General features: G+C 34.8%; 3 protein-coding genes across 6 annotated transcripts in view; 2 read left to right on the forward strand and 1 right to left on the reverse strand.

Annotated features, from left to right (window-relative positions):
* Window positions 1-18,561: 18,561 nt before the first annotated feature.
* On the forward strand, window positions 18,562-31,164 carry LOC134855483 (uncharacterized). 3 transcript variants are annotated; one of them, XM_063872016.1, is made up of 5 exons: window positions 18,562-18,637; window positions 22,775-22,977; window positions 29,508-29,586; window positions 29,808-30,015; window positions 30,788-31,164. In XM_063872016.1, exons 1-5 carry the CDS (start codon window positions 18,617-18,619, stop codon window positions 30,883-30,885), a joined length of 609 nt encoding a protein of 202 aa, XP_063728086.1. In that variant the 5' UTR covers window positions 18,562-18,616; the 3' UTR covers window positions 30,886-31,164. The 3 variants fall into 3 exon arrangements, with proteins under 3 accessions (XP_063728086.1, XP_063728088.1, XP_063728087.1); XM_063872018.1 differs by lacking the exon at window positions 18,562-18,637 and adding an exon at window positions 19,278-19,427 and having other exon boundaries at window positions 22,780-22,977; XM_063872017.1 differs by lacking the exon at window positions 18,562-18,637 and adding an exon at window positions 19,278-19,427 and having other exon boundaries at window positions 30,788-31,156.
* Window positions 31,165-49,512: 18,348 nt separating this feature from the next.
* On the forward strand, window positions 49,513-52,153 carry LOC134855403 (uncharacterized). Its single transcript, XM_063871914.1, has 2 exons — window positions 49,513-49,571; window positions 49,857-52,153. Exon 2 carries the CDS (start codon window positions 49,880-49,882, stop codon window positions 51,965-51,967), a length of 2,088 nt encoding a protein of 695 aa, XP_063727984.1. The 5' UTR covers window positions 49,513-49,571; window positions 49,857-49,879; the 3' UTR covers window positions 51,968-52,153.
* Window positions 52,154-63,262: 11,109 nt separating this feature from the next.
* Window positions 63,263-72,089, reverse strand: part of LOC134855224 (uncharacterized) — a 48,559-nt gene continuing 39,732 nt past the window's right edge. The window contains exons 6-11 of one of the 2 annotated variants that reach the window (XM_063871681.1): window positions 70,240-70,376; window positions 69,633-69,714; window positions 68,932-69,077; window positions 65,896-66,068; window positions 65,193-65,290; window positions 63,263-64,069 (exon numbers count right to left, since the gene is read on the reverse strand). In XM_063871681.1, coding sequence (XP_063727751.1) covers window positions 64,026-64,069; window positions 65,193-65,290; window positions 65,896-66,068; window positions 68,932-69,077; window positions 69,633-69,714; window positions 70,240-70,376 — 680 coding nt within the window. In that variant the 3' untranslated portion in view covers window positions 63,263-64,025. The remainder of the gene's footprint in view (window positions 64,070-65,192; window positions 65,291-65,895; window positions 66,069-68,931; window positions 69,078-69,632; window positions 69,715-70,239; window positions 70,377-72,089) is intronic. The other variant, XM_063871682.1, reaches the window with a different exon arrangement.

Below are 72,089 nucleotides of genomic sequence, written 5' to 3' on the forward strand. Positions count from 1 at the left end.
CATCATAATTTTTATGGTTTCATAAGGTGAAATTCGAAAGTGAAATGTGTCTGTAATATCTGAAATTCCTGCGTGTTATATCTCAAATGAAAAAAAAACAATGTAGGCAAACGTTTTAATAGAAAATAGTTGCCGGTGGGGGAAAAGAAAAAAGACGAGACGTTTTTAGATTTTATCGTCATCAAATGCCCAGATAAATCATTTTGAAATTGCTTTCCAATTACACTCCTTAACTTTACCGCCAATCGTATTTTTCAACACGCTCAACTCTGCCAGCCAAAAATCATTTCCAATTTCAATTTTAATTCTTCGAAAAAACAGTAAGTTCTTAAATAAATGCTTGCCAAAATTGATTTTTTTGTTTGTCTTAGATAAAAATATTTGTCTTACCCCTTTTGGATAAAAATATAATAAAACGGCTCTTTTCCAATTCCCCCCCCCTTTCAAAATACCGATATTTATGTTTGTTTTACGTGTTATTACGGCTAAACGCGTAATGTTACGCTGTAAAATATGAAGAACAAATCTGTTCACAGTTGTCAATTTATTCACCATGCCAAATTTCATTGCATTATGACAACGTTAAATAAGCTTTTCAAATTTGAATTTGAAAGTGGGAACTGGAAAAGAGCCAATAAAACGTTCCAGTAAAAAAAAGTTCTCACCTGCGAAGACTTTCCATGATTTTTTTTAAAACTCTTTCTTTTGTAATTTCCCATGGGATATTTCTACCGCGGCTTTTTCGGCGTTGGTGAATAGGATTTTCTCACTTCTTTGCATGAACATCGTTTTTTCTGCTTTACGAGTGTTCTTACAAGGTAAAAAATTCTTTTTCAGATACCCTCTTTGACTTTTATGAAAGCTAATTTAAAATGACTTTTTCATTTTCCAAAATGCATTAAAAAGTGTCAGCATGACCAAGTGATCAATTTTTATACCCAAAGTGCCGTGTGAGCATTTTTAACTAGCTTTATTTCGTATTTTTACAAGGAGGTAGGAAACTATAAAAGAGCCGGATCAAATAAATTTGTACTAGTTCAATTGGTCTGCATGTCAATTTTCATAATCAAATAAGCAAACAATAACTCTTCTTTTAAAGTCTCGCAACTGGGGAGAAAAAAGTGCCAATTTGCTGAACCGTTTTATGTAAACCTTTTATCTAGAAGACCAACTTACACACTAGACTCAGTAATATCTATCAGCAAAATGAGCAACAAAACCTAATAAAAAGACAGAGTCGCAAAACATTTAACCGAAATAGTGAAATTACTAATCGACGGTTATTATAGCGAGAACATTAGCGACCACGAAGGAGCATAAACTGAGGTGAATTTAACTGTCGGTCGCGTAAGTTTTCTAGTACGGGCCATAGCTGGAGCGGAACGAGCCATTTGTTTTCTTTCCTGAGGATTTGATACGGCACAAGTGATGATAAGCTCATGGGCTATGTTTGTCCCCAGACCAGGCTAAATCGCCGAATTCCTTGTGAATATCAGTATCCATGAGTCACTTTGTGCGCTTATTCAAAGTTGGTGCATGCTCGCGAAATCAACATCTCCATATCCGTTTACGTAACTTTGTAAACGGATGTACTGTTTAGAGTGGTCGTAGTGCTCCTCAAAGGTGCGAGAAGGAAAGCTACGACTATGTCGTCCTAAAAGAACACGAGTATGAGCTACATTTTCAGAGCCTTCTGGCCTTGCACATACTGGTGCTATTTATCAATCGTGCAGGGTTAATGTGAGCTCGTCGCGGGTTGAGATTCCATTTCGAACCACCGTGAGCCTGCTATAGAGAGGGCTTGTTTGTTCCAAGACTGAAGACATAGCAATTGTTCTCTCTCTGTCCCCACGAAGTTCTTACCATTATCAGATCTTATGACTGCAGGAGTAGCGCGACAGCAATGAGTCTTTCGATCGCCATAACACACAAGCTTGCTAATATTGATCAACGAAACAGTCTCATTAATTTTACCATTTATTTTTCATACGTTTCAGAAATGGAAACTAAGACGTTCAAATTGATTCACGCCAAAATTACTTGAATGGTGCTTAACGGTAAGCAAGCTGATCAACTGGAAAATCTGCCATTGTTCATGTGATTTTGTCTGCCTTGCGCTTCCATCAGTTATGGCTAAAAACTTCATGAGACTTCGAAAAGAAGCCAGATTAAGGATGTCTATTTATATTTGATTTTTTTTTGCTAGCAGATAATTCGTAAACTGGTGTAGATGTTGACGATGAAGATCTCAGTAGAGTGTTCTCACAAGGTTACGCCAGCCAATTTTACATGCAAACAATTTGTTTGAGAAATTTTGAATGACGCACATTTAGTAAATTTTTAATCATAGTGAATTAAACGTGTAATTTTTCTTCGATTTATGAAATATCTACCTAACAGTAAATTTCTCTGAAAAAAAACAACATGCAGTGCTTCATAAAGTCAAACAGCATGCAGTTAGGGCTATTCTGGCCATCAACCCATTTCTTCTGACGCGGTCAGTCACCTATATTGTGTTCGTTAGTCACCTACATTTCCTTTTTCTATATCTTCCAACTGCACCACCATTTTCCTTTTTCTCTGTTGGACCGTTCAGTTCAAAATCAGAATTACTGCTTTTGTGAAAAAAAAGGTTGATTTTGCTTCAACTCAGGGTCATTGATTTTTGCAGATACTGCAGTCTATACCAAGCAATTTGGTTAAAAAACCATTTGAAAACTGTTTTTTTTTCTGAAAAAAAAAGATGTTTTCTTTTCGAAATGCCACCTAGAAAACAAAACAAAACAAAAGTTGTAAGTTTTTTTTAAACGGACCAACCCAATTTTGCGAATTCTTTCAAGCCTCCTTGAGACTCAGCTCTGTCAATAAAACATGCCATTTCCAATTCCTTCTTTGAGGCAAGCCATTTATCCGGTTTCTGCTCTGCAAAAACCCGAACCATATTTTGTAACAGTCTTACAGCTTTCGACATTTTTTGATCGAAAATGCTGTTTTTGATCATTATTTGGAAAGTTCTGACCAAAAACTTCCCTTGATTTTTATTGCAAGTTTCACTCAAAGATGCCATAAATCATCGGCAAGCTGCTGCTTTTATACTGTGGATGCAAGTTTTTTTGTTTAAAATAAAACAAACTATTTATGTTACTCAAAAAGGGGTTTCATTAGATTGGGATGAATTTAGGTAAATATAAGAAAGATAGAACGAAAAATTATTTGTGTTTTTAACACCTATGCGTGCTTCTTTTTTAAAATGTGTGAGAACTAAGCGTAGTCTACAATACGACCAGAATGGTTCACAGCATTGTCGTATGATCAAATGTTAAGCAAAATTAATTTTTAATTTTTTGAGGTGCTTGGAAACTAGAAAAGATTACGAATATTTTCTGTACTCATTTTCCCAACCTTTATTTTTTTGAAGTTCAACCTGATAGTGCAAATTTAGTTCCTATTCAAAGTGTTTTGTGGTTTTCTTAGTTTTTTTTGGTAATTCTACGGCTTGTGGTTCAGTGAAAAAAAAATTGAAACCGGAAAACAAGCTTTCCCTTCGTCATCTCGCATGAAAAAATTCCATCATAATTTTTATGGTTTTATAAGGTGAAATTTGAAAATAAAATGTGTTTGTAATATCTGAAATTGCCGCGTGTTATATCTCAAATGAAAAAAAAACAATGTAGGCAAACGTATTAATCGAAAATAGTTGCAGGTGGGGGAAAAGAAAAAAGACGAGACTAAAAACCCATTTCTTCTGACGCGGTCAGTCACCTATATTGTGTTCGTTAGTCACCTACATTTCCTTTTTCAATATCTTCCAACTGCACCACCATTTTCCTTGTTTCTCTGTTGGACCGTTCAGTTCAAAATCAGAATTACTGCTTTTGTGAAAAAAAAGGTTGATTTTGCTTCAACTCGGGGTCATTGATTTTTGCAGATACTGCAGTCTATACCAAGCAATTTGGTTAAAAAACCATTTGAAAACTGTTTTTTTTTCTGAAAAAAAAGATGTTTTCTTTTCGAAATGCCACCTAGAAAACAAAACAAAACAAAAGTTGTAAGTTTTTTTTAAACGGACCAACCCAATTTTGCGAATTCTTTCAAGCCTCCTTGAGACTCAGCTCTGTCAATAAAACATGCGATTTCCAATTCCTTCTTTGAGGCAAGCCATTTATCCGGTTTCTGCTCTGCAAAAACCCGAACCATATTTTGTAACAGTCTTACAGCTTTCGACATTTTTTGATCGAAAATGCTGTTTTTGATCATTATTTGGAAAGTTCTGACCAAAAACTTCCCTTGATTTTTATTGCAAGTTTCACTCAAAGATGCCATAAATCATCGGCAAACTGCTGCTTTTATACTGTGGATGCAAGTTTTTTTGTTTAAAATAAAATTAACTTTTTATGTTACTCAAAAAGGGGTTTCATTAGATTGGGATGAATTTAGGTAAATATAAGAAAGATAGAACGAAAAATTATTTGTTTTTAACACCTATGCGTGCTTGTTTTTTAAAATGTGTGAGAACTAAGCGTAGTCTACAATACGACCAGAATGTTTCACAGCATTGTCGTATGATCAAATGTAAAGCAAAATTAATTTTTAATTTTTTGAGGGGCTTGGAAACTAGAAAAGATTACGAATATTTTCTGTACTCATTTTCCCAACCTTTATTTTTTTGAAGTTCAACCTGATAGTGCAAATTTAGTTCCCATTCAAAGTGTTTTGTGGTTTTCTTAGTTTTTTTTGGTAATTTTACGGCTTGTGGTTCAGTGAAAAAGAAATTGAAACCGGAAAACAAGCTTTCACTTCGTCATCTCGCATGAAAAAGTTCCATCATAATTTTTATGGTTTCATAAGGTGAAATTCGAAAGTGAAATGTGTCTGTAATATCTGAAATTCCTGCGTGTTATATCTCAAATGAAAAAAAAAAACAATGTAGGCAAACGTTTTAATAGAAAATAGTTGCAGGTGGGGGAAAAGAAAAAAGACGAGACGTTTTTAGATTTTATCGTCATCAAATGCCCAGATAAATCATTTTGAAATTGCTTTCCAATTACACTCCTTAACTTTACCGCCAATCGTATTTTTCAACACGCTCAACTCTGCCAGCCAAAAATCATTTCCAATTTCAATTTTAATTCTTCGAAAAAACAGTAAGTTCTTAAATAAATGCTTGCCAAAATTGATTTTTTTGTTTGTCTTAGATAAAAATATTTGTCTTACCCCTTTTGGATAAAAATATAATAAAACGGCTCTTTTCCAATTCCCCCCCCTTTCAAAATACCGAGTTTTATGTTTGTTTTACGTGTTATTACGGCTAAACGCGTAATGTTACGCTGTAAAATATGAAGAACAAATCTGTTCACAGTTGTCAATTTATTCACCATGCCAAATTTCATTGCATTATGACAACGTTAAATAAGCTTTTCAAGTTTGAATTTGAAAGTGGGAACTGGAAAAGAGCCAATAAAACGTTCCAGTAAATAAAAGTTCTCACCTGCGAAGACTTTCCATGATTTTTTTTAAAACTCTTTCTTTTGTAATTTCCCATGGGATATTTCTACCGCGGCTTTTTCGGCGTTGGTGAATAGGATTTTCTCACTTCTTTGCATGAACATCGTTTTTTCTGCTTTACGAGTGTTCTTACAAGGTAAAAAATTGTTTTTCAGATACCCTCTTTGACTTTTATGAAAGCTAATTTAAAATGAATTTTTCATTTTACAAAATGCATTAAAAAGTGTCAGCATGACCAAGTGATCAATTTTTATACCCAAAGTGCCGTGTGAGCATTTTTAACTAGCTTTATTTCGTATTTTTACAAGGAGGTAGGAAACTATAAAAGAGCCGGATCAAATAAATTTGTACTAGTTCAATTGGTCTGCATGTCAATTTTCATAATCAAATAAGCAAACAATAACTCTTCTTTTAAAGTCTCGCAACTGGGGAGAAAAAAGTGCCAATTTGCTGAACCGTTTTATGTAAACCTTTTATCTAGAAGACCAACTTACACACTAGACTCAGTAATATCTATCAGCAAAATGAGCAACAAAACCTAATAAAAAGACAGAGTCGCAAAACATTTAACCGAAATAGTGAAATTACTAATCGACGGTTATTATAGCGAGAACATTAGCGACCACGAAGGAGCATAAACTGAGGTGAATTTAACTGTCGGTCGCGTAAGTTTTCTAGTACGGGCCATAGCTGGAGCGGAACGAGCCATTTGTTTTCTTTCCTGAGGATTTGATACGGCACAAGTGATGATAAGCTCATGGGCCCCAGACCAGGCTAAATCGCCAAATTCCTTGTGAATATCAGTATCCATGAGTCACTTTGTGCGCTTATTCAAAGTTGGTGCATGCTCGCGAAATCAACATCTCCATGTCCGTTTACGTAACTTTGTAAACGGATGTACTGTTTAGAGTGGTCGTAGTGCTCCTCAAAGGAGCGAGAAGGAAAGCTACGACTATGTCGTCCTAAAAGAACACGAGTATGAGCTACATTTTCAGAGCCTTCTGGCCTTGCACATACTGGTGCTATTTATCAATCGTGCAGGGTTAATGTGAACTCGTCGCGGGTTGAGATTCCATTTCGAACCACCGTGAGCCTGCTATAGAGAGGGCTTGTTTGTTCCAAGACTGAAGACATAGCAATTGTTCTCTCTCTGTCCCCACGAAGTTCTTACCATTATCAGATCTTATGACTGCAGGAGTAGCGCGACAGCAATGAGTCTTTCGATCGCCATAACACACAAGCTTGCTAATATTGATCAACGAAACAGTCTCATTAATTTTACCATTTATTTTTCATACGTTTCAGAAATGGAAACTAAGACGTTCAAATTGATTCACGCCCAACTTACTTGAATGGTGCTTAACGGTAAGCAAGCTGATCAACTGGAAAATCTGCCATTGTTCATGTGATTTTGTCTGCCTTGCGCTTCCATCAGTTATGGCTAAAAACTTCATGAGACTTCGAAAAGAAGCCAGATTAAGGATGTCTATTTATATTTGATTTTTTTTTGCTAGCAGATAATTCGTAAACTGGTGTAGATGTTGACGATGAAGATCTCAGTAGAGTGTTCTCACAAGGTTACGCCAGCCAATTTTACATGCAAACAATTTGTTTGAGAAATTTTGAATGACGCACATTTAGTAAATTTTTAATCATAGTGAATTAAACGTGTAATTTTTCTTCGATATATGAAATATCTACCTAACAGTAAATTTCTCTGAAAAAAAAACAACATGCAGTGCTTCATAAAGTCAAACAGCATGCAGTTAGGGCTATTCTGGCCATCAACCCATTTCTTCTGACGCGGTCAGTCACCTATATTGTGTTCGTTAGTCACCTACATTTCCTTTTTCTATATCTTCCAACTGCACCACCATTTTCCTTGTTTCTCTGTTGGACCGTTCAGTTCAAAATCAGAATTACTGCTTTTGTGAAAAAAAAGGTTGATTTTGCTTCAACTCAGGGTCATTGATTTTTGCAGATACTGCAGTCTATACCAAGCAATTTGGTTAAAAAACCATTTGAAAACTGTTTTTTTTTCTGAAAAAAAAGATGTTTTCTTTTCGAAATGCCACCTAGAAAACAAAACAAAACAAAAATTGTAAGTTTTTTTTAAACGGACCAACCCAATTTTGCGAATTCTTTCAAGCCTCCTTGAGACTCAGCTCTGTCAATAAAACATGCCATTTCCAATTCCTTCTTTGAGGCAAGCCATTTATCCGGTTTCTGCTCTGCAAAAACCCGAACCATATTTTGTAACAGTCTTACAGCTTTCGACATTTTTTGATCGAAAATGCTGTTTTTGATCATTATTTGGAAAGTTCTGACCAAAAACTTCCCTTGATTTTTATTGCAAGTTTCACTCAAAGATGCCATAAATCATCGGCAAGCTGCTGCTTTTATACTGTGGATGCAAGTTTTTTTGTTTAAAATAAAACAAACTATTTATGTTACTCAAAAAGGGGTTTCATTAGATTGGGATGAATTTAGGTAAATATAAGAAAGATAGAACGAAAAATTATTTGTGTTTTTAACACCTATGCGTTATTCTTTTTTAAAATGTGTGAGAACTAAGCGTAGTCTACAATACGACCAGAATGGTTCACAGCATTGTCGTATGATCAAATGTTAAGCAAAATTAATTTTTAATTTTTTGAGGGGCTTGGAAACTAGAAAAGATTACGAATATTTTCTGTACTCATTTTCCCAACCTTTATTTTTTTGAAGTTCAACCTGATAGTGCAAATTTAGTTCCTATTCAAAGTGTTTTGTGGTTTTCTTAGTTTTTTTTGGTAATTCTACGGCTTGTGGTTCAGTGAAAAAAAAATTGAAACCGGAAAACAAGCTTTCCCTTCGTCATCTCGCATGAAAAAATTCCATCATAATTTTTATGGTTTTATAAGGTGAAATTTGAAAATAAAATGTGTTTGTAATATCTGAAATTGCCGCGTGTTATATCTCAAATGAAAAAAAAAACAATGTAGGCAAACGTATTAATCGAAAATAGTTGCAGGTGGGGGAAAAGAAAAAAGACGAGACGTTTTTAGATTTTATCGTCATCGAATGCCCAGATAAATCATTTTGAAATTGCTTTCCAATTACGCTCCTTAACTTTACCGCCAATCGTATTTTTCAACACGCTCAACTCTACCAGCCAAAAGTCATTTCTAATTTTATTTCTTTGTAAAAACTGTAAGTTCTTAAATCAATGCTTGCCAAAATTGAATTTTTTATTTGTCTTAGAAAGCATTTAACCTATATAGCTGAAGAACATACTATCAGCAGATGAATGAAGATGATGATCAAGTCATGAATAAAAAATTTGAACGCATGAATCAAAAAACAAATCATTTGCATAGTTTCGCGCACTTTTCCAGGCTCTTTCACAATTTTCCGGGCTCTTTCAAAAAACTTTTTGGCATCTTTCCCTCTAAAAGAGCAAAACATACTCTTCGTAGTAGTTAGAAAATAGTTGTAAGATGCCCGAGGGAAAAAACCCCGGCCCGAGGGCATGAAGTGGTCGAGTGCGGCTCTTTCGCCAGAGGTCATCTTCGACTATGTTCTAACTGTTGAAGAGTATGTTTTTGCTAAATTCAATTTTCGAAGCTCATATTGAGAAATGAGCTCTTTTTCCTCCTCCCCCCCCCCCCACCTGCAAACTTTTATGTTTGAAGTTTCTGTTCACTTTTTCCGATTGACGTGAAATTTGCCATGCAGACTAAATAGACCATAACAAACAAATTTGGTCTTCATAACTTACCTTAATTTAACTCTCGTTAATTAAGGTTAATTCTTATTTTACTCTCGTTAATTCATAATTTAACCACTCGTTAGGCCATAAAATTCAAGTTTGAGTGAGGTGGGGGGAAAGGAAAAAGAGCCGAAAAATGAATAGCAGTTTATGCGAAATTTTCTAAGCCGAGCGAGAAAACGTGATGTGAAGCTGCATCTTTTAGAGAATGAAATGAAATTTTCCGTCCATAGTTGTTTTTTTTTTCCGGATCAAAAGGTACGAATTTACTTCCTTTGATGTAAGGAGCTCACTCTCTGCTAGATTTCAATTTTTGTTTCTGTTTCAATTTACGAGTCGACAAAAATGTGTTTCCACACAAGAAAAGAAACGATTTTATGATCACAAGGTTTCATAAGGAAATGTTTTGAAATTGGAAAATTGTTTGGATGCGTAACTTTTTTCTTCTGCAGATAATCACAAAATAAGCGACGAATTTAAATTTTGTTTTCTTGCTCTGATGAAGATGTCTTGTTACAGAAAAAAATCTAAACCAAAATGCTTTGTGTCGCAATCATCATTGCTCTTTCTTGGACTGCTGTCTCATCTGACGAAAGTAAGGACACTGTCCTTTACAAGATAACAGTTGCCACTTCTACTGATGCTGGCGCAGGAACAGATGCAGATGTCTGGATTACTATTGTGGGGCAAAATGGAACCACGCCGAAAGCTAAATTGGACAAGTCATGGCACAACGACTTCGAAAAGGGCGATCTACTCGAGTATAAGCTGAAGCTGGTAGACGTGGGTGGAATGAAAAACATAATAGTCGAACGAAATGACAAAGGTTATTTAGCTTTATAGCACCGCTATTGTAGCCCTCCCCCGTCGCTCCCTACTTCATCAGCCAGAGAGTGGTATTAAAACAAAAAAAAATTTTCAGGGTATTTTGAGTACTTTCCTAGCGGAGAAAATTCAGCGCAAATTCTAGATTTTACTCTGTAAAGTGCCTTTTTCATTGTGCATTTTGGACAACATTTCTTTCAAAAATCAGTGAAGTTTTTACATTGCTCGAGCGCAAACAATCAAAGCTACCATCTGTGAAAGTACCAAAATTTGGTTTCAATGACTTACCAGTGTAATCCGAGTCTGAAAGTGCCAGTTTTTCGGCTTTTTCAAATTTCCCCTCGTAAAGTTGAAAAATTCAGCTGTTCAAAAAACTTTCACACTGCTTTTTGCCAAAAAAAGGTTGTAAAACTTGTTCGCCTTCTCACACTGACACGTATTGAAGCAGCTTCACGTATAACAAGAAAAATAATTTTAAGTAGACTTTCATATTTTGAACTTATGAAAAAATCAAAGTGTGGGACTGAAAAAAAGCCAGTTTTTTAATTCGATTGAATAAGCAACAAATGTTTGAGTTAGTACAAATTTCACATTGAGTGTTTCTATTTTCTCACTGAGAATGTTCCACATTGCATGAACAAATTTTGTACTCCTCTTATTCAAGAAAGGTTTCACTACGATGCAAAACTTAGATCAGATGAGTGCAACTGGCATTTTCAGACCCGGATTACATTGGTAAGTCAAGGAAACCAAATTTTGATACTTTCACAGATAGTAGCTCGGCTCTTTTCCAGTTCATCCGTTCAAAATATGTTACGATGTAAAGTATGAAGAACAAATCTGTTCACAGTTTTCGATTTGTTCACTACGCCAAAGTTCATTGCATTATGATAACGTTAAATAAGCTTTTCAAAATTGAATTTAAAAGGGGGGAAACTGGAAAAGAGCGAGTAGCTCTGATCATTTGCTCTCTTCAAAGTAATAATTTTACCGAATTTCGATGGAAATGTTGTTTAAAATGTACAATAAAAACAGACAATTTACAGAGTAAAATCCTGAATTTGCGCTTAATTTTGTGGCTCTGGCTCTTTTTCCTTTCCCCCCGCCCCACCTGCAAAATTTTACATGCAAATTTGTTGATCACATTGTCCGTTTCTTATGAAAATTCACATAAAGATTAATAAGGCCACAACAAACATATTTGGTCTTTATACTCAACCTCGTAAAACCACTGGTTAAACTAATATCTTGAAGCTCGTGTGAGGTGGGGGGAAGAAAAAAGAGCCGTGGCTCTGTTTCTTTTTATCCCCCACCTGCAAACTTTTACATGTAATTTTGTTGACCGCATAGTCCGATTGTTATGAAAATTAACATACAGACTAATAAGGCCACGACAAACATATTTTATACCTAATTTTAAACATATTTTATAGTTTAGTCTACATACTTAACCTCGTAAAACCACTCGTTACACTAATATATTGAAGCTCGTGTGAGGTGGGGGGAAGAGCCAATTTTGTCCACTAGTGTATTACTTTTTTCTACGAGAGAGAAAGAAATAAGGCTCTTTTCCAGAAACACCCCCTCCCCTCACACCCCCACCACATTTGAATTTCAAGATTGAGAAACTAATTTACTGATGTCCTAGTGCACTGAACTTTTGCATGGTGAACAAATTCAGTTCTGGGCTTTTTTCCAGTTTCTCGCTCCATCGTAAAATTACAAAAAAAGCTGTTCAAAAATTGTTCACACGGCATTTTGCATGTAAAAAATGTTGGGCTCTTTTCCAGTTTTTCCCCCTCTTTGATATTTTTTAAATGAGTTTTTATGTTATAAACTGCGTTAAAACGTGTGAGCGTGAACAGGTGAACAAATTTTTACAGCGTTTTTAACATGCAAAATGCCGTGTGAACAGTTTTTGGCTCTTTTCCAGTTCCCCCCTTTCAAAATACCGAGTTTCATGTTTGATTTACGTGTTATTACGGCTAAGTGCGTGATGTTACGCTGTAAAGTATGAAGAACAAATCTGTTCCGAATTGTTAATTTGTTCACCACGCCAAATTTCATTGCATTATGACTAGGTTAAATAAGCTTTTCAAAATTAATTTGAAAGGGGGGAACTGGAAAAGAGCCCAATTTTTGAACCGTTTTGATTTGTAATTTTTCGAGGAGGTTGGGAAACTGGAAAAAAGCCAAATGTTGCACAAGTTTGTTGACCTGTTCACGCTGACACATTATAATGAAGCTAATATAATGAAAAAACCGTTTTAAATAGACTGTGATAAATTGAATTGCAGAAACAAACCAAAAGGGGGAACTGGGCTCTTTTTCCTTTCCCCTCACCTCGCACAACCATCAATTTTATGGTGTAACGAGTGGTTTTACAAGGTTAATTGTTGAACCAGTTATGTTTGGTGCAGCTTAATTAATCAGTATGTCATTTTTTATAACGATCGAACAATGTGAACAGTAACTTTACTATTAAAAAATTGCAGGTGGGGTGAAGGAAAAAGAGACGGGAACTGGAAAATAGCAAAATTCTGTGAAGTATATTCTTCATGGTAACATCACGCTATTAGTCGTGAAATCACATAAAGAGTACCACTTAAAAAAAATAAATAATGGGGGAGTGATATTGAAATGATGAGTATGATTGATTAGGATTGTTTGGCGACTGGAAGCTAAATGTAATTGGCATCGACAAAGGATCCAACCTTTCTCTTGACAAAGGAATTTTCGAGTGCAATTGCTGGGTGAGTGCTGACAAACCGACTGTCATTCCGAACACAATATTCTCCCGCAATGCATAATCTGGTTACAGATCTACAAAGAGACAAAGTTTAAATAGACAAGTCATCAAGTAGACGTTTAGTTTTTAAAGATCCCTGCGTATACCCCCCCCCCCCACCTCCTATAAGCGTCAATTTTATGGTGTAATGAGGGGTTTTACAAGGTTATTTATGAAGACCAAAAGTGTTTGTCATGGCCTAATTAGTTCGCATGCCAATTTTTGTAACATTCGGATAAAGTGAACAAAACTTCACTAGTAAAACTTTGCAGGTGGGGGGGGGGAAGGAAAAAGAGCCCATGCTTGTTTTTCTTATCTCAATTCTGATTGGTTAATACAGTATTGGTCCATTTAATGACTTTTCTACAGAAAAAAATGTCTAAGCGAGAGCGTCATATCGCACAATCTGAAGACACTGAAGACAATGAAAAAACAGTAGAAGTGGATACAAACGAATTGTTTGGACACTTTCTACTATGTTCAAAAACTATTTAATGAAGTCACCAAATTTGCTAAATACGGGCTCTTATTTCCAGTACCTCTCCATTGCAATGTTTCGAAATGATTTTTGGGATAAAATGCAAAAAAAAAACGTGTCAGAGCAATTTTAAACAACTTTTATCACCTGAGAGTTGCCTTATGATCAATTTTTTTGTGATTTTTTTCTATTAATTCTCTAGAGGGACAGGGAACTGGAACATAGCCATAAAATGATAGTGTTTGATGATGAAACCAAGCATTTGTGAGCAAAGTTTTCTCTATGCTGTTTGACTAACTGAAGTATATACCAATATATAAAATGTTTCCATTTTGAAATATCCAATGTTATGTTCTCTGTTTAGCGTCCTAGAGTTTTTTCGAAAAGTAGTCACTGATTAATTAAACTACTCAAGGCCAAGGTGTGTCAATTTTGCAGAAACACTTTTGGCTCTTTTTGCACGCACAAGCTTCTTTACATGATTTGTGAAACACATGTTGAGGAATCCGTGACCGAAAGGCTGGGCTCTTTTTCCTTTTCCCCCCACCTGCAAATTTTTATATTTGAAGTTACTGTTCACTTTGTCCGATTGGCATGAAAAGTTACATACAGACGAATTAATCCATGACAAACATATTTTGTCTTCATTAATAGCCTTGAAAAACCACTCGTTAGACCATGTAATTCATGTTTAAGTGAGGTGGAAGGGGGGAAGGAAAACGAGCCAAAGGCTGCAATGCCGTCGCATGGTTTCAGTATTAGGTCACAGAATCCGTGACAGTTGTTTCTGCGGCAAAATCTGCAGCATTTATGATTTTTTGAATAACCATGTAAAAAATTTGCAACTCGATTCCGCAGTCTTAGGTCAGTCGATACGTTCAATCAGTGTTATTTACACTGTTCAACAGTTGATTGAACCGTCACAAACCACACAAGGGATGCTAATACCTACAATCTTTGGTACGCCGGACCAAGAAACTCTATAAATTACTTCGTCTGGCTTTTTTGGTGGCGTAAAAAGTAATCCAAGATCATCAGCTTAGCTTCCTAATGAACCAGTTTGAGCTCATAAATTCAAAATCTATGTTTCTGCGAGAATGTTACCACAGGAAAGAGACTTCAAAAACTGGCTCTTTTCCAGTTTCCCCCTTTCAAAATACCGACTTTTATGTTTGTTTTACGTGTTATTACGGCTAAATGCGTGATGTTACGCTGTTAAGTATGAAGAACAAATCTGTTCAGAATTGTCGATTTGTTCATCGCGCCAAATTCCATTGCATTATGACAACGCTAAATAAGCTTTTCAAAATTGAATTTGAAAGGTGGGGGCAAACTGGAAAAGAGCCCAAAAACTAGCTATGCTGGCTAATTTACTATGTGAAACAAGATTTCTCAAGTATCTGACTTGTTAAGTATTTTCAAAAAAAAAATTTCTAGCATGTGTCAAAATTTGATCCCTCTGTCTTAAATAGTTGCCTAGAAAATGAAAAAAATTCTGAAGAGAAAATTCATTCAGTTGCATAAAAATTGCATGTCCAGTGATTGTAGATTTGGCCGAGATGAGCTCATCTGGCGCAAAAAAAAACAGAAAAACAGGTCGAGGAGTCGGTTGCAATTAATAGCTGGTCAGTTGAATTCTCCCGGAGAAGTTTTTGAGAGTGTAGAGAAAGCGAACTGATTTTTAACATGGTTAGAAATTGGTACGCAAGCAAGTTGATGGTAACCGTCTCGTCTCGTCTGCTTAAGTAGAGTTTTCAAACAAGTTCTCCGGAGTTCTTAAGGGCAGTGAAGACTTATTGTTTATTGATGACATATTATCCGATAGTTGTTTGTGCCTTGGCGCGCAGGATCATATGACTCTTCTTCCATAGTGCGATTTTGAAGAAAAAAAAGTGAAATTAATTTGTCGGTTTTATTTTTTTCTGGATGTTTTTTGACCTCTCTAAATATCTGCTTTTGAGAAACTGCTTTGATGTAACATCTGAGTTCAATTTTTAAAAGGGAAACATAAAATTTTTGTATTGTAATTGCTGAAACAAAAAATGGAACGTTTCCTAATGGTAGCTGATTCAATTTTTTTGAATTCGACTTTTGATTTGTTTTCATGACATTTAAACGTGGCATTTCATTCCACTTTCTGTGATTTTTTTGCCTTAAAAAGATAACAGGATAAATAACAATTTCGGTTATTAATTGTTGAGTTAATAGTCCAATTTTCGCAGAAGCAATTGGATTATGTAAGCTTAGAGTGATTGTATTTTATTCAGATTAATTTTCACAACAGTTTTTGACTTCGTGAATCAATTTCTGGACCTTCCTGAGCTCAGGCGGACCCGCATACCTTTGTTTTAAAGCTGAACGAGTTAAATAAACTACTCGTTTTGTACTTTGATAGGAAATTTTATACATAAACACGAACCATTTATGTGTGGTGAATTATCTGTGGAAAAAATAGTTAACCTAAATTGAATCGAGAACTGTTACTTATTGGTCCAATTAATTCCATATCCAACTCAATTTTAAAAACTTAGCATTTAATGTTATCAGCTTTAATTTCAAGGTTTATTGTCAATATTTCAGCTACTGAAGAGTTTTCCAGACCAGTTAAAGTGAAGTCAGAACATTCTGGGTTTTGCCACGATATAATTTGTTAGCGTATAGCTGAGTCTCATTAGATTCAGATCGATCTCTATGATTAATTCCTTTTGTTTGATTTGGGTTAACTATGGCCTTTAGATTTACCCTAAGGCCGGATATGGGTGACAAGTGAAACGGGCTCAGAAGTTTTTATAATAAGTTGATGCAAGCTTATTGTTTCCACATAACTTGCTGCTAGATGGGAGACAAAAATTTTTAAAAAATGTTTCAGGGGATGATTCGTGATTAGTTTTAAGCTTTTATATCATGACCATCGATTTCGATTAGATACCTCTCAATCTCTGTCATGAATCGACCATCGCTCGATCGCTCACTGTGATAGTTTCGGAGTCGACATTTTAAGTTCAACGTATATCTTTTTTCCCTCTGTTTAGGTGTATATAGATTATATATTGTTGGATAGAAAACCTCAACATTTTAATATTCTGCAGTCAACCGAGTCAAACATGCATTCAATTCCTTCTTTCTGGCCAAATCACACCGCGGAGCCGCCAATTACCTGGACAAAAAGAAGCGATCAAGTTCAATTGGCGATTATCGCGAAAGAAAACCTGGATATCTATGGCATTAGCGGACCTGAGGCCCCAGAAACAGAAATTACACTAGGTATTCGGTCAAGAAAACAGGAATATGAACAAGATGATAGTATAGCAAGCCACAGAAGAAAAGTGGATAAACGAAGAAAAGAAAAGAAAGTCCAACGCGATGAGAAGGGCAGAAGCCCCAAAAAGTTGCGCTAGACTTTCATTTTCAATGTGCAAATTCATGCGAAAAAGGAATCGAGTCTTTATATCGAGAAAAGCGCTTTTTGTAGAAAGTGTGGGAACTCATTTATCGGGTCTCCTTTAAATTTATGTTCAGCAAACGAAATCATTTGTGAAAAACTTGAAGAAATTTTGCTAACGGTCAAAGCGACAATGACAATTCATCTGTACTCAGTGTAAGAACTGTTTCAGATCAAATTGGTTTGAAACATTGGACGGTAAAGATTAAGTAGTAATTTTCCAGACAACGAGCAAGCGCGGATAGCTTCTTTGAAGAAAATGTTCTTCTTGATCTTAGCTTAGAAATAAAAATTTGAAAATACTCTGTGGAAAAACAATTTAATGTTTGTATTGCGGCTTCACGGACGACCTGATCATCAAATTTGATTAAATTGTCGTAATAAATCATTCCAATTGATTGAATTATGAAGCATCGCCATATTTATTATTGGAAGACCCAAAAAAAATTTATCTTATGGAACGATAATTTTTCTTTAAAAAAAAGGACAGAAATCAAACAGAAAAAACCTCCCAAGCCATATTGTACTGTCGGTCAAGAAACCATTTGGTCGAAATTATCAAATTTTTTTAACCGGATCAAAATTTTTTAAAACAGTTTTGAAAAGCTTACTATAGAATCGGGAAAAAACAGAATATCCAAAAACTTACTCATTTTCACTACCCCTTTAAACCGATTCAACCCAAAGGCAGTAGAGTTTCCCTCCTTTTAATTGCAGTGGTAATTAAAGAAATGAAGAAAATGGAGACTGAAGGCCAAGAATCTCCCCATCCCTAAGACCATATCCGAACTCAGCTCATTCTTGGGTCAATACAACTTTATGTTAAGTTCGTACCAAATTTGTCAGCGCTTAGCTCTAATTTCGAACGAACCAATTCGACTTCAAAGATAAGACTAGAATGAAATCGGATTCATTGCATTGCAGTTTGGGAGCGATTCTCGAACTATGTCCTTCTAGAGTATGACCTGATAGAACCATCCAAATCATCGTGTGCGTGTGATGTAGTGATGGCTAAAAAGAATAGGGATCAATTAAGATTCTGTTGCGACTTTCGATATCTGAACCCCGTCGATCTGCCACTCTTGCGGCACTAAGTCCAAAGTCGAAAACTTTTGGGAAAACAAATTGAAATCACTGATTTTCAGATGCCCATGGATACTGAAAATGTCAGTTCTAAAACCCGAAACATATTTAGTCTCTTTTAAATATTGATAATTGCATAAGCCCCGAAACACAGCAGAATAGTAAACTGAAGATTTCAATGTGAGACTATTGTTGACATATTCAAAAAAAAACTTTCACAATCGCATGAAATAGCTTAAACTGACTTAAAGTATCCAGTTAACTTTTTGTAGTTTGATAGTTGAAGCTTATCTGACATTTCAGGACAAGTTGTTGAAATAAAAAAGGCGCATACAACATCATTACAGTAGTTTTTTTTTACTTAACTAGGTAATATTACGATATGTTTAACTTGATAACAAACATTTTTAACTAATTCCAGTCCGTTTGCGAAAAAAAACTTTAGAATGGTAGTTTTGTATACCTAGCCGATAAAAAGTCCTTCAGAGCGGTAGAGTTTCCTTTTTGGGTCATAAGGAGTTGAGGGAATGGCGAAACCCATTTTCCCAGTCTCTAAAAAGGTTCGTCACATAAGGACAAATGCTATAAAATTAATTGATTGCTTGAGAAAATCAGGTATTAAAAACTGCAGGTGCGACTAAATCAACGGCGCAAAAGGTTAACGAGACTATAAAACATGAGTTTAATTAAGCAGTAGTTACATTTATTTAAGCAGTGGGGCAGCACCTGAGTTTGAAATAAGGGATGGCGAAGATTCGAAAACAGGTATGTATGTAATTAAGTTGAACCAATATCAGGCATACTAGTTTCGCCAAAACCACTTTTTTCCTGGATTTTTTTCCTTTTTTAAGTTCGAGATAGCTCATCATTTTTGCATCTTTTGGCTCAATTTTTAGTGACTCATGGTACGCATTTAGCGAAAAAAACTTAATCGCTTCATCGTAAATATGAGGTAATAAGAATAAATATGAGCACCAGGACACTAAAGCTCCCTACCCCCTTCCTCATGCGCAGCTCGTCCTGTCCCCTGACCCCCCCCCGCCACCCCCAAACTCTTCAAGCTGAAAACCTATTTTAACTGATCAACCCTCATGATTGTTTCCAGAAGCTACTTTTAATCAATGCGCATCAGTTCTTGCGACGCCATAAACGGACCGAAATTAATCAAAAAGACTGAAATAACGAACTCAGAGATGATCGTAAAAATACTACAAAAATGATTTCAAAAACAGTAGGCCAAACTATTTTAGTCACCACTACAAATCATATTTTAGTGTGTTTTTGCCTTCGAGACAGGAAGTTACATGATGACTCTGAGCATTTTAATGAAAACTTTTAATCAAAATTTAATCAGAAATACCTTATCTGTTTCTAATTAATTTAAACAAAGGCTTGTAATAAAAAACAAGATTCCCAAAAAGTGTCCTCAAATAGACTGGAACCAATGAAATTTCGATCTCCGTTGCCAACAGTTCGACAATTTCGCCTAATTACCAACACAATATCAGATATAACCAGCGTTTTCCAACAAACAACTTCAAAATATTAGAAATAGGTAAGTTATTAGCCTTTAGAGTTTTGAAATTAATAAAACTAACAACATTTCCTTTTTGAATTACTAAATATCACACCTATTTCTTAGCTATTGTAACTTCCAAAACTAGTTTTTGCTTAAAATCAAAATTTAATCCAGTCTCAGATCATGTCGAAAAGCACAAACATCACACCAAACTTTCTAGTTGTTTGCACGCTTTCAAGACATTTTCTTTGCATCTCATATCGCTTCAGAAAAAAACATGTACTTTGTTTCGTTTTTTTCTGTTTACATGACATTTTAATAGTTTGAGACGCAACTTTGCGAACAACTTATAAAAATGAAAGAACTAATAAAAGAAAAGGACAAACACTATGACCTAAACTATCTGACTGCCCATCAATATATGTAAAAATGTTTTTCTTAAATTGAACAAGAGTGAGCTATTTGATTGCAATTTTTTTCCTTCTTTCCAGAACTGCATTAAAAAAAGGAAAAACAACTTTGCAACAAAATAGCTTTCGCTTATTGTTGCAACTTTTGTAACGAAAGTGACGGAATATTTGTGCTCGGTTGGGTTTTTTTCTTCAGACAATTTTCGACTTTTTAACTAGCCTTTTTTGACGATTTTTTTAAACATTCGAAAGTTTTTGTTGTCTTAAGCTTGAATTTGAAAAGATATTTCACCTGTGATTTTTTTTCCTAAAGTTATAGGGTTTACAGATAATCATTTTGGCCATTTTGACCAATTTGGGACAATTAACGCTAGATATATTTCGCTCTATTAGCGTGTAAGCGAGATTTAATCCGTCTTAGAAATGGTTCCAAATTGGTTCAAAGAAGCTGATATGCGATATTTGATTTGCTAATAGAAGCAAAATCTATCATTTTCTACTTAATATGGCGTGAGGCGGGATGTTCTTACAAAAAATCTCATTTGTAAAAAACAAATTTAAACTTTTATTTCGTTTTTTTTTTACAATTAAATGTTTCACGTTATTTCTGCTCCATAGAAAGGCAGTCGGAATATTCAGGACTTTAACTTGATAAGAGCAGCCATGTTGTTCCGACTTTCCTAACGAAAGTAACGGAAAATTTGCGCTCGGGTGGGTTTCTTTTTCTTCAGACACATTTCGACTTTTAAACTAACCAATTTTGTCAGATTTTTATTTTATCATTCGAAAAGTATTGTTGTCCTGAGGTTAAATTTGAAAAAATATTTTACCTCTGATTCTTTTTTGTAAAATTATGGGGGTTTTAAAAATGCCTTTTTGGCCAATTTAGGATAATTAACGCGCGATTTATTTCGCGCTATTAACTCGTAAGCGGAGGTTTAAACCGTCCTAGAAATCGTTCCAAACTGGTTAAAAGAAGGCTGTTTTTCATAATTCCATTTCATATTTCCATTTTATAAATGCTCCATAGACTTTAAAAGGCAGTCGGACAATCAGGGTTTTGCCCTGATACGAGGAGTCTTGTTCAATTTAGAACTGGCATGAGTCATGTTAGTACAAGGCTTGATCAGAAAACTGGATATCAAAATAAAATATATATGCTATAGCATTTTACGATTGTTATAGGATATACACTTTATATGATGTATGATATAAACTGAAAACTTCGAAAAGAAGTTCTACTATGAAAAAAAAACTATTATTTTGAAACTATTATTTTTTGAAACTATTAGTTTGAAAATTGAAACTAATTTGAAGAAAAAACCAACACCGTGCCTAGATATTCCATTCGTTATTTTGAATGCAGAACAAAAACTCCTTGACAAGCAAATCAAGAAAACAAAAAAAGAGTGAAAAAACAAGGAAACAGGCCATTTCAAAATCAGTGAAAATTTTATCGGAGATAATTTTATCCGAATCACTAGATACAATGTTTAGGCGTCCAAGCTTTAAATCAAAACAACCCGATTATAATTTTGCTGTGAAATAATATACTTAAAACTAAACGCAACATCCCAAATTGACCTTTAGTTGCAACCATTTGACTATAATTATTTTTCCGCCTTCTAAATTGCAGGACAATCACGAAAAAGCTTTTCATTTAGCATTATTGAAGTCCTCCAAAAAAGCTCGAATAGTAATCTAATTTTTGAGAAATTAGCATAAGCTTTATTGACATTTTCTTCTTAAAAAATGATTTCACTTATTTTACTTCTCTCAGACTTTGCTAGCATTACAATGGAACCTGTTAGAAATTCTACCGATAATTGATAACATTAAAATTTCTATTTCAAACGACCGAAAACATTAGATTAACCTGTAGTATTCTTTTGTAAATACATATTGAAAACCTGGATTTATTTTGTGCCTAATCATTCTCGATATATTTTTATGTTCTGTATCAAAAAACAGTTTCATCTGGACTCTTATCGCTGTGCAAATCAGTACTGCTGCAGTGATTTTTCAGTAAAACTCCAGAGTTGCATTAGTCTACGTTCAATTCTACTTCAAAAAATCTTAAATCTCATCAGAGTGTTAAAGTCAGAGGTAATTCTGGCATTATAAAAACAAAACTTGGACCATCGATGGACCAGTTCTAACTTTTTGATATACTCAAATTTATAATAATTTTGAATAAAAAAACTGAGAAAAAAAGAAAGCCGACTAAGATTTTAAACTTTACAACCCTGTACGTGTCACTATGAGAGCACCCTTGTTACCTCGAGACTGTACCTGGCTAATATCCAGTCTTTTGTGTACACTATAGCTCATCAGATGGATCTTTTTAACCGGTACCCACTTTCCAAAAAAGGGGACTTCGTTACAAGGTACAAATTTCGCACATGCTTAGCCGTTGAATATTTTCAGTATAGGGCTGGTGATTTAATATTAGGTACCAATCATAGGGGAGGGGGGGCTAGTTAAAGAGATCTGCTCAGATCTGATAAAAGTGTACAAATAAAAAAAATTCTAATTGAAAATTTAAAAAAAATCGCTGACCTAAAATATCCTTATTTGCGGTAACTTTCGTAGCAAAAGGGTTTTCTTTTATAATACGCTGAAACATTGATGGCGAAAACTTATTGATCATTGATCAACTACTTCAAGAAAAACACTTTTGAAAATATGAACATGGACAGAGTAAATTTTATTGACATACCTTACTTTTTTTATTCTAAACAGAGCTGTAAAAGCGATGGGCCTCTGCGATATCAACTCGCAATACTTCTTCCAGTTCTAATTTCAATCGAAAGTTCAGTTTTTGCTAAATTTAATCATTTGGGCGCATCAAATCCAGATGACTCTTGTCTTCCTAGAAAAAAATACCTCAATTTAGGTTTAATTTTTATGTGAACACTCCGTTTTGAATTAATTTTCTTCAAATAATTTTTCTTAAATTGTTTTCACGTGCAGTGCAGTTACAACTTGATACCACGTCACTCATTTAAAATGAACCCATCGAAGAGTCAGCCGATTAAATCGGCTCGTTTCTCCTCAACAACAGCTGTCGTCCCCTCACCCCTCTCAACTGCAGTGGTAATGCTGCTCTCACTTCAGATGATGTTTATTCTTCAGGGGGGAAGTGACGCCAGTCCCTACAATCTTGCCAATTACAGGTGGGCGTAATCATTTTCCTTGAATGCTAATAGGTTCGAGCCAAAGTAGAGCCGGTTTATTTCCAACACCAGCACCACCTCCCCCCCCCCCCCCCCCCACCTATTTCAAAATGTCTTCCTTCATAGTTATTTTACATGCTATTATGTCTGAATGCGTGATATTACGATGCAAGTTATGAAGCACAAAAGAGAGCACAACGGATAGTTTGTTCACCATGCCCAGTTTCAGTGCAATTTGCCCTTTTAAGATTATTTTTAACAACCGTCTTTTAAATGTGGTGGTGTAGTGTAGAGGTCATGTCATGATCCGATAACACGTCTATTTTACCGTTTTAATGTATTACGTAATGTCGTATGACTATCAAGGTCAACGCTACAGTTATAGTGAAATGTACAAGCAGCCAGTGGCTGCGTGTACAGTATTGAAATAAAGTTGTTTGTTTTACATTTTACCTTAAACTTGAGTTATAAAGCAGTGCTCACTCGTAATTCAAATACAGATTCGGCCTATCGTGGTTTGGACGTCTTTTGGCCGCCTCATCACAGGAAGCCCCAGTATCGTGGGAAGAATGGATCCAGAAATTCCAGCTAATAGTTATTGCTAAGGAAGAAATCGATAATGAAGACCTATTGCAAGACTATGTGTTGCCCCATAATCCTTATCCGACATTGGAAGAGCCAATTGGAACGGAGGACCAACAGGCGAGAGCACAGCGCGAGGCGAGAAATACAGCGGCAATAACAGCATGGCGTGATAAAGAACACCGGCGGGCTGAAGGCGAACGCAAGACATTCAAAGGATCGACCCGGGGTGACACGGATAAACGATTCGAATGGAATTTTTTTTTCATTGGGGAAATAAGGACAGAGATTTTTGAATCAGTAACATCAGTACCGAATCATTGTAGACAAGACTTTCAATTAATTGTGGAACCTATCAACAGACACTTACTAAATTTATTAAGAAAAACGAAGAGATGAAGAAGCAACTGTGCATGGAAACAATGAGTCCGGGGGAGTCGTTAACTTTTTTTGTAGTTCGACTGAGGGATGAACTCAAGTACAAAATGTTTAGTGGAGTATTGCCACGATTTCTAAAGAATCGATTTAATGGACCGAACGAAAAATTCAGATCATATAATTTGGGTCAAGGTGAAATTTACGCCGAATGAGAACAGGTTAACGGTGTTAAGAACCAGGTGCTGGACAAATGTCACATCTGTGGAAATCCCTCGAAACTAATTCAGGGATTACTGTAAAGCAAAGAACGTAAATTGCAATAAAAGCAGTTGCTAGGGCATTTCGCTAGGTTTTGTAAGAAAAATTCAGTGAATCAAGTGGACGGTACATACGAGTTTAAACGGTACGAAACAAAAGTTATTCATACATTTGAACAACAACACCAAGAAGAGTTTGGCATTTTAGTATCAACACGGTTATGGACAAGAGGGCAGAGAAAATAGGAAAACGCTTGAAATCGAAATGGGACGCAAGCGTTGGCGGATAAAACTTCAGATCGATTTTGCGAGCCCGGTATCTTTCATCTCGCCCCGGTATCGTCATCTCGCAAACAAAAACCTTAAGTTAAAAATATGAGATAAATTTCATGCTTATGTATCGGTACCCGCGGAGATTAGAAATATTTACTAAAATGCGACAGACGGCGTGATTAGAATAATTGGAAGAATACTTGTGGATATTGAATTGGAAGGCTGATTAACAAAAAAAGCCGAGTTTTATATCACAGAGAGAGCTCTGGGCAGCGAAATTTATCGGAAGAAAATAGCAGGGTCCGTTAACGAAGTGGGAACGGACAGCACCCTGGATTCAGTCGGAGAATACTCACTGGTTAAACGTAAGTATATCAAAGTTATACTGAAAGAGTTCAAAGAACTAATTGATTGAAAAAGGGGCATTGAACAATTGCGAAGTTAGAAAAAATTTTCACAAGCCGTTACGTCTAGTTCAGGTTAAGGGGAAAAGAATGCCAGAACATGTAATACAAAAAATTGAAGAGCTATGAATGGGTTATGGGTTGCTTCAAGAAAGTCATATTGTAAAATTAGGTAAATGCACTGAAGACTGTTTTTCTTACCCTGGTATAAACGACAAAACGAGACCGTTTGGTCAATTTAGTTTTAATTTACATGTTGACTAATACGCAAATCTACCAAAATCGATACCAGATGCCCAACTTGAACAAACTGTTCGATAGTGTGGCCTCACCCATTAGTGGTAATATCTCGGATATGATTTGGTTCTCAAAAATCGATTTAAAGTATGCGTAGTCACAAATGGCGCTGAGTGAGGCAACCAGTCGGCAAGGTAATCTTCAGATAGTTGCGGGTAATAGTTCAAGGGAATGTATAGGTTCAAAACCGAATTTTACCGGATTCTACGGGTTAGGAGATATGCCTTATGAGTTTCAAATGGTTATGTAGTCCATGGTGGGCTATTTACCGGGGGCTCGGCGGAACGTAATTGGCGGGAATTGAGGAAACTGTTGCACATAATGAACGAAAGAAACATGCAGCTGTAAAATGGAGTAATTGCAGTATTTTGAAAAAGGAGGTTGAATGGTTGGGATTTAACTATCTACTAAAGGTACAGTAACGGTGGAAAAAAAGTTGAGTCGATATTCAAAATGAAAACAAAAACAGGAAAAATTTCAGATATAAGGACATTGATTGGCTCAATGAACAAATTTGTCAAGTTTAATCAAAACTTGGCGGCTCAACGGAAACTCTCCGCGACCTAAGGAAAAAGCACTCAAGATTTGATTGGGGAGGGAACCTTGACAAAACAATTGGAATCATGAAAAACATAGTAAAAGAGATTGTATGAATCATCATTTTGACGTACAATAAAAATTACGGGCTGAATGTGATGCCTCAAAAAAGGGTTAAGGGCTGCCCTAGGACAATTCCAACCCGACGGATGGAAGCCTAATTCAGACGCCTCCCGTTTTTTGAATGAGTTGAAATGCAATTTTAATGAGCTAGAATTGTTAGCTGATGTTTGGGCAGTGATTCACTATCAGAACTTTTATGGGGTATCATTCAAAATAACTACTGATCATAGAGCATTGTTATCTTGTTTGTCAGAGCAAAAGAATTCGAAAACAACACAAAAAAGATCACTTTGATAGTTTGACCGATTACTCCTACTTGATTATGATATCGAACATATCACGGTTAAGAACAAGGGGTTGGTCGATTACATTTCTCGCCACCCAGTCGTGGAAGCCTCGAAAATTTCACAATTGGATAATACGTTCGTCGTTGCGCCAGTTAGTGCAGTTAGTCGGTTATTTGCACCGGCATCAAATGAATACGTTAAAAATAGTTTATCTGCAAAAGAAGTCTGAACCACAAATTCGTGATCAGAAAGATTGTGCAGCGAAGAAACTCATCGACGCGTTCAAAAATTGTCATTTGCTGAGAGTTTGTGCTAGAAATCACTACCAAACAGAATGATTGTAACAATTGCCATTTGGTTAATCCTTTGGAAATGGCCGAGAATTCAATTTACAGTTTAGTAAATACCCGAGGTCGAACACCAGAAAAATCCCATTCAATTTTGTTCATGGAATGAATTCATCTCGACAGCCTTCGACTCTTCTCGCATAATACCGGCGGAATTATTTCCGTCACTTCTATTCGATTGGCCGGAGTTTTTTTTGTTCATTTCAATCTTAAATAAAGCCGATGAGATCCTAAAATTCCTTATTGATGCTTTATTAGTAAAAGATTACACGGCGATTCAGAGTCTTGGAGCCTAACTTTGCCATTACGCTTCCAAATTTTCAACTTCTAATGGCATCTTGTTTATGGAAGATAAAATGTTGATTCCGCCTCAGCAACGAGCGCCTATTATGTCACGATTACACAATGGCCATGCGGTTCTGTGTAGAATGTGGGGATGTAGCTACTTCTGCTGGCCACGCATGAATTGTCAGATCCAACTGACCGCGTCAATTTGCAAGTAGTTCGTTAAATCTGGTAAGAATTTCGGTTCGGTAAGTGCATTAACTCCGGTAATTGCAGTAAATCCGGTAGGAACCCGGTCTGTAATACTCAGTACTAAAATTGCGAAATTAGATCTGACAGAAGAACCTAATTAAGTACAACAAGTTGATTTCTTGGGCTCATTGACTCAGACCTAGGCTGCAAATAAATATTTACTGATAACAACAGCGGCGGCGGTAATAAAGGAATTCAAAATTTTTTTTATAAAGCTCCATGCACTACCGTGGGTGATAAGGAATGATCAATGCTCGGGATTTGTGGCTATGTCGATTAAAAATTTTCTACACAAAATAATACGCAACTGATTTTATCGCCGAGGGTATGCATCGGACCACGGGTCTATTGGAATGTATGTTTGTATTCTTTGGGAAAGTCTTAAGGCTTACTCTTTTCAGAAACAAAAACCAAGTTTAAAATTCGCTCTAATTGAAATTCTTTGAAACATTAGAACAACATACACCACTCAATGGGATGTCCACCGTTTGAAGTGTACCTTGATCGTACGCCAAACATAACTTGGCACTCGATCACACGTACTGCACTGGTTTACAAATTGACTTGGAAAAAAAAGTTGTTTTCCCTAGATCGCAAGAAGAAGATGTTCCGCGCGAAAGTAATGAAAGAAAACGGGATACCAGACAATGAATCGAGAATGGGGAAAAATTGCTAAAATCTAATCTCTCGATATGTTTAAGTACTCAGTCAGATGGAAAGCGAATACTGGAGTCGGAGCTCTTAAAAAACCCAATAGCTAAGAATGGTGGCAAACAGGACTGGGATGCTCGAAGAACTGCAGCACTTGTCTAATCAGAGGAGTCAACTGGGGAGTCGCTCGAGAAGTAGTTCCAACTGAGAACCCGATAATTTTTGATAGCTCATTGGAGGGACTTATGTCTACCGAGAGCCCGGTAGCAAATCACCCAATTCCATTAGTGACAACAATGAGTCGTCCGAAGGATCAACCTTTGGCATCAGAGAGTCTAGCCGACGAGGTTAAACCAGATGTGATGACAAACGGGCTACAAGTGATTCCGTCGCACCCCGACTAATGGCACAAATGTACTATACTCCAGCTCAGAGGATAGCAGCGCGATACAGATGGAGACAACTGTGCTTCCAAATAACCCTGTGGTGGTGTCAGTAGCGGAGGAAGGTGGTGGAGATAAGGAAGATACTAAATAGCCCGAGTCACAGGAGATTGATACGCAGGAATCCCAATCCACAAGGCGTGAAATGTCGTCACCAAGGTCTATGCCGATGGAAGTCAAGGTGGAGGGAGTGAGTACAACTTCGCTGAAAACTTTTATAGGCTGAAAAAGAAACCGGAATGTGACAACTGAAAGCAGTCACTCGCCATAAAACACGGCCTTCACGAGGGAGGAAACTGCCAAGTTTTTTGGGTGAAAGGCTGTTCAAAAGTTTAATTGCCACCGGTGCAGGCCAGGTGAACGTTGTTGGCGCTGCTCGGAATACCTCTGACAAAGAGCCCGGTGAGCCGTTAAAATCTACATCGATCGTGAGACCTATGACACTAGAAGAACGCATGGATTCTGCTCAACTAGGAACGCCTGTGGTTATACGAGACCTCGATATTAACTGACTCGTGGAATAAGCCTTTCAGCAAAAAGAGCATACGCTGTGTCTGTCAGCGGCAGATGAAAAATTTGCTAAAAAGGGAATTATGCCAAAGGCAATGATGCAGGGAACGGCGGACGTTGTCAACGTTAGCGGCGACTCGAGTGGCCCTTTTGCAACGGATGACTTGGGCTTTGCCGACCAATTGTCAGCCAGAAGCATGACGGAAGACGACCACCGTGAAATTTTAGAGGAACTCGATAATTTTTGAACCTATCCAAGAACGGGAAGAAAAGGGGCATATGTGTCCGGTAGTTATGAAACAGAACTGACAAATTTCATAGTTTAGATTGACTAAGGTCAATTAGATATATTATTTTTTACTAGGTATTGTTTTTACAGGGGGAATGTAGTGTAGAGGTCATGTCGTGATCCAATAACACATCTATATTATTATTTTAGGGTATCACGTAACGTCTTATGGCTATCAAAGTCAACGTAATAAATATAGTGAAATGTACGTACAGCCAGTGGCTGTGTGTACCGCATTGAAATAAAAGTGTTTCTTGTACTTTTAAAAAAATTTTTATCTTAAACTTGAGTTATGAAGTAGTGCTCTTGCATACTTCAGCAGGGGGTTGGAAAAGAGCCGTAGAGTCGAACAAAATCGTGAGCCTCAAACCATTTTTTTGATAATTAATGAAGCAATTACTTGTCGATTGTGTATAATTACACTTATTGTAATCCTGCTCCTAACTTTTTTTAGATACCTGTGTTATCAACTTTAATACTACAAAAATATATAAAATTGCGGAAATGATTCATTCGTTATCCAAATTTCACGGTTTCGGAATCATTTTTCCAAATTGTTCTTAAGTGATTATTTCATAAAAAAGTTTAAGTTATTAAATTTTGTTCTCATTTAAGAAATTCGGGCAAAAGGTCATCTCTACCCTCAAATCAGCTGTCCACTCTCTCATTTCCTATCACGGAAGATATACCGGAGGTAAGCATAAATACTATACCAGCAAGTAGAAAACAGTTGAGTTATCGCCACATATGCACTTAGGTGAAGCCTAAAATACTTGTTTGAATTTAAACCCGCTGCCTAGTTCTCAAAGTTATCAGAAACATATTTACTTCCTTCTCAAAGTTCATTAGGGTTGTCTTTTTAATGTTAACAGTTTAAACTTTCAAACTAAACTATCCCCACTCAAATTTTTTCAGTGGTACGATTTGATGGATCTTCCCTCCATATCTGATGGGGAGTTTGAGAACACACATCTCTTCGAATCATCGCAGCCACAACAGTCTTCTAACTCAGGACTGGTTTACTTTCCTCCAACACTTCTGGAAAACAACAAAAGAGAACGACTTCAAGGGTTGAGCAAAATTTTGGAGTCATTTGAACATCAAATGACTCGTAGCTCATCGAGTGAGTGAAATAAAAAATCACGTTTAAAACCATCCAAAATGGTTCACATTGATAAATTATGCAAACAATAGGACAACATTTAGTGAATTCAGAGTGCTATCTGTTCGTTCTCGTTTTGGATTTTTGATTTTTTTTTGAGAAAGAATCTGTAATGTAGTGCAAAAAACTCGCAACACATTCATTCTACACGAAAACTGGTTTGAACTATTTCCCCCCTTCGAACTATTTTCAGATATCCAATTTTGGCTGACGGACCCTAAAATTTTTCGGCGCCAATATATACTATTTTTAAGGGGGGAGCGCGCGCCGAAAAAACGCGACTTTTTGGTAAAACTTTCTCAAAAAGTGCCTAAAATCGCCTTTTGGGCATGTTTTTTTAAGTTCTGCCTGCGGCGCAGAAATTTTGGCCACAATAGGGAAAATTTAGTGCTTTGGGAGAGGTCTGAAACCGATTTGGTCCACCTAAAAAAAGGTCGACAAAAATTCGAATTCTTTTCGGATTCTATTCTATTTCGCATTATATAAGAAATAACGATATCGCACCTAAAGACGATAGTAACGGGCTGTGCCTAGAAATTTCAAAATGTATTTTACAAAAGCATATTTTTTCCCCGGTTGTATTGATTTAAGGTGTCAGTTTTAACCAGTTCCTGTATAATCATACATAGGAACCTTGGAACTTAAAAATTAAAAAAAAAACGAAATTTATGAAAATAAAAAGGTTGACAAACCTAAGAAAAAAAAATATAATTTTAACAGTTATGATTCATAGAATCCAGTGGGCCGTCCAACAAGAGAAGTGGCGTCAGCTGCATGTGGAAATCCTCGTGCAGTAATTTCGACACACCCTTGGGACCTCTGAACCAATAAGAGAATTGCGGAGAGAAATAAAGCCAGTTCAGTCGCAATAAAAAACGAAAACTACCAAAAAGACCAACAAGAGGACAAATTATCAAAACATATTTCTTAAAGATGGTAAAAAGATACGAAAATCAGACAAACGCAAAATTGTCGACAATGCGAAAGAAACCCTTTGTTTGATTAACGTTGCCAAGCTTGATTATTTTCTTCGAGAGAAGGCTTAAAAAGTGTCAGACAAATGTAACTCTGATTTGATGCTGCATTTGAAAAATAATTTTTAATCTATGTTTTTTTTTATAAAACCTAAAAGTGGCCGAAGAATCGTTCATTTCAACTGAAAAAAAAAAGAAATTTTAAATTTTAATTTTAGTTCCACTGGCAATTTTTTGATTTTTTTTGGAATTGACTTCTAAGTTGCTTGAAAAAACTTTTTGTTCAAAATCGGATTTTTTAGGGCTTTATCCGCATCCAAGTTTGACCATAAGTGAACGAGTATATCTTATTTCTATAAAAGTTTTGTGACAAATGCAGTTGAATATGTAGGTCAATTTTAGTTTTTTTAGAAAGATTTACAATGGATTGTAATCGTGACATTTTCCAGGAGATTGCTGATTTGACTTTTAAAATAGATCATTTTTGAAACTTTTACAGTTTGATTTTTATGTATAGTTGCTTCAAAAGTTTCTTAAAATCAGTTGTAACAAAAATAATCTCTTATTTTGCTAAAGTTCTGGCGCACCCAAACTTTAATTTATTATGGCTAAAATTATCAATGGCAAGAAAAAGTGTTGTCATTTTTTGGATTCAATTGAACAAAAAAAAGTACCAGAAAACAAAAGTTTCCTTGAGATATCTTCAAAATAAGTGAAATTATCACGCGATAGCTGAAAAATGACTCAGCCGAATTATTCATCAATTTTTACTAATCGAACGATTCATCAAGAGTTTTTCTTTTACTTTAGAGGATAAGACACACAAGAATATGAATCAAGAACAAATTTTATTTGTGATAAATTAAGAAAAACATTTGAACTGACTCCAAAATTGCGAGAATTTTATCTCAATCAATCTCATTAGCGAAAAGCAATAGCCAATTCCCATTACGAGGCCGAACTCTGCCTTGGATAGGCGCACAACTTTGCGCCTGTATGTTCCTGGATTCCAGAGACAAGTCTTAAAGCATGTTAAAATTTTGTCAGTACGGTCAAAGTAAAGTAAAGAACAAAAAAACAAAGGGAGCGTCCTTGTTGCAGAATCCGCTAGCAATTCACAAAATGCACAGTTTGGTCTCGTTTGCGCCAACTTCACTTAACTGCCATTTATCGATTGTAGTGATATTTGGCATATTTTCTGTTTGAAAACCAAAAGTTAAAAAATTTGGATTTCTGGTTTTCAATAACAGGAACCAGAGGACCTGTCAACAAGAAATTGGGCCCCTGTAGATGGAAGTCCTGTATGTGGAATAATATTGCAGTAATATTGACTCACTCTCACCGAAACGGAACCACAAAGAGAAATATCGTCACGTCAATCGCAACTAAAGCAAAAACAACAGAAAAATCAGAGGAAACCAGCAAAGCTTATTTCTAAAATTCAAAAAAGACAAAAAGAACAGTTACTAGAAAAGAAGAAAAAAAATCAAAGAGCTTTTTTGTTTAATTTAAACGCTCTTAAGCGTGATGCTTTATTTTGAGAGCATACAATTGTTTCGAGATCATTTTGGTTTATCTCCCAAGCTAAATCTGTTTTGTTGTTGCAATTGAAGATTTTTTTAAACTGAGGACAAGTAACGGGTGAAAAAATTGTTCCTTTAAATCAAAAAATGAAAAAAAAAATTAAGAAAACACTTGATTTCGATAGTTTTGCTTTTCAGGCGATTTTTTGAAATATAATTTCGTAGTAAGAAACGGAACTGGAAAATTCTTGTTCTCATGTGGGATTACTATGCATTATACTAAATGCGCTATCAACGTAGTTAACTGATCACTTAGTATTTTGAATGTTTTAACCATGCTGATGAAAACGTAAAATGAATTACTATCCTGCACACAAAATTTTTTCAAGTTGAAATCAGGTGAGCATTATGGTCCATATCATTTCCTTGCACGATCCAAATTGTCATTTGAATTGACATTTGAATTGACTCCAAAACTGGGAGAGTCTACTTTCAATCATTCCTAATAGATAACATTAATAGCCAGTTTCTCAATTTTAATTAACTGTCATCTATCTATTAAATTGAACTTCAGCATCTTTTCTGTTTGAAAACCAATAGTTAAAAATATGGAATTTTGGAGTTTCAATCACAGAGACCAGAGGGCTTTTCAACAAGATAATTGGCCCTTGTATATGGAAATCTTGTAAATGCAAACGTGCTGTAGTGATGTTGACCAACGAAACCACAAAGAGAAAAATGGTCAGGTCAATTCCAAACTAAAAGCAAAACAACAGAAAGTTAACAGGAAACCAGCAATGTTTTTTATTCCAAAATTTAGAAAAGACAAAAAAACAGTTGTTAGAAAAGAGGAAGAAAATTGATCGAAAAAGCTTTTTGTTGAATTTAAACACTTGTAAGCTTGAATTTTTATTTGGAAAGCATAAAATTGCATCGAAAACATAAAATTTTATCTCTTAAGCTGAAATTAATTCCATTTTGATGCTGCAATTGAGGGTTTTTCTTAAATTTTAGGACAACTAATGGGTCAAAAACCTAATCTTTAAGTCCAATGTTGAAAAAAAATTTTAGTTTGTTTGAATCACTGGTAATTTAATTTTCCGATGTTACAAAAAAACTCGACTTGGATAGATTTTTTTCCTTGACCAGTTTCTGAAAAATAGTTTTACAGTCAGAATTGAATCTGGGACATTCCTGTTCTCATACAGGAGTACTATGCATTGTACTTAAAGCGCTATCACCCGGTTGGCCTCCATACTAAAAAATGCTTATCATACATTTCCATACAAAAAAATTTTGAATGGTTTCTATGGAAAAAATAGCTTATCAGATGATTTCAATTTTTTAAAATTGTATAATAAACATTTTTTTCATTGAATTTTTTATTCAGGAAAATCTTTTCAAAAAGTTGTCTGGCAAGTTTAAATGAGTTTATTTCGCTTTCTGATTAATTTAGATCAAATTGGCCCCCATTTTTCTTCTTTTTTTGATGTTTATCATAAGATTTCAATTCTATGAAAATGGTATGGTAATCATTTTTTCGAAAAACAAATTTTTTGTTCAAAAAATTTTCAAAAAAATATTTAGGAAGCTCAAATGGGCACGTTGGGCTGGGCAAAGGTTTAGTTTTTGCCTCATTTCATTTTTTTGTTTTGCTCATTCAGAAACTGAGTTTTATGCAGAATTTGTCCGTTAAAAAGTTTTTTTTTCATACCATTCCATTGAACGGAAAAAATCATTATCATACAATTCCATTGAATGGTAAGAATGCCTATCATACGATTTCATTGTGTGAAAAAAATACTTATCATGGGATTTTCATACGATTTTTTGATTCAAACCAAAAATTATCTAGCCGTATTCAAAAAGTTACATTTTTGTTATATGTTTCCACATAAAAATGTTCTTACCTTAGGTGGCAAATATCATAAAATGCGGTTTATCTGCGTGGTAACTGCCAGTTACACTCTGGGTTTTCTTATGACAAAAAGTCCAGGGTTAGTATTTCGCATGAAACACAAAATTTCAAAACAAACAAAACTGTTTTTTGGTATTTTCATTGTATGGAAAAGACGCCTATTGAAATATTTCATAGTGTGGAAAAATGCTTATCAAGCTTTCTTTAAGTATGTTTTTTTTGGTCCATGAAATAGTACGATCAGCATTTTTTTCATAATATGAAACGGTACGATAAGCACTTATTGTCAATCCGGTTAGCGACAGAGTTTTTTTATACAAGGAAACTGTCTGAAATAGTTTTTTTTTTCATACATTTTTGGCAGTGAAAAACACAAAAAAAAATGTTTGTTCCAAAAATTTTGTTCCATCCGAAACAAACTAATCAAGAGCTTTTTGTCACAAAAAACACCGAGTGTAGCTAGCAGCTGGTATGCAGATAAACTACATATTATGCTATTAGCCTAAGTTAATATTAATGATTGGTCAAATTAATCCCCAGACGACTCATTATTCGATACAACATAATTGTAACGGTGCAAATTTCCAGGTTATACAATTTTTTTTTTGAAAAATTTCTGAAACCAGCTAAAGAGCAGCCGAAATTAGGCGTTTTGGCCTTATAGCCAACTTAGGCGCAGTCTGGCCATAGTTTTTGCTTAATATTGGACCAAGCAAAGGGTTTGCTTGGTTAAAAATCCAAAAATCCGAAATATTTTCCCACTCGGCATTGCTTTCAAGAATTTTTTAGAGTTTTTTTTAAATCTTTTAAAAACTCTGAAATAATTCTGGTTAAACTAAGTTGAAATCAAGCATATAAAATCATAAAAGGGAGTTTTAATGGTTATTAATTATATAATAAATTAGTATAAACTCTAGAAGGATAAACTTTAGGCTTCAGTGACTCAAAGGTACAATGAAACTGTAACCAAAGCTATGAACTTTTTGACAAGTTTTTCACAAACTGGAGAGATTGAATTTCGTTTTGAAGATCTGCAGTTTGACGACAAGTATTTTAGTTTAGATTTGCCAGACACAAAGATAAATGACAAAAAATTTTTGATTAGTCCATTTTGGAAAAAGTTTGCATGCGAAGCATAAATTGTATCGATGCTGTCAAAAAGAAAAGGAGGCTTTTAAAATTTAAATCCCTTCTGTCAAAATTTTTGCTCTACATAAGCAAGGTGAAGTGTCCAAGAGAAGAAGCCACCCAATCCCCCCAACATCACTAACAAACAGCACAAATTGCAGTTACGCCTTGAAAAGGGTACTAAACATTTGAAAGATGAATATATAATTTCTAAAAAATGATTTTCTAAATCTGCTCTCACCCGGTTGGATTTTTTTTTGAAAGTAACTCCATTCAGCTACTCCATTTTAGCAACGAAGTCAACCTTACGTTCGGCTCTAAAAGTTAATATCAACAGTTTTGCACAAAATTATGTACAAAAAAAACTTTGTATGAGGCTAGAATTTTTTTTTTAAATTTGCATGTTTATCTTAGCATATGAAAACACACACACAAAAGAAAGCTGTTTTGTTGATTAAAAAAAAACACTTAATTGTGAGTTTGGATTTTTTGGGTGGAAAACTGGACTATCAAACTGTACTACCTGATAAACACAAAATGTCAATTTTTGCAATAACTGAGCTCAGAATCAGGTATGCAAACAACATCTGGATTAGAAAACCTTACCTCACGCTGGTTTTTTTTTTCTATGGAAAAATACATTTTGTACACTTTTCTTACAAGAAATTGTATACTAGGCATTTTTCATAGCCAAAGTTGTTTTCATGCAACCAATTTTCCCACCATTATGTTTTGTTTGAGATAAACTAATCTTAAAAAATTATGGAAAAAAATTCGATTAAAAAAAAACTTGTCATAAAAAATTTCTTCCGTGAAAAACTTATTACGACCATTTTTCCATAGGTTGGATTAGAAAATTGTAAATTAGGCTTTTTTCTTGTCCAGGAGGGCAGGCGGTGGCTGTTGATATCTTTTGATTTATGCAGTTCCAGAGGTCAATAGTTTCTATGCCACCTCGTACTGCAACTGCACGGTCTAACCTATTTTCCCTGTTTGTTACTTGCAACGGTATGGTGGTAGTTTGAGAGATCAGCAAGCTTCGAGACGAGGCCGAATTTTTGGGTGAAGACGAGTTAATTAGCTCGATTTCTTTTGCAGATATATTGGATAGTAAAAAAAATTGTCAGAAAAACTCGGCCCTCCAAACCAATCTGATTGAAAAATTGTTTAAATTTTTGTAAAAGTTATATAATATAGAAATTTTAACTATAGAAGTAGGAGTGCGACTCAGCAAACAAAATGTCTACAACTTTTATTATTTTTTTATAAGTTATTCGGAACATTGAGCAAATTTGAACTTTAATACGTAAGTGGAGGTTCATTTGGATGTCTATCACAAGAAAAATTTCACAGGAAAATTCAGGAAGAATGTAAAATAATAGAATTTCAACGCAGCTGGAACAAGGTTAGAAAATATTTTTTAATCATTGTTCTCGATGCGTTCAAGTTTTAACATATTCTTGGTTTTTTAAAATTAGATCCTTCAGTTGATAGACGCTGAAATGAAGCTCCAGTTAGAGTAACGAAGCTCCAGTTAGATTATTAAACCGAATAATATTCAACAAAATGCAAAAATTTCGATAGAAAAAAAAATATTTAAAACCTGCAAGTGACAGTTATTACATAATTTCAGCATGTAAAGAGGTTTTCTGATATCAATCACGTTTTAAAATTTTTAAAGGTCCAATTAACTTTCCAAATCGGATGCAAGTTTATCAAAAAAGGTTGAAGGAAAAACTTATTGTTAACAAAATTTTCAACCTGCCATCATAAAGTTCTGGTTGTTGAAATGTTACTTATTTTGCATTTTTTCTCTAACTTATGTGCATTTTGAAGGTGTTTGATTTCATGTTGAAATTTAAACGTTAATAATATCTGAGAGGCGGATTGTTTCAAGCTTAAAATTGCATAAAATTGAAATGAGACAGGCTATTTGGCCAATGTTCACCCTTAAACAATTCAAATTTATTATGATTCGATTTTGGCGGTCCAAAGCTCATAGTTCATTGCACGAAGGTAACGCCATTTATTTCTGTGGTTATGATTACCCCAGAGTTAAAATTGTAAGAATTTCCAAATGCAGCAAGATGATTGGTCAAATTAATCCCCAGACGACTCATTATTCGATACAACATAATGGTAACGATGCAAATAACCAGGTTAAACAAAAATGTCTGGAACCAGCTTAAGAGCAGCCGGAATTAGGCGCTTTGGCCTCATAACCAGCTTAGGCGCAGTCTGGCCATAGTTTTTGCTTAACGTTGCACCAAGTAAAGAGTTTGTCAGACTCAACAAAGTTTTTTTTAATTAAAAATCCCAAAACCCGAAATTTTTTCCCACTCAGCATTGCTTTCAAGAAATACTTAGAGTTTTTTTTAATTCAGTTAAAATTTCTGAAAAAATTCTATTTAAATAAAGTTGTAAGAAAGCATATAAAATCACAAAAGGCAGTTGTAATGGTTTTTAATTAAATAATAATTAAGTATAAACTCTAGAAGGATAAACTTTAGGCTTTAGGGACTCAAAGGTACAATGAAACTGTAACGAAAGTTATGAACTTTTTGACAAGTTTTTCACAAGCTGGAGAAATTGAATTTCGTTTTGAAGATCTGCAGTTTAAGGATAAATATTTTAGTTCAAATTTGCCAAACACAAAGTAAAATGACAAAATATTTTTTGATGAGTCCATTTTGGAAAAAGTTTGCATGCGAAGCATAAATTGTATCGATGCTGTCAAAAAAAAGAAGGCTTTTTAAATTTAAATCCCTTCTGTCCAAATTTTTGCTCTACATAAGCAAGGTGAAGTGTCCAAGAGAAGTAGCCAGCCAATCCCCCCAACATCACTAACAAACAGCATAAATTGCAGTTACGCCTTGAAAAGGGTACAAAACATTTGAAAGATGAATATATGCATTTTAAAAAAAGATTTTCCAAATCTGCTCTCACCCGGTTGTTTTTTTTTCAAAAGAACTCTATTTAGCTACTCCCTTTTAGCAACGAAGTCAGCCTTACGTTCGGATCTAAAAGTTAAATGGCCATTAAAATTAGCTTTTGATTACAAACAAAATTTTCAAGCTCATTCGCTTAAAAAACTTTTTCAGGAGTATCAAAAAATAGGAAGCCACTGACTTTTTCGAATGAGAAAACTTTACTTATCGTTAGTTTTTTATTTTCGTCACAGAAACATAAACACCCACCACTTTTTTGCACTACTTCTTGGTCGAAGTTTAGCTTTTTATTGCATAAATTTTCCAGATCAGCTCTCTTGTTTTTTCTTACTCATTTCTTTTCTGCTCCAAGAAACTGCACATTTGATTTTATTGTTGATACCAGGACGTTTATGGTATGGTAGATTTTTTTTCAAAAGAGCAGAAAGATATTTTCCAATTCATGTACTTACTATTAAATTATTTTTAAAAAAATCGTTACCAGAATCAATAATTATAGGAATGAGATTTGATCCAGACCCTGTTCTTTTGTTTTTTCTATCAAAGGAATGAAACTTTGTTTTAATTAGAACACAAAGTTATCGTTGGAAAAAAATACCTTGAATGAACATAGGAAAAATTAAATGATTTCAAAACCTCCATTAATTTGATTTAGTTTTCTTAAACTGTCAACAATTGACAATTTTTCTAAGAATCAGGAATATAATCGGGCGGTTGAGTTTTTTTTATAAACAAAACTTGGCATCTTAGAAAAAATTTCGAAAAAAACTTTAGCAGAAAAAGAGCAAAACTAAAAAAATTCTACAACGTCGGGGTTGCACGCAAGGTTGCTCCTTTTTAGTTGTATCTAGTCGAGGTTTTGACAATTCTCTGTGTAAAGAAAACCGCAAAAAAATCGCATGACAATATAAAATTTAAAAAAAAATAATGCAAGGCTTAATTCAGAAACAATTTTTCAGGCATAGGTCAATTTCTCAGACAGAAATTATATCCCAATTACAACAATTTGTACGCGTACTTATGGAAATAATGCCAACTTATATAGTTTATTTCTGTCTGAAATAATTTATGTATATCTTCGTTTATCACAATAAATTGTAAAGTTAAAAGCACTCACGACAAAAAATGGTCTTCAAGTGTGAAAAGAATGGGTTACAAATAGATCAAAATCAAAAAGCCTATGTATAATCATCAAGTTTGTTAACTAAGAATTTTTCGATTATGTAGAAAAAAATTTATCAAACAATAAAATTAACCTATCTTAATTGCAAGAATTCTCAAGGGCCAGAATGCTAGAATGCTCAAGGGACAGATTCAGAATGCTCAAGGGCACCAATATTTATCCAAAACACAAAAAATCAAATTGGCTCCTTTGATCCATTTTTGCATGTAGTTTTGAACTTTTGCTGAAGTGAAACATAATCTTTGTTTCAAAAACAAACTTTTAATTTTGTGATTTAAATTTTGCCAAAAATCCTCATCATCTAAGTTTGGTAAAGGTTTTTTGTTCAGACGAGCTTTGGATATTAAAAAATTAACATTAACATTTTGTCTATCAGAATAATTATAAACGCTCTATCAGCTCAAATGTAAAGATGGTAAAAAAAACTTTTAACCGGCAAATTTTAGTAATCTTTCTAGTAATCTTAAAAACAATCTTAAAATAAAAGTTGATAAAATTTAAATGAGACAGACTATTTGGCCGAGGGAATCTCCTTAACAATTCAATTTTTAGGTGGATTTGAACTTAAATTCAGATTCTAAATTCAAATTTAAATCAAAATCAAATTTTAATTTTAAATAAGAACAAGTGCTGTTTCGCTTTATTTTTTGAAAATAGTTTTTTTTTTCAAATGCGAAACTATTGTAATTAATTGTTTGCTTAACTTAGATTAAAAGGTTCAGATTTTTCAGAAAAATTTACAAATTTAATATTTTATTTGAATAAGTCGACATTTTTAATAGTTATATTTATCCGATGTTTTACGCATCTCTCTGAGAAGTGCAAAAATTTGATTAGAAAAATTGATTGAAATGACGCATGACCTACCTTGGGAACAAATTTGCATTGACACTTTTTTTCCAGTCATAAACCAACAACGCCTGAACTTTGAAAATTGCACTGAAAAATTTTCTAAAACCGCCCGTGCAATTCATTTATGATTGTGTAAGATTTTCGCGATGAACCGTTTAGTTAAAGCCAAAATGTTGCATTGTTTTTGGTCAAAAAAATGTGATCGGAATATGTTAGCATCAGTTTCTCAATTGTAAGAAACTGTGTATAGTTTTACGGCTTAACATGCAATTACTCAATTGTGTACCAGAACTTTTTTGATTTAAAGCGCTACTTTTGAGCGTTAGACTTGCTTGACGTCACAAAATTTGGCAACATTTGGATTTCAACAACACTAAATATCAAAGAAAAACTAGGAATACTCTTGAAAATGATTCAAATTTGCATGCAATTTTGATTTTTCCACATTTTTCAGACAAATAAGTTGTCTCAAAAACCAGCTTTTGGACAGCAAAAGTTTTCAAACAGATCACTTCAAACTTGACCTTCATGGTGCTAGAGTTTTTGTTCCAGAAATAAATATCAATATACTCTTGATCTTCTTTGTTTATTCATTTTCAAATAACAAAAGTTGAACTTGTAGGATCAAAAATTAAAAATTAACAAGTGCAATCACAAAATTCTAAAGTTTATACAAAAAGCTAATTTTGCAATGTTCTGGAAAAATTTATTCGTGCATTGAAGTTTTATATATGATGATGAAAACGTAACGCGATTATTCAATGGGTTGGGTTATCACACACTCGAAGTTATTGAAAAATCAGAGAAGGCAGGCTCACTAGTCAAATAATTCCCTAATATATTTTAAATTCTGATACGATTTGATGTTGACCGTCCATTCTTTGTCAGAAAAAAATCAATCGAAACATAATCAAGACCAGCTAAACAGCAGTCAAAACTCGGGGCTTTGCCCTCATGTACGAGCAGTCCTGCAAGAGTTATTGCTAGCTGTTGGAAAAATCGAAGCTTTTGTAAAAGTCGATAATGATTTTCAAAATGAAATAAATCTTAATAGCCGAAAAAAAGTTTAAGGCATTATTGAACCCTCCGAGAGAAAAGAAAATTTCCCAGAGAGTATTTTTTATTTAAAACTTTTATTGTTTAATTTAAACAGAGTCAAACTCATATGGTATCAATTGGTAATCTTTAAATAGTTAATTTCCTAAGATGCAAAAATATAGTATTTGCCAAATATTTCACTTTTTCTTCAAAAAGTGAGAGACTTATCTATTCAAAAGACTGCTTTTAAGATTAATTATATTTTTAAACATCCTTTTGATGAAACCATTTAAAAACTATTGCCCGCAAAACTTAATCTTTCAGATGAAATTTATGTCCAAAATTTCTTGAAAACGTCGAAATTGCTTGGAAATTTCTATCACGTAGAAATTATTGCTATTTTTCTCAAATTCTGTTCTTGCATTTATCAATGTATGGAAAAATGAAATTACAAAAATATTTAATTGAAACTGTCGAATAATCTGAATCTAAAACCTTAAAAAGAAAATTTTTTATTACGAGCACGATAAACAAAAATTTTCAAACAAACTTTGCTGCAAATAATAGCGCCAATTTGGTACATTTTTTCTAAAAACTTTAAAAAGATCAATTTTATTTTATTGTAAGTGTGTTAGATTTGTTGCAAAAATAAGTTTTTACATCAATTGGGGTGTTTTTTAATTATAAAAACCACCGCAAATTGATCTGCTCATTTTCATTGGATTAGGTTTCAACTCTTGCTCTAATTTAAAAAAATCATTTTACTTACAACCATGAAGGTACTTAATCAATTATATATTTGCTACTTAAGAAAGAAAAAAATTTGTTTCAAAGAAAAAATGTGTTAAATTAATTAATAAATAATAAATAAATAAGCAAATACTATCATCAGAATGTTTTATCTTACTGAGTTATAACCTAAACAGACAAAGTAATAGTTCAAACTTAGTTTAATAATAAACTTTATCTCTAAATTTTGAGAAATTTAATTGTTCATAAAGAGTATTTTTAATTAGGTTTGTTTTGACACCTTTTTGGACGATCAATTGAGTGAAATTCCGTCGTCAAAACCTGCAATTACGAAAATTGATTTTTTGCATTCATTATCTACAAAAATTTATGCTGAAAAATTTTTAAGAATCAGATTTGAAAACGTTTGCACGCAAAAATTAAATTTTCAGATAGAATTTTTGTCTCGAAATTGTTTTAAACATCAAAACTACATCAGAATTTCTGTGAAATAGACAATATTTTTAAATTTTTCTGTCGGTCCAATCTTTTGCAATTCTGGGTGTATAAATATTGATGACCAATTAAGAAAAAAAAATCGTAAACAAGCGAATGACTAAATCAAAGAGCTTAGAAGAAAAAATGTTTGTCCAACCAAAAAATCAAAAAAAAGTTCATTTAGAATGAAATTAAAACTTTTTGGCTACTACTGTATCGCCAATTTGATACAGTTTGTCTAAAAAATAGGATTTTTTTGACACAAAAAACTGAAACAGATCGAAATTATGTTACCTTTTTATTTGTTTGATTTAATGTTAATTTATCAATTGAGGTGCATTTTTTTAATGAAAGCCTATTTGAATGGTAAACTGTTCATTTGGGGCCGATTATTTTTCAATGCTGCTTTTTCTCCAAATTCTATAACCATCAAATATTAACTGTCAATATACCTATTCAATTAATTTTTGCTTTGTTGAAATAAATAAACGTTGAATTCAAAGAAACAAAAATTTAGATGAAACAAACTGAGAGAAAGCGCATAAATTCATAGAATTTTTAATTTTCAAAATTGTGAGATCAAAGTATTTTTATTGGTTAGAGTTTATGTCTTTACTGAGTTATATTCTTAACAGACATTTGTTGGTTTTATCTCGTTCAAGTTTATAGTTCAACAAAGAATTAACAAGACTGCCTTCAACAAGACTGCTTTGAAAAGCAAGATTTTTTTGACATCACTTTTTGCTAATATTTAAGCTAAAATATTTTTTTTGCGAATCCATTTTGAAAAGGTTTGCAAGCAAAGCCTAATTTTTCAAATGGAGCTTTTGTCTCAAAAATGTTTAAAACATCAAATTTCAAAAAAAGTTCTGTCAAGTATCAAAAAAATTTTGAAAAATTTTTCAGTCTGTGTAAATCTTTGCATTTCTCGGTGTATGAAGAATTGAAAAAAAAGTATTTGATAAAATCAATAAAAAAAAGCAAATGAACTAAACCAAAAAACATTTTGCAGAAAATTTTTTTATCTGACAAGAAAACATTTTGGCTGTACAATTTGCCTAGACAGCCGGGTTTTCCACTCAAAAAAATCCAAATACATCAAAATAATTTTATTCTGCTAGTTATTTGATTTGTTGTTCCAAAAAAAACTAATTATATCAGTTTTTTGTACAAAAAACTGGATATTGAACCACTATCATTTGATTTTTTGAACGCTTAAGTTTATAAAAACTTCTTACACTCAAGAAAAGAAACTAACCTGCCATTATAAAGTTATAGGGTTTTTAAAATAAGTGTTGTTGCATTGTCTCGTCAATTTTAAGCGCACTTTGAAGATTTCATATATGTTGCCAAAAACTTAGCGCAATTTCTTTCTGTGACGGGTTCTACCTTCAAAATTTCCTAAAACTCAGGTTAATTAGCCAAGGCTACCCCCTTAACGACTCAACTTTTGATTAGATTTGTATTTGATGGTTCAAAGTTCTTCGTTTAACGCAAAAATGTAACGCTTTTTTTACCTGTGGTGAAATTTATCCCACACTCAGAACTGTTTAAATTCAAATGTAGCAAAATGATTGGTCAAAATATTTTGCATACGATTCAAGTTCTGGTATGGTTTAACTTTGACAGTGCAAAGTCTTGATTTAATCAACAACTTTTACAAAAAAAAGAATCGGACCCGTTAAGAAGCAGTTAGAATTCGGGGATACGAGCATTCTGCCACAGTGTTTGCAAATGCTGGGCAATTTGGAAAAATTTTAAATATTCTCATGAATATAACTCTCAAATGCTGATAAAAAAATTCCAAAAAGCATTGCCTTCAAGTTATAAAAAGACCTAACTTTTGGTTGGATATCATACAAAAATAACAGGGTTTTATTCAGGTTATTGTAGAATCCAGGGACTTTTTTGCTCCAGTTTCTAACAATTCTTTTCAAACAAATTTTACGTTTCCAACGTAATTAATTTTTTTACTAGGATTAGGTGAACAGGTTAAATTTTAGAATGAAAAAAAAACAAGTTTTATCTGAAATAAATCGACAAAAAACATATGGAACCAAACAAGTGAGTTGTAATGGTTGATAGTTTTACCCTCTATTGGTAACTGTCCTAGGAGACATACAAAACATATGATAACTTTAGGCTTTTACCTCTAATTCTGAGGGACTCAAACGTTCAAACAGGCTGGGGTTAAAATTGAGAGCCTTTTTGAAACGATGTTTAGCTGAAAACAGTGAAATTCGTGTTTAAGATCTGCAGTTATACGATTATAAACTTCGCACAAATTTTTCAAACACAGCCATTATTCCAATTAAAACCTTATCGAAATCTTTGAAATCTCTCGTAGTAACGACAGTTTCGCAAGCAGCCTCGTTTATTAAGACCTTCCTGAATTTTGATCTGTTCATTTTCTGTTAAGTTCAAAGGAACCTATTTAACTGAGGTTTTGCTATCTTAAAATAAACAAGACTGCTCGTATCAGGGTAAGCCCTGAATGTCCCGACTGTCTTTTAAGGTTTATCGAGCACGTTTATGGTCGAAAGTGGCTAGTTAAAAAGTCGAAATTTGTCTGAAGAAAAAAACCCACTCGAGCACAAATCTTCCGTTACTTTCGTATCGAAAGTCAGAACAATAAATGTTTAAATCAGAGAAATAAATGTGTCTGTAAATTAATGAAAGAAAGCACAGACTATCACAATCACATAATGGGTTTTCATTGGTAGGAAGTTTCTCTCTAACTGAGCGACACTCTTAAGAGACAATTTTTTAGTTAAAATAAAAATTTGGCTGGGTTTCAAGACGAAAACATTTCTTATTTTATATATTTTTCTCTCTCCAAACTTTTCCACTTCTCGTCGTATGACCAATTGAGAAATATCAGATGAGACAATGAATCGAAAACAACAAATGATCTCTATCAGAAAGTTTTTGCAGACAAAATGTCGTTCAACACTTCATTTAGCAAACTTGAAAGAAAGTTTTCTTGAAACTACAGTTAACGTCAATGTGATAGTGTTCTTCTCAAAAACCGGCTTTTGAAAAAAGAAAGATTTTTTTCATATAGAACAACAAAATTCAATTTGTTCACTTTGTTGTTCCAAAGTAAATAAAAAAATGGGTTGGTTTTTTTCTTCATACCAATTTTAAAGACAAAGTAATATTTTTATATAATGAAAAATATTTGAACTCCTTGATTTCAAATTCAAAAAACAATAACCTACAATTACAAGACTTTAGGGGTTTAAAAAGGCTGAACTTGAACGATTCCGCACTAATTCATGCGAATTTTAGTGAATCAAACAACTTTTAAATAAAATATAATCGAGTTAGGGAATTGTCGCACTTCGTAGCTTTGCCTTCATGTACAAACAGTCTCGCCACACATATTGCTTACTGATGAAAAAAATCGACACTTTTCCTTGCTCCAAAGTAAACCAATGCCTTTATTGCTCCAATTTCTAAATTTTCAGTCTGAAACTTTGTTTAAAATCATCGATTTACTTACGCAAATACTTGTTTGCTATGTTAAAAAGATTATTTTTTAATACAAAAAAACTGTGTCTGAAACGAATTAAAAGAAGAATATGGTATAATGCGACGGAGTTTTCTTTGTTAATCTCACTATCTTCAATGAGTTATACTCCTTAGAAACAAATATATACAGTGTTGACTTAGTTTAACTGTTTAAAAACAATCAAATGTTTTGAAGCTTGAGAACTTGAAAGACTGTTTTCTCAACATGGGTTAAGATTAGACAAAAAGCAAAAGGAACAAAAATGCTTCAATTTTCAACCGAATTAATATGTTGCATTTTTTTCTTTCAAAAGTTTCAATCCAACTTGCTAAATCTAAGCTGAATCTTCCGAGTTAATTGATAGAAAATTATTTCAACGAAGCCCCTTAAACAGGACAACAAATTTTTAGAGGGGTGGAACTTTCAAACATCTGTATAAGAGCATAAGTTTTTTGTTGACAGCCAAAAAGGGTCATTTTTAATTTAAAAACTTTAAAAGATTTTCCTAGAAACTTCAAACGTCCTACGCAAACTACTAGAAAATTTACCCTGGAGGTTGATGCGTATATATAATAATTAGATAAAAGTTGGATAAGACATAAAAAATTAACAGCGGATTCTGCTACAGTGCTGATTTAAATTATCCGGATAAAATGAACAAAACTTGAACTTTCATACACGTTTTTCCCAAATTGGGTTAGACAAAAAATGAAGACAATAAAAAATTGCTTAGAATTTCATCAGAATTACTATGGTGCAATTTATTCTCCAAAATTCTCAACCAATATTTTACCCCAAAAATGGCTCATTTTGGCTTTTTCCCATTAACCAAAAATTACGCTGAAACTGCTCTGTTAATTGCTCAGTATTCTATATCACAAAAAGCATCTTACACAGCCCATTAAAGTTCTAGAAGAGTTTTATCTCCAAACACCTGTAAAAGAGGAAATTTTTTTGCTTTTTAGTCAACAAATGTGATTTTTTTGTGATTTTTACTATAAAAATCCCAAAAGGTTTGCTTAAAATCAGATTTTAAGCAATTTACTTAAATTTGTGGAGATTTAAATTTTCTGTAACTTTGTTGGGCTGGGTAATGAGAGGCTTCTTGTGACATAGCTTACTCATCTATTAACAAAGCAGTTTCAGCGTAATTTTTGATTAAGGGAAAATGAGCCATTTTTGGGGTAAAATATCGGTTGAGAATTTCCCAGATAAAATTGCATCATACTCATTCTGATGACATTCTAAGCAATTTTCATTATCTTCGATTTTTGTCTAATCTCAACCCAAATTTTAAAAAATGCGTTTGAAAATTCAAAATTTATTCGTTTTAAATCAGCACTGTACTTTGAGCACTTACTGCATGCAAAGTTGAATTTTACAATAACTTGAGTCATATAATTAGTAGCAAAAAAATTCGGACAGACAAAATTAATTAAAATGAGCAATCAATGCTTTTCGACGCTTTTTTGCGGGCAAAATCTGAAGCCGAAAAAACTTGAATTTTTTGTCAGACCAAAATCAAAATGCGAGATTGTCGATTATCCGATGATTAACATCCAGATTTTACTGTAAAACATTTCGACGCTTCGGGTGCAATTGCCCGTCGTGGTTATAGGTTTTGAGCGAAACTCGAATCTACTTAACAACCCCCCCCCCCCTCCCCCTATTGTTACTATAAAAAATCTCCAGCCCTGTAGATAAAAACAGTAAATTCGCACTGCATTGTATTTAAATTCGAGTTTTTCTGCATTATGATTGGTCGAAAGTTCGCTGCAAGTAATTTTATTACCGATCTCCTCCCCTATCTTGAAAGGGGGATTGTTAGGTATAGAGAGTTGCAAAAAGTTCAGACAGACAGAATTAATTAAAAAGAGCAGCAACTGTCCAGACACCTCGGAAATTAAAAAAGAAATAAACAAAATGTCCAAAGTTCATAAAGCTCATTGAGTAGAGTTACGGGATCTACTTAACAATCCCCCTTTCAAGAAAGGGGAGAATATCGTTAATAAGATTTTTTGGTTATTTTCGAATTGTCCTCGTAGTATTTTTGAGCGTTTTTAGAACACAATTTAATCACAATGCTAGTGGGAAATTCCGCTGATTCTAGGAATATTTGGATGTACTTAACAATCTCCCCTTTTCAAGAAAAGGGGGGGATTGTCAAGTAGATCCGAGTTTCGCTCAAAACCTATAACCACGGCGGGTAATTGCATCCGAAGCAACGAAATGTTTTATAGAAAAACCTGGATGTTAGTCGCAGTATTTAAAAATTAGGCTAGCATAATCATCGGATAATCGACAATCTTGCATTTCGAAAATGATCTGACAAAAAATTCAAAGTTGTCCGGTTTCAGTTTTTGCATGCAAAAAAGCGTTGAAAAGCACTGATTGCTCATTTTAATTAATTCTGTCTGTCCGAATTTTTTGCTACTAATTATAGATCCCGTAACTCAGATTTATGAAATTTCGACGTTGTGTTTGTTTCAGTTTTAGTTTCCGTTGATCTCTAGACAGTTGCTTTTTTAAATTAATTCTGTCTGTCCGAACTGTTTACAACTCTCTATATATAGAGAATTGCAAAAAGTTCAAACAGACAGAATTAATTAAAAAGAGCAACTGTCTAGACATCAAACGGAAACTAAAACCTAAATAAACACAACGTCGAAAGTTCATAAAGCAGAGTTACGGGATCTACTTAACAATCCTCTTTTCAAGAAAGGGGAGGGGATCGTTCATAAGATGACTTGCAGCGAAATTTTCACCAATCTGAATGCAGCAAAATTTGAATTTACATACAATGCTCCAGTGCGAATTTACAGTTTTTATTTACAGGGCTGGAGATTGTTAAGTAAATCCAAGTTTCGCTCAAAACCTATAACCACGGCGCGCAATTGCATCCGAAGCGTCGAACTTTTGTTACCTTATAATATGGATGTTCATCGCAGTATTTAAAAGTTAGGCTAGCATAATCATCGGATAATCGACGATCTCGCATTTTGAATTCGGTCTGACGAAAAATTCAAGGTTTTTCGGCTTCAGATTTTGCATGCAAAAAAGCGTCGAAAAAAACTGATTGCTCATTTTAATTAATTCAGTCTGTTCAAACTTTTTGCAACTCTCTATACCACTTTGTTCATACGAGTGGTCAATTGTCCTCGCCTCGTCTCGTTCTGAAAAGTATCTGTGGAACCTACAGAGAATTGCAAAAAGTTGGAACAGACTACTTTAGGTAGTCTAAGAATAAAGTTTTTATGCTGAAAAAAAAATATTTCAGATTTTCATACGCAGAAGCTATTTTTTTGACAAACTAGACTCATGGTCATCTAAAAACTCAAGTTAGGTTTCAATAAATCCTTAAAAAGGCATATTGCTCTGTTTAATAGCAAAATTGATAGATCGCTTTGTTAAATAGCTCTAAGCTACCTGTTAAATAACTGTTTAATAGCTTTAAAGAAACTCTTTTAAATAATTTGCTCCAATTTTTTGCTTCCAAGAGGGTGCAGTTGAAGCTGGCAAAATGGCAGCAACACTAATCAAACTCTTGATTTTATTGATTTCTGCGCGGACTTGCAAGGGGCAAGGTTGGACCGAAGACCCATTCGATATATTTGGAGGATGGCTGGGAAGCAGCGGAATCCCAAATCCAGGGCCAGCCCCTTCACCTCTCAGAAACAAGAATAATTGCGTTGACGAAGACGATTTCTGTCATCAATACAAGGCTGGAGGTCACTGTCAGCCTCAAAGTCTATTTTCTCGGTTCATGAACGAGAACTGCAAGTTGACTTGTGGGTTTTGCAGACCCACAAGAAGCAGAGATGGAGGCACAGGTAACGGAGGCGCTGGAAATGGTGGGAATAGCAACGGGGGAACTGGTGGTACCGGAAATGGAGGCGCTGGAAATGGTGGGAATAGCAATTGGGGAACTGGTGGTACCGGAAACGGAGGCGCTGGAAATGGTGGGAATAGTAACGGGGGAACTGGTGGTACCGGAAACGGAGGTGCTGGAAATGGTGGGAATAGCAACAGGGGAACTGGTGGTACCGGAAATGGAGGCACTGGAAATGGTTGGAATAGCAACAGGGAAACTGGTGGTACCGGAAATGGAGGCGCTGGAAATGGTGGGAATAGCAACAGGGGAACTGGTGGTACCGGAAATGGAGGCGCTGGAAATGGTGGGAATAGCAACAGGGGAACTGGTGGTACCGGAAATGGAGGCGCTGGAAATGGTGGGAATAGCAACGGGGGAACTGGAGGTACCGGAAACGGAGGCGCTGGAAATGGTGGGAATAGCAACAGGGGAACTGGTGGTACCGGGAATGGAGGCGCTGGAAATGGTGGGAATAGCAATGGGGGAACTGGTGGCACCGGAAATGGAGGCGCTGGAAATGGTGGGAATAGCAACGGGGGAACTGGTGGTACCGGAAACGGAGGCACTGGAAATGGTGGTAATAGCAACTGGGACTGGGGAACTGGGGGTACCGGAAACGGAGGCGCTGGAAATGGTGGGAATAGCAACGGGGGAACTGGAGGTACCGGAAATGGAGGCGCTGGAAATGGTGGGAATAGCAACAGGGGAACTGGAGGTACCGGAAACGGAGGCGCTGGAAATGGTGGGAATAGCAACAGGGGAACTGGAGGTACCGGAAATGGAGGCGCTGGAAATGGTGGGAATAGCAACAGGGGAACTGGAGGTACCGGAAACGGAGGCGCTGGAAATGGTGGGAATAGCAACAGGGGAACTGGTGGTACCGGGAATGGAGGCGCTGGAAATGGTGGGAATAGCAATGGGGGAACTGGTGGCACCGGAAATGGAGGCGCTGGAAATGGTGGGAATAGCAACGGGGGAACTGGTGGTACCGGAAACGGAGGCACTGGAAATGGTGGTAATAGCAACTGGGACTGGGGAACTGGGGGTACCGGAAACGGAGGCGCTGGAAATGGTGGGAATAGCAACGGGGGAACTGGTGGTACCGGAAATGGAGGCGCTGGAAACGGTGGGAATAGTAACGGGGGAACTGGTGGTACCGGAAACGGAGGCGCTGGAAATGGTGGGAATAGCAATTGGGGAACTGGTGGTACCGGAAACGGAGGCGCTGGAAATGGTGGGAATAGCAACGGGGGAACTGGTGGTACCGGAAATGGAGGCGCTGGAAATGGTGGGAATAGCAACGGGGGAACTGGAGGTACCGGAAATGGAGGCGCTGGAAATGGTGGGAATAGCAACAGGGGAACTGGAGGTACCGGAAACGGAGGCGCTGGAAATGGTGGGAATAGCAACTGGGACTGGGGAACTGGGGGTACCGGAAATGGAGGCGCTGGAAATGGTGGGAATAGCAACAGGGGAACTGGGGGTACCGGAAATGGAGGCGCTGGAAATGGTGGGAATAGCAACGGGGGAACTGGTGGAACCGGAAATGGAGGCGCTGGAAATGGAGGAGCTGGAAATGGAGGGTCTGGGTTCTGGGTTAGTGGTGGATTTGACCGACAATGCATAGACGAAGATGAGTATTGCGACCAATATGCTGACCGAGGTCTTTGTCACCCATGGAATCAATACTATGAATTTATGCAAAGTAGTTGCAGGCTGTCATGTGCATTTTGCTAAAGCAGAATTCGGATCAATGAATCAACTACTACTTGAATGAAGTTGATTGGCATGTTAGCAAAACTAGCTTATTTAAACTTTTGAAGATGCAGATAAACTTTAAACATATCAGCACTTAATAAGAAATCTGATGACGTTATAATTACACCGGCTTGATGTATTTGAATATTGATGTATGAAAAATGAATACAGTTTTTGAACAACACTTGTCTGAGCAAGAACTTCTATGAAAAGATTGTAGGATTCGATAAGAATTTAGTATCTGTTAATGTTTGATTAATAATCAAAACAGTGATGAGTATAATTAGTCGCAAAAAGTTCGGACAGACAAAAATGATGAAAAAAAGAGCAAATTACCTTTTTCAGACAATTTTTGCATTCAAAAGCTAATTTTTCAGACAGAAAGTATGTCTCAATGTCACTTAAAAAATTAAATTTGCTTGCAAAAATTCCTCCAAATTGGCGGATTGCTCTTTTTATTTATTTCTGTCTGTCCGAACTTTTTGCAACTCTCTAAAATAATTATAGGACCAAAAATCTTCCATTAGTTTGATTCGGAACGATATCGGAACTGGCCATAATTACTTTGCGTGGCAAAATGATCGAAACACAACCTAAGTTTTCAAAAAATAAGCACAATATATTTTTTTTTTGCTAATAAATTCAAATATATCGACAATGCTGAGAAGTGAAAGCAAAAAAAGCGGTCTGCCATGTAATGAACTACCTCATATTGGTTCAGAAAAGAAAACTTGAACAAAATGTTGCTTTTTGTCAGCCATAGTTTACAGCAGTTCGAGTAAAGTTGAGTCCGTTCTGAGAACTGATAAGACAAAATAGCTTCCTCGGTTTGATTAGGATTTTTTTAGTGTGCAGTAAAGTTCGCCCACAACTTTACTGCGTAATTTTTATAGTATCAAATGTAAAATTTACCGCAGAGGGCGTCCAGTTGATCTCATCTAGTTCCGTTTTTTGAAGCTAGTGACAAAATATTTGCGCTCGGGTTGGTTTTTCTCCAGACTTTCTATTTAGCAATTTTCGACGGAGCTTTTTTAATATAATTTGAAAGATAGTGTTGTTCTCAGCTCAAATGTAAAAGGTTATTTTAACAGTGATTTTTTTCGTTAAATATAGGGGGTTGCAAATTGCTAATTTAGCCCATTTGCGATGAATATTCGATACCGGTAGTAGTGTTAATTAAAAGTTGGCCATTGGACAAGTTTACATTTTTTACAATTTAAAGATCCTGAGGAGAATTAATTAAACTACGATGAAGAACTAAAAATTGTCACAAAGCAGTATTTGAGTTTATAACTAAAAACCCGAAGAAATACATATAGAATTAAAAAGATCAGTTCTGTTGTGTATTAAGTTGCAAACTGAAAGAGTCGAGTTAATGACTTTTAGAACAAAAGCAATAAAGTGATTACGTAACCTTGCGTAATTGGAATTTTCCGATTTTGAGCCGATAGCCTTATACTTCAATTTTCTACTACCCCTACTATCCGACAGATTTATCACTTTGTAGATTTTATTGATTGTAGCAACCATAAAATCTTCGTCGTAATATGATGGGGGGATTGCTATTCCTGAGGAAATTTTTAAAATTAAATAGCTGAACCCTATATCTTTCCCTGCCAGCTGATTTATTGTGAAATTGAAAGGTAAAAGACGAACGACCCATCTCGTTAAACGACTATGATAAGTTTCTTTTCCGTGGTTAGGTGAATGTGCTGAAATAAGAGCCTCATGGTCCGCAATGATTTCAAACTCCGAGCCGGAATGGTAATTCGTATTTTGCTTGACCGCCCAAACGACTACCAAAAGTTCCAAATCGTTTGTGGAATAATTAGATTCATGCGGATTTTTAAATTTTGCAGCAAACGAAACTGTTTTCCATTCATTTCCGTGCATTTATTCTAATGAGGATTCAAAACCGCTATGGGATGCGTCTGTGTTTACTTTCGTAGTAAGTCTTTCATCAAAATGTGTATTTTTGGTAAGCTTTACTATTTCTTCTTTTATCTTCTCGAATGCTTTGCAAGTCCTTCATTCCAGAAAAAAATTGAATCCTTATTTAGCAACAGTCTTAAAGGACCTCCCAGGGATGCTATATTTGTAACAAGCTTAAAATATATAATTGTCGAACCGAAGAATGATCTTAGTTCCTTAAGATTTTTTGGAATTGGTTTGTCTTTAATGGCTTTAATTTTGTCGACTAATGGTGCGATTCCCGATATGGATATTTTGATTCTGAACCCTCCTATTTTTTTGAAAGATTTTAAAATTTGACCATTTGACGGCAAAACTTTAATCGTCTGAAACCGATAAAATTTTGTAAACGATATTCTTGTGTTCTGTAAAATTTCCTTTGGAAGCCACAACAACTTCGCTGAGATAGCAGTTAGTAAAAGGAACGTATCCGATTGTTGAGTCCACGATTCTCTGGAATTAATTCGCCATGTAGCCAAGTCCGTAAGAATTGGGCAAAATTTGGTATGTGCCGGTTATCTACCCATCTACCAATCTGAAGTTACACTGACTCCTAGTGAAATTGTCTAGAGAGAGTTGGCTATACGCGTTCTTCAAGTCCAGGTTGGTAAACCAGACTTCTCCGGTGAAATCGTTCGAATTTTATGATGCGACAATATCAACTAGTTTGTGTATGTTTGGAATTTGGTAATTGTTCTTGTAAAGCTGTTTGTTAAAAAATTTTGGATCGAGTGCTACTTCTATCGATTTGTCCTTTTTGCAAGTAATAACAATTGGACTAAAAAGTCTATTTTCATCGCAATTTTTTAGCTTTTCTTGTGTCCTTGGGATTTAAGTCGATCTGATTCCGCTTTTACTGCATCAAGTAGAAAAAAGGGGATCATGTCTACTTTTCCGTTGAATTGGTTTCAGTGATTCGTGAAAGTGAGTAATTTTTGTTTAAAAGTTTTTTTTTCAATCCGAAAGAATAACTGCTTAAAAGTCTTGGTTACAAGATCTATCTCGTTTTTTTTTCGTTCAGGGAAAAAAAGGATAGATTTACGGGTCTTTATGGTCTGGTAGCGTGGAAAGTGTTTCTGAGAGACTTCGATTTCCACTTTTGGCAGATTGTCATTTCCTAGAATATTTTTCTCGTTGCCTTCTGTTAGGAAAAAATGATATTCATTGTGGAATTATCCAGTGGAGAAGATGGGGATGATCAGTATTCCAGTGATGTTTACCGCGTTGTCAGTGAATCCACAATTTAGGTCCTAGGTCGATTGGTACAACGGATAGATCTTCAAGTACGGGTCTCCTAGTTTTAATTAATGAAAAACGTATCTCTTGAGGAAGCTCACGGGACTGGCGGAGTCGACTCGGATATTGAGGAAAACTTGGTTTTTCTTTTTCGAGTCCGAGGTTTAAGATTTTCTTGGGTTCTTTCCCTTGCTTGTTGTAAATAGTTTTTACATTTATTACAGGGCAATCATCGATGTCGCCATGTCCGGATTCGCATGTCCGGACTCCACAGCACTCTCTATTTACACGGTCGTTTGTTACATCCGATTATTTCGATGGATAAATACATCTGTTTTATGTACAGTTTGATTATCTCTTGTATTTACAGTTTTACGGCGGGATTTAAAAAGTCGGGTAAATGTTCTCTATGTTTACAAAAAGTACAAGTTATGTCTTTTGCTGCACACGCCACCATGTGTCCTTAGGATAATGTGCCGTCGCATTTCATATAAATGTTGCTCCGTTTAATGTTTAAAGTTGGTAATCTTTTCACATTAAATGTATCAAAAGGTTTATTTACAGAAGGTCCGTTGTATTTAAAAGTATTTGTACTTTTCATATGGTTCATTTTTCTTTTTTTGTGGGTTAATGCCACGTTCAGTACTTCTAGGGATGGAAGAGTTTCCGTGAGAAGTTTCCGTTGGATGTCCGAGTTCTTCATTTTATTAATAAAAATTTCTCTTATCCATTCGTCTTCTCTTGCGGAAAGGTCGCATTTCTTAGCCATTTTGGCAAGAGCTCCCCAGAGTTGTTCCAGTGATTCTCAATCTCTCTGTTTCCCGTTTAAGAGTTATGATTTTGGAATGAAACATTCGCCTTCCTCACGAAAGCTACGTAAAAATTTTCCAAGAATTTTTTGATGGAGATTTACAGACTTTTCACTCGTGTAAATTTTTGGCCGAAAATATTTTTCCTTCGTGTCCAAGAGCATAAAAAAATGATCGAAGTTTCCTATCTGCTTCTTCGATTCTCATGCCGTTGAACCCTTTCGTTTCCGCCTTTATCTATACTGATTCTTCGTCTTCGAATCTCTTTTACTGTCGGAGACTTCTGTCTTAGCAAGATTTTTTTGTTTCCGTTTCGCTATCGGGTGGATGTTCTAATTTTGTGGTTGTGGAGGATATCTTTCTATCGGGTTCAGTAGAATTTTTTAAATAAATATTCTTCTTTGCTATCACTGCTTTTTGGAAAAGATCGTCCACTCTTCCAATGGAATTGGTGGGTCCACCGTATGGTTTTGCCAAAAAGAAGGCATGCCTCTCACGTTGGTTTCGTTTTTGTTTGTTTGCGCCTTGATAAATTGTTTCTTTGTTACAGCTAATTCTACTCATGTACAGATTAAATGCTAAGTTAAAAAATGAATTATTCTCAAAGTTAAAGCCTTAAAAAGTGAGCAAGCATTCTCTCCGCCGGAGAGAATGAATATATCAAGGTCAAAAAATCAATACCAGTTAAAACAAATTGCAGTTAGTTATAATGGTACGATAAAAATACTGCGATTCACAACAATTTTGTCGAGTTTTTTTTACAGGCGACAAAATTGATTTTCTGAGCGCTCCTAAACAATTGTAAAGACCTCATTTTGACCAAAATTTTTAAACCGCAGTCATTTTTTTGAAAAAAAAACAGGCGTTTTTTGGAAATTTGTGAACAAAAATTTGCGCTTTTTCGGCGCGCGCTCTCACCTCAAAATTAGTTTTACTGGCGCCAAAGGCGCCTTCAGAAAAATGTGAAAAATATCAGTCACCAACAAATGTAAATCACAAAATTGTACAAAGGGGGGACCCTTTGGGTCGGCAGGGGGTCGAATTCCTGAGGGGGAGGGGCATCGGGCCCCCGCCCCACCCTCAAATTCGCTGGTGCACTTGATATAAAGTAAATGGAATTTTTTATATGAAAAAAACTAATTCAGCTTTGATTTAAGAAGAACAGAGCACACTCGGTAAAACCAACCATCAGAAAAAAAATCAAACTCATTGATAAAAAGTATTCCATAAAAAAAACAGATCATACCGGAGCCACAAAAAAAATCAGCATCATTTTCAGTAGCGCAGGACTAGTTTTTCATAAAAACACTTCTTTTTTTGTCAGATAACCCATTCTAACAAACCCCACCTCTGGGATCAAGACTTACAAAGCGGTGAGCCAAGTTTAGTAAACAACCCACTTGTTTTACCAGTATTAGAAATATAACCACTATCCTCAACAGTACTTATTTCGTTGAAAGCATCAAAAGTTATGCAAATAATTAAACTACATTTTAATTGCTACCATGCAAATTCCTAAGAATACCTAATGAAAGGTATAACAACAACTGCTATCCAGATTTATTTAGGGGGCGGGGGTGGGGGTATGTGGCTGCATCAAATCAATTCCACTATACGCAGCTGTTTCGGAAAGAAACGAATTTTTGTCATGCAATCAGTCGACTATTCAATCGAACCAATGCCCTTTGACAAACAAAAAAAAACTTATAAGGAAGGCTTTCATGAAAAAGCAAGAGTTAACATTTCGGTTCGAAACAAAAGTGAAACCTACAAGTCTTTTAACACTCCTAGCAACAACTCGACCTTTTATCGCTACCTTCGTTTGTGCGAAATAAATTATATAAACAAAAAGATATCAACGTTCTTTTTCAGGCTTTTCTTAATTATGTATTTTTGAAATTTTTAAATATCATGTTTTTTATTATACACATAACCAGGGGCGGATCTAGGATTTTCTCGAGGGGGGGGGGCAGATTTTCAAAATGTTTTCGATAATTTTAAATTTTGACCTTTTTTTGGGTCGACCAAACTGATTTTCCAAGCTCTCCTAAAGACCTAAAAAGACGCCTTTTTTGGGCATTTTTTAGAAAATTTTGACAAAAAATTGCAATTTTTGGCGCGCGCTTCCCCTCAAAATGAATAGATATTGGAGCCCAAGGCGCCTTCAGAAAAATTTTAGGGTCGATCTGCCAAAAATGGATCTCTTAAAAAGTACCAACGACAGGGGGTCGAATCCCTGAGAAGAGCAAGGCGTCCCCCCTCCCTAAATCCACCCCTGCATATAAACAACATTTATGTTTTGAAAATGCTCGAAAATTGGATCACAAGATCATCAACAACTAACTATGACTGTGATGAATAATAGCAAAAACTTTACAGTCATATGCAATAACTCAAAAACATCAATTTGAATCAGTGCCAACGCAAGATCATTCAACAACCCTTATCAGGGTAAACGTGAAGCGGTAACGTCACGAAAGAAAAAAAAAACACTTTTCAAGTGAAAAAAAAAAGATTCAATCAGGATTAGTTTAATGAAAACAATCTTGAACGCATGTTACAGCTTGACATCAAGGAAAAGAAAAAAATTAGTTACTCAAACCAATGGTGGATCTAGGATTCTCTCGAGGGGGGGGGGGGGGGCGGATTTTTAAAAAGTTTCGGAAATTTTGTCGCCCAAAAAATTTCGAGCTCTCCCAAAACACTAAAAAGTCCCTGTTTTGGCCAATATTACTGGGCCGATGGCAAGATTTTGAAGAAAAAAACAGGTCAAAAAAGGCGTTTCTATGCACTTTTTGGCATTACGAGGCCAAACTGTGCATTTTGTGCATTGTAAGCAGATTCCGCAACAAGGAGGCTCCCTTTGTTCTTCCCTGGTTGACAAAAATGCTTAACAAACAGTTGTCATAAATGGTAAACTTTTTTTCATACAGCTCCATACAAATCCATACGTACAGAAAATTGTATGAACTCTCTATAATAAACATTTTCTCATAAAGGGAAATGGTATAATAGGTGTTTTCTCCATAAACATAAAAGTTGTTTTTTTGCTTCTAAATTTGATTTCTGAAAAGTTTTGGGTTGGGTTTGCAACCGAACACAAGTGACAAAGACCTTGGTTACTCAAAGCACCAAAGTTTAGACGGTCCTACATTTACAATGCGTAAAAAACGACCTGAATTGTCTTCCAGCTGTCTTTCACAAATGATATAACAAAAGAAACAAACTTTTAATTTTTGTCAAATGTTTTCAATGATGGTTATTTTAAATTCTTGATTTTTCAAATTATCAGCCGTTGATCAAGGCATACATAAACACGCCATACAAAAGACAAAACAAATAGGAATTTTCAGTGTTTTGAAAAAAAAGTTTAAGTGAAAAGAAAAAAAAGCCAATGCTATCGTATCCAGGACAACATTATGCACACAAAAAAAATAAATTTTTCGTGCGAAAATTTTTTTTTCGGAAAATGTTTTTTTTTGCGTACAAAATTGGATTTGCGGTTGAAAAAACCAAAAAAATATTTCGGGCAAATTTTTTCAAAATTTTAATGTCGCCATGAAAAAATGCCAGTCATACAATTTTCGTATATTGAAATTGTATAGAAAACTTTTTTTCAAAAAAAAATAAATCAATTTTTTTGGCCACCAGTCTGTTCAACTGTTCTCAAAAAGCCGCAGAAATGGTTTAATTTTTTTTCTATTCTTTTTCGAAAATATTTGAAAATTGTATAACAAGCATTTTCTCCATACACTTTATGTATACATTTGTATGATAATGATTTTTGTTGTATGGAATTGTATGATAAGCATTTTCGATGTATGGAGGTCAACCCGGGTCTTTTGTTCTTTACTTTCCTTTGATCGTTCCGACAAAATTTTCACATGTTTAAAGACTTGTCTTTGGAATCCAGGAACATACAGACACAATATTGTGCTCCTATCCAGTGCACAGTTTGGCCTCGTAAATGGAAAAATTTGACCGAAAAATTGCTTTTTTCGGCGCGCGCTTTCCCCTCAAAATTAAAATATATTGGCGCCGAAGGAGCCTTCGGAAAATTTTTAGGGTCCGTCACCGACTATGGATAAATCAAAAAAGTAGAAAGGGGGACCCTTTGGGTCGGCAAAGGGTCAAATCCCTGAGGAGCCCCCCCCCCCTGATTCCGCCCCTGACTCAAACTATTATTATAATCAGTAACTTTCATCATAACTGATTTTAGTATTTGATGACCTAACACATCTAAGTAAAACAATACTTCCATGGTAAATTAAAACCCTAAATGGAGCGCAGGAAAGTTTATCTTACGATTTAGTGTACAGAAAACGAATATTTCCATTGCGAAGCAGTTGCTGATCAAAACGTAAATTGTCTTTTTAAAAAAGACGTACCAAATAATGGTTTTCGATTGAAAAACAAGCGAGCACCAGTGATTCAATTAACATTTTAAAATTTCTTTCTAATTCCTCAGTTTTCGTCGAAATGAAAAAAATACCTTCTTTGCTCTCACATTTGCATGCAAAAAACATCGTCCCCAAATTATTATGAAGACAGCGAAAGTTGTCAGAGAATACGCACATTCTACATTATTCCAAACCGGCTTACGTTTTGTGGATACATATCATCTCGAGCACAGCCATATTGTAAAACAACCACTTTAACATGTCGAAATTACCTTAAAATACCGAGCCGTAACCAGGAGCATAAACATCGGCTTTCGTTAAAAAGGAATTTTCATTACCACCAAAAGTCCAACATAGAACATTGTTTTCGTACAGAAAAATTTTAAAATTACCATTTGAGATTTTTGTACTTCAATATGCAAATCTTTGAAAAATTGCTGCTATGGCAGCCATTTATTTTTCACATATACACAAAAGAATACCATGGGTTATTTAGGACATTGAAAAAGTGTATATAGATAGAAACAATGGCCCTTTTTCCTTTTCCCCCACCTCACACATGAATTTTATGTTATAACGAGTGATTTTACAAGTTTTGTTATGAGAAACAAATATGTTTGTTATAGCCTAATCAGTCCGTATGTCAATCTTCATAACAATCGAACAATGTGAAAAAAAAAATTTTATTGCAAAAATTTTAAAGGTGGGGAGAAAAGGAAAAAGAGCCGAAACTATCCCAGATATCGTTCACAAGATATATCATCAACAAAGAAAATTGACAAAGTCCACTTGAAAGATAAAGTCATTCATTTTAGGATAGCCCCACTACGCAGTAGCGGATTTAGGGAGGAACGCTTCTTCTCAGTGAGTTGACCCCTGCTGACCCAATGAATCCCCCATTTGTACTAATATGAGATACCCATTTTTAGCTGACTGACTCTAAAAGTTTTCTAAAGGCGCCTTCGGTGGAAAATATAAAAATTTTAACGGTGGAGCGCGCGCCAAAAAAAACGCAATGTTATGGTCAAAATTTTTCCAAAAAGTGCCTAGAAACGTTAACAAGTTTAATTTTTCAAAGTAAATTTTCCTTACCAAATCAGTGAATAATCAACATTTTTGCAATAAAAGTCAGAGTATTTTGACTAAAAGGTGTTGCTTTTATACTCTTTGGAGAAAATTACGGACTTTTCTCAACAGTAAATTCTCAGCCGATGCCAAAAAAAATTCCTACAAAGTTAGAAAGACGACCAAATAATAGTCGGAAAAGCAATCCAACAACCAGAAAAGAAAAAAGAGCAGTTTTGATAGTATACACCCAACCCACAAAATTCCAAGAGAACGTGTAACAGATAAAAACCCAAAAACTTTGAATATTTAAAAAAAAAAAGGCAACCCCATATACATAAAATGACGATGTTTTAGCGTTTAATAAAATGACGGTCAGATGACAACCGCTGAAGCTTCCGTTCAGTATAGCAATATGTCATTTTCGTAACTGGGTTCTTCCATAATTGCAACATAATTGTTTCGACTTTCGGAGAAAGTGTGGAATATCTATATGCTTTGTGTGACTTTTTTGTTCAGTCAATTTTTGATTTTTTGACTAAGCGTTTTTGACGGAATATAGGCAAGCGTTTTGTACCATCTGAAAAACATTGTTGTCCTGAGCTCAACGTAAAAAGATGTTTTTGCGATCATTTTTCCTGAAGTTACCGTAGTTTGAAAATTGCTAAATTGGCCAATTTGAGACAATTAACGCGCAATATATTGCGTTCTTAAAAGACGCGTTAGCAGCGATTTATGCGTTTCAAATTGAAAAAAGACTGCTCGCATCAGGACGAAGATCTGAATGTTCCGACTGCCCATTAAGGTTTATGGAGTAATATCATTAAAAAATTAAAAGTAATAAAACAAAATGAAAATTTTTTTTTCAAAAATTTGAAATTTTTTATAAAAATCATCCCCCCACACGCCATATAAAGTATAAAATGATAGATTTTGCTACTTGTAACACATCAATTATGGCAAATAAGCTTCGTTAAACCAATTTGGAACGATTTCTAAGACGGATTAACTCTCCGCTTACGCGTTAATAGCGCGCAATATATCAAAATGGCAAATTTTGAACCCTCATAACTTTACAAAAAATGATCACAGGTGAAATATACCTTCAAATTTAAGCTCAGAACAACAATAGCTTTCGAATGATATTAAAAAATTCCGTCAAAAAAGGTTAGTTAAAAAGTCGAAATTTCTCTGAAGAAAAAAAAACCCACCCCGAGCACAAATATTCCGTTACTTTCGTATCGAAAGTCGGAACAATGAGGCCAGCCTTTTAATCGTCTTTACACAATACGAGACGCTTAACCAGGGGCGGATCTAGGATTTTCTCGAGGGGGGGGCGGATTTTCACAAAATTTTCCAAAATTTTGACGACCTTTTTTTTTTTTTTTAGGTCGACCAAATTGATTTTTCGAGCTCTCCCAAAGCACTGTTTTGCCCCTATTTTGACAAAATTTTCTGCGCCGCAGGCAAATTTTTTAAAAAACAGTCAAAAAAGCCGTTTTTGGGCACTTTTTGAAAAATTTTGCGTTTTTTTCGCGTTTTTTTTGGCGCGCGCACCCCCTCAAATTTAGTATATATTGGCGCCGAAGGCGCCTTTAGAAAAATTTTAGGGTCGGTCGGCCAAAAACGGATTTCTGAAAAAGTATCAAAGGGGGGACCCTTTGGGTCGGCAGGGGGTCGAATCCCTGAGGGGGGGGGGGGCGTCCGCCCCCCCCCCCCCTAAATCCGCCCCTGCGCTTAACACACCCTTAGTACTTTACATAGGGTGTGGAGGGATAAAATGAAAAAAAAAATGAAATAACTTTTTTTCTCATTTATTTTGTCAATTATTCAATCAAAAAGAAATTTTAATTGGCCCTAAATGCAGTCGGAACATTCAAGGCTTCGCCTTGTTATACCAGCAGTCTTGTTGCTTTTTAATCTTCTTTCTTTTTTATCACTGAATAATCAGAGAAAAATTACTAATGAATTGGCAATGAACTCTCAAATGACAATGCTGTTGTAAGTGCTAGAAAACATTTCTCATTGATAATAGCATAGAAATGTAATTATTAGGGTATTCAGTTGCTGACATTTTGAAAAGTATATATATGCGATTAAGATCTTTGATGGTTACTACTATCATAAAAAAAATTAGAGCTTGTTTTGTGTTCATTACGAGGCCAAACTGTGCAATGGGTAGGTGACAGTTTGCTGCATGTAGGCCACTGGAATTGTAAATTTAGTATCCGATTAGATTATATTAGATACTTCAAATTTAATTTTCAAACGTCAGCAAGTGAGCATCATCGAAAACAACTAAAACTTTGACAGATTAGAACAGAGCTTGCAGTTGCAGTAGATAAGCACTTTGGGAAAGCAGTTCTCTTCAACTTCGGTTTGCAGGTCGAGTTGATATCTTCGTTGAACATTTCAAAAGATCCTAACAAGTTTGATTTCCGCCAAGCACAAGATTTCTAAAACTCTTCTGAAAATTATCGTTCAAAATATAGGTATCGCTGTTCGTTTTTTGCAATTGGTTGACTTTCTTCTCACTTTCTTATCTTGGTGTGTTAATCAGCAGTCATTCATGTTGTTCTGGTTATGATATTCGACATATTCTAGAACAATCAAACCAATTATCCCCCGCGAAAAAGAAAAGCTTCAGTACAAAGGGGCGATTTCACAGATAATTTTTTTGCCCAGGTCCAGTCATCTTGAAAATCTTGCGAAAATCTTGAAAGTTCTTGAAGATTCATCAAAGATAGCAAAAAACTTTAAAATACTTCCGGTTTTTTCCAAACGAACAACGATAAGTAGCTATGGGTCCAAACTACTTGAAAACATCCTCAGAAATGTGTAAGATGGTTCCGGAATTTGATGTTTGGTGCATAATTGAAAAGATCTTTGAGATTTTTCAAGATTTTTCTAACAATCTCTTCAAGATCTTCAAAGATGTCTGGAAAAAAAGTTTCATGACAAATTGATGAGCAATCTCATATTCAAATTTCTCTCAAACACATTTAAAAAATAAAAAAAGGTTAAATTATAAAAAAAATGGTTTTAGAATAATTTTAAAAGTAATTTTTTTGGTGTAAAAAATTCTTCATTCTGATCGATTTATTTTGGTTCTGATGCTGGAATTTGATCACAAGGTAAGCAAAAGAAATAAGTCTTGCGTTGGGAGAAATTTGCAGTTTTAAGAGTCAAAACTAAAGCATGCTAAGAAACTGAGTTTTTTTTTTGCGCACAAATATTTTTCAATTTTTAAAACAGCGAGCTCTGGAGATTAAAAAAAAAATTCAGAAATTCTTAGATTATTTTTCAATGAGAAGACCGAACTTTTTTTTGAAATCGATCTTGGAAATTTTAAAGAAATTGCTCATCTTCTTCGCAAATCGTCAAAAATCTTTTAAAAAATTTTTTGCTATTTTTTTTTCAAGATTCTAATAAATTTCTTGAAGAATCATTGATATATTCCAAGATTCTTTGGCAGCAAATTGCCCAGACAGCCAAGGTTTTCTTAAGGATTTAACTAAGAGTCTTCAAGAGTTTTCAAAGATAGATATCAAAGACTTGGGAGGCTTACAGTTTGTTTTTTTTACAAAATTTGATTAAAGTATTGTTTTGGGATAGAAGCTTAGGAACAGTCAGAAAATATGTGTAATAATTATCCGGTTTAATTGTTTTTTGGTACGTTTCAGTGAGCCCTAATATCGGAGAAGCAATTTTTCTCCGACTAACCTAGATCGTTCTCTGTGAGTGGTTGCAGAGCTGGCTGCTGCTCGAATCTGAGTGACTGTGAGTTGACCTGGTTCTGCATTTTGATGTGGTCCGACAATCTGCAAAACGCAACTTTTTTGATAACCAAAAAAAAAATTTGCAATCTCTTACAAAAGACAGTGTCAGGGTTCTTAAATTATGCTAGGGTTCTTAAAATTTATACAAGAATAGAGCCTAAAAAACTCATTGAAGACTTCGATGCTTTGGTCATTCAAAGAGCCCTTTGGTTGTTCATAGGGTGGATGTCCGTAGAAAAAAAGACAGTCTCCAAAAAAAAGTCTCTTTTTACGTGGGATCCTTATTGGAATCAAGCTTTTAATTCAGATGAGAGCTTTGAGTTATTATGGTTATTTCAATTCAAATTGGAACCCAGGCTGGTACGACCTTTTTCAGCCGCCAACATATCAAGTCTGATACGAGGATGAAGTTTCTTCTTCTCGAAATTATACTATTTGATCAGAAATTACGGTCAAATTTATCACATTTAAAACCAAATCAGCCCTTATGGCAGACAAAACAGTCAAAACAAGCTGTCGATCTTGTTACAAAGGGATGGATTCGGTACCAAGTAAAAATTTGTATAAGTTTAACCGTTCCATTCTTTATTCACAGGGGGGAGCCTTGCAATGGAAGCCTTGCTAGCTTTGTTCGTGTCTTTAAATACCTGGACTGTGTTCTGGGCTGATTAATGTCTGGCAATTTGCTCTGCTGATTCCCCATCTGCTGGGCATCCATACTACCAGCTGCCTGCCCCATCTGTTGCTGTGGCTGCTCTGGCTGCAATTCCTGCTGCTGTTGGTGTTGTTCATCCATTCCTGCTACCACTAGCCTGTCAACCTGAGAAACAAACCCAAAACCTTTTAAAGCATACCTTAAAACGCACTTAGTTTTCTTTTTAAGCGTGGAAATATTCTTGCATCAATTTTCATTCTTTCGGTAGGAGCATTAATTTAACTGCAGGTCATTTCAAATCAAATTAGATTCTTTATTGCAGTGCCGAAACAGCTCAAAAGAAAGTCGAACTGGACCAACAATAGCTGTGGATGAATTTTAAGATTGAAGGTCTGCATTTTCTAATGTTATTTGAAAACTGTTTTCTATAAATTTTTTGAATTGCTAAGCAGAAGTGACACAAACATTCCCAAAAAATCCATTTTTTTCGCAAACTTTAGGTTAATTTGTTTATTTTTCAGAGTTTCCCTGCTTATCAGTTTTTTCTTCATTTGTTTCAATTGAGTAAATAAATAATTGATCTTGAAAAGAAATCAAAAGTTCAACTGCGAAAAATCAAACTTGAGCCTGAGCAAATTTGAAGAAATCAGCGCGATCTAGCCAATATTATGAAGCCAATAATCATGTGGCCTATCCAGCTTTTTGTCGATATAGAGCGGATTTTTATTTGAGTCTATTAGGCGTCAGTTAAGCGTCAATAAATATTTTGCAGAAACAGTTAAAAGAAATGTTAAAATATGGAGTTGAAGTGAACAACTGCATATTTTAGTTATCAGGCTTTTAACTGTAATTATTCGAACGAAACAGCCCGCACTCAGAAGAAAAAGAAAAAATTGATTAAATTTTATTTTTGGATGTACTTTTATAAAAAAAATATAATTATTAAACTACAAGAGCAAAACTTTATAATAAAACATTATAATAACCAAAAAATTTCAAAAAATTGAAATAGATTGTAATCAACCAATCAATTATATTTTTGTAGAAAAATCCTAAATTAGTTATAATACATTGTTATTTTTTATCAAAATTGTATCACAACACAAATGGATCTTAAAGAGGACCTTATTTTCTGACATCTCCATACGTGAGATGTCTTGCTTTCTTTAAGTTGCACTGAACGCGAAACAAAAACCTGATACAGTTTCTTTCATGAAAATTGATAAAATTGGTAAAATTGAAAATAGTTTAAGCTGAATAAGTCAAATTAGTAATCAAAGTAACACATTATGGTGACATGAGTTTGGCCAAAAGAAAACAAAACATTTTGCATCATAAACAAATTTTGTTGGAGACAAAAAGGAACAAGACTGGTAGTATCAGGGCAAAGCCCTGAATGTTCCGACTGCCTTTTAAGGTATATGTAGCAGTAATAAAATTATAAAATTAAATGAAATAAAATAAAATGAAAAAAAAAATTTCTAAAATTTGAAAATTTTTATGAAAACCATTACCCCACACGCCATATAAAGTTCAAAAGATAATTATCGCTCCTTGTAACAAATTAAATATGGCAAATAAGCTTCTTTCAACCAATTTGGAACGATTTCTAAGACGGATTAAATCTTCGCTTACGCGTTAATAGCGCGAAATATATCGCGAGTTAATTGTCCCAAATTAGCCAAAATGGTAATCTTTAAACTCTCATAACTTTACGAAAAAAGATCACAGGTGAATTTTTTTCATATTTAAGCTTAGGACAACGATAGCTTTCGAATGATATAAAAAAATTCCGTCAAAAATGGCTAGTTAAAAAGTCCAAATTTGTCTGAAGAAAAAAAAACCCACCACGAGAACAAGTATTCCGTTACTTTCGTATCGAAAGTCGGAACAAAAAGCTATATAGTTGAGTTGATTTTTTTAAGTGCTGAAATAGTTTTCCAACTGTTTTTCTTACTCAATGTCTATAAAACGCCTTACCTTTGAGCAACTTAGAAGCAAAAAAACTGAAAATGTGTAAGAAAATATATCGTTTCTAACCAATTGTATTTCAAAAAAAATTTTATTAGAAAACGGATTAGAATCAAATAGAATTCATTATAACCGATTAGAATGAGTTTAACTAATTTAGAAAAAAAAAATTAACAATTTAATCCAGTTTTATTCGACTAAAATCACTTTTGAATTTCATAGAGCTAGACTACCAATATTGAGTGCTGAGTGCGGTATCTTTTTACTGAGAGCGGCAGGTCTTGTAAATGTTTTAAGCAATTTATTTAAAAAAAACCTGCTACAAAGGTTTGATATTAGCCTGAAAAGTTTTGTCGGAGAATACTGGCAGTTAGCGTTCTCTAGTTATGTTCTGCCATGCCAGTTTTTAGTATGCGGCCACGTATGGTCAGCATTTGTGAGAAAATTTCTATTCATATTTTGGTTTCATATCTCAGTCATAGTTAAATTGTGTTGCGATTTTTTGTTATCCTTGTTGTTGCAACTTTTCAGCATTTTCTACAGGAACTAATTGAAAAAAGAAATTATCAAGAGATTTTAGGTTAGCCCAATTTTAGGCTTTCTCAAATTTAACGAAAGTCCTAATTCCTTTAAAAACTTGTCTGAAACTTTTGCTTTTCAAACCCATATCAAACACTGCGTTTGAAAATATTGGGACATCAAAAATTTTAGCAAATTTTCTTCTTTTTTTTTCAAAACACGATAATGAAATGCGATTGGTTAATTTCAGCTAGAAAAATCTTTAAAACAGAAGTCTAATAGATAACTGGTGGCTGCGGGCCGTATAACTTATTTGACCCGTGAAAAATTGCTGCAAATTAAAGAACAGGCTGGCATATTATTTTAAAAAAACAAAGAAAAACAAAATCAAAATTTGTTGTCTGTTTATCTTGAAAAAGCTTGATTTTATAATTTTGAGCTGCTTTATCTGCGCTTACGACTATGGCTATCGGATTATCTTGTACTACGTGCTGTGCTTTTTTTCTAATCCTATATTTCCGTGCATGATCTATCTCACCTGTGCCTGTGTGCCTTGTGCTGGTTTGGTGGCCTTGTTGTCCAGGAATTCATCGTAGAGTGGCTGCTGTTGGCTGTACTCATTCATACTCTGCTGCTGTTCACTCTGCAGTGCTGCTCTTATCATATCAGCCACCAAGTCTTTTTCTACAACGAAAAGAAACAACATCATTTAATGGTGTAAATAGTGCGCATGCCAGTTGAAGTTTGATCCAATTTCTGTTTCAAGACTTGATAAATCACACAACCTAACCAGTCGTTTTTTTTATTTTGTGAAGGTTCAAAGCTCACAGTTTTGAGAAATATCTTTTTTTCCATAAAATTCGGCTATTAAATCATAAACATTTGATAAGTTTTTTAACTTCAGTGCGAGTTAGGATTTAGGAATAAAAAAAGCAAAAAAAAAACGTTTTTTTTTGTCGTATCAAAGTAAATCACTGTACATTCTGACCACATTTTAAAGTCAATGAACAGGGTTCTGCTTTTTCAAAAACAAATTAAATAAAAAAAGGAAAAAAATCTATTTATTTTCTCAATTTTGTTTGTATAGCTTAGCCTTAACCATTTTTATCAACCCTGTTTAGTATAAGAAAATAAACAAAAAATTCTATTTTTAAAAAAGAACAGACTCAATTGATATTTACATAACTACTGGTAACAATAAAAAAACTCGATCTTGGAAAAACGCTAAATTAGACTGACCCCTCTGGTCGGCGGACACTAGCCACTGTTGGATGCCAGAGATAGAGTCTGTGTTCAATATTTGAGCCAGACACTCCATGACCTAAACAGAAATGATAACAGAATAGCTACAATGATAAAAAAGAATCAAAACAACACGCATAATTCGAATAAGACTAAGATTAGCTTTTGCTTTGATTTTTTATTAAAACATGTCACTAGCGAAGTATAACTGTTTCACCTTTGTTGAAAAAAAAACTCGCTAACTTGTTTCAATCAAATTAGTTTTAAAACCTGACCACAAACAGCTTTCTTTTGCGCATGTAGAAAGTAAGGTTTTATCAAATTCATTTTTGACCAAACTATCTTTAAGTTTTTGAAATAATGCAATCAAACGCCACTGTTTAACCCGCTTTTTGAAAACGTAACGAACATCGGATCTTCATTTCGTTTTGGAAGAGCTAGCCAAATTTATTTAGTCGATCAAAAAAGTCAAAAAAAGTCAAAATCTGCCTTTGGAAAAAATCCATCCAACGCTCCCTTCAAAAAACCCTGGATTGGCCCCTGCGTTGAAGTGAAAATCGTATTATCGATCATACAATTTTCTCCGTTGACTTGTAATACTTACCAAAGCCTCGTGGTCCGGCTGTTTGTTGATGCCCCCAGTGAACATGCCCATCCTGCTCTGAGAGGGGGTCATCCTCCCCTGTCTCGATTGGGGGCCACTTCTGCTCATGGCACGTGAGGGTGCCTCGTTCAAACGACCTTGTAACGAAACGAGAATTAAGGGGGCGATTATGAAACGTCCCACTACACTCCCAGGCTCAGTAACAAACATAACAGATAACCGCCGCATTGTCAATTTGTAGTAAACTACTATTGAGAAGATGTATACTTTACTGGGGTTTTTATGTGAAAAACCCGAAAAATTGTTGATGAACTATTTTTGCGTTGCTTCTAAACAACCTAATGTGATTATCCGCACAGAAAAAATTTTAAAATATGGTCCATTTAAATTGATTTTCACAAAAATAATTCCGTCGAATTAATGCTAAATTCAACTGTTAATTTTACAAAAATAGAGCAAAAAAACCTCAGTCAGTGTTAAAGTGAGCTACAGTCATCAAAGAAGAGCTGCCTACCACAAAAGATTAGTTACTGAAAACCACTTGAAGACTTTGCACTGAAAAAAAGTTTCTGCGGATAAAAAAAATAATTAAAGCAGATTTTCTTCAAAAGCTGTTTTTAAGCTCAATTTTTTAATTATAATTTTGCTAAGCGAATCAACAGAGAAAAACCTTGGAACGATAGTTTTTGCTGCACGAAATTTGCTTACCAGTTTTTTACAGTCAGTTTATAGCTCAATCACCTTCTCCGGAAAACACTTGAAAAACATAGTTTATGATTTTCTTTGTAATTTACTAAAATTAGTCGATCGATTCACACATCAAAAATGTGTAAATTATTTGAAGATATGCGTTCACAACTACCAAAAAAACGTTTAATTCAATTATTTTTTATTTAATTTTAATACAAAATCCAAAAAATCCCAAACTTGACGCAGTAAAAATTGAAAAGCAAAAATTCCAATTGATTTGAAGTCGTTTTGAAAATGGATAGTTTCAGCTGGGGGACGACCTTTTACCAGACATTAAATTTTACACAAAATCTAAAGCATATATATTGCCAAACCTGATGAACAAGTCTGATTTCTAGATGTAATTTCGCCGTTTATAACGGTGAAGTGAAAAAAAAATTGCGCTTTCTCGAAGCAATTCTACACTGATTTAGCCACTTTACTTGTTAAAGCTTTGTTTAAAATTAGCATTTTAGTTGATTTATTGTTTTGTGGTCTGGTTATGAATCGGTTTGTAAAAGACCTAGCCTAACGAGTGCATTGATAATCACAAGACTGCTCCCATGTTATGGCAAAGCCCTGACTGCTCTGACTACCCTTTAATTGATCTCGAACAGATGGTGGTTTTTAAAAAAATGTAGAACTATAAATTTAGAACAATATCGAAGATCAAGTGTATAAAATTAGCCGTACAAAAGTATTACGACTAGTTAGCCAGCCTCAATTCAATTTGTAACAATTTTTTTGTGCGAGATAATTTGCCACGAATAAAAAATTCGCGTTACGCATCCAGCATTATGAAAAAATCTTCAAGGCGACCAAAAATTGGCCCAGAGCATGTCCAAATTGGCTATTTTCAACTCCCAGAACATTGCAAAAAACAATTGATAAAATAAAGTATATAATTTTTCATTTTTTTAATCAAGGAGTCGATATTTTCAATGGAGTATAACTTTTTTTTGTAGAATATAATAACTTCGATTGTAGAATTTGACTGAATAAAAAATCACCTCAAGCTAAAACTTTCCGTTCTCTTTGAAATTCGGAACAATACAAACTGATTTCATGCAGATTCTGTAACTTTCTCCTTAAAATATTGTTCGTAATCAAGTAAAAGTCGA

Source organism: Symsagittifera roscoffensis, chromosome 10 (assembly GCF_963678635.1).
Source record: "Symsagittifera roscoffensis chromosome 10, txSymRosc1.1, whole genome shotgun sequence".
Lineage (NCBI taxonomy): Eukaryota > Metazoa > Xenacoelomorpha > Acoela > Convolutidae > Symsagittifera > Symsagittifera roscoffensis.

Coding starts and splice junctions, on each gene's coding strand:
- LOC134855483 (XM_063872016.1), top strand. CDS start 18,617: ATGGCGAAGATTCGAAAACAG. Junction 22,978..29,507: donor TACAATCTTGCCAATTACAG/GTGGGCGTAATC, acceptor TTCTCATTTAAG/AAATTCGGGCAAAAGGTCAT. Junction 30,016..30,787: donor AATGACTCGTAGCTCATCGA/GTGAGTGAAATA, acceptor TATGATTCATAG/AATCCAGTGGGCCGTCCAAC.
- LOC134855403 (XM_063871914.1), top strand. CDS start 49,880: ATGGCAGCAACACTAATCAAACTCTTGATTTTATTGATTTCTGCGCGG.